This window comes from Convolutriloba macropyga, chromosome 9, assembly GCF_964194025.1.
Source record: "Convolutriloba macropyga chromosome 9, txConMacr16.3, whole genome shotgun sequence".
Taxonomy (NCBI): Eukaryota; Metazoa; Xenacoelomorpha; order Acoela; family Convolutidae; genus Convolutriloba; species Convolutriloba macropyga.
The window spans coordinates 6,319,697-6,391,785 of record NC_134476.1 but is presented as its reverse complement, the minus strand read 5'-3'; the positions used below and the strand labels follow the sequence as shown (position 1 = coordinate 6,391,785).

Below are 72,089 nucleotides of genomic sequence, written 5' to 3'. Positions count from 1 at the left end.
TCAGTTTTTATGAGATCGTAAAATGGCTTACTGTCTACATGCAGATTTTTTATGTACATGCTGCAAAATCCTAAACAACCTAGGACTCGCATTACATCTCGCTTATTCTCAGGTGTCTTTAAGGCTTTCAGATCTTCAACCCTTTTTTTACTGGTTGAATTCCGTCTTTTCCTACTACATGTCCTAAGAATTGTACTTTGCGCAAAAAGAATTTCGTTTTCTCAGGCTGAGCTTTCAGTCCTGCTTTGCGTAGCAAGAGGTGGTACTTTTTTATTATTGAGTACATCTCTTCAGCTGTCTGAGCTTGCATGATTGTGTCATCAATATAAGTTACGGCTTGTCTAGATTTTATTAAAGGTGCAAAGTGGATTGTCATTATCCTACTGAAAAAGTTTGGTAGTCCGCAAAGTCCGTAAAAACCACGTTGAAACGTGTATTGTTTTGAACCTATTACGAAACTCGTCAATTGTTGTGTTTCCTCCGTTAGAGGGACTTGATTATATGCAGAACATAAATCACTTGTAGTGAAGTAGTTTCCGTTTAGTCTAGTCAATAAAGAACCTATTGGCTCTAGAGGCCATGAATACTTACTTAGGTCTGTTATTGAGTTTAGATACCTAGCGTCTATTACTAGTTTCACTATGTTTCCCTTTGGAAGGATGATAACGGGATTAATAAATGACGATCCCATTTCGGTGTCGTCTCCCATTTCTCGAATTATTCCTGCTTTACAGTGCTGATCTAGCAAAATTTCAAGTTTTTCCTGATGGTGCAATGGCACTCGTGATGGTCTCTGCTTAGTCAAGGTTGAATTTGGTAGAAGTTTTACGTGAAATTTTTGCTTTATTTTGCCAACGTCATACTTGTGCTGAGAGTAGACGTCCTTGTCTCTGGCAAGAAGTTTCATGAGATCTAGTAATTGTGCATCATTAATGTCAGATTGACTGAAGTCAAATTTTTTGAGAAACTCACGGTCTGATTTACTAAACATTTCCAGTTTTTCTGGTGGTATTTGTTGTGGTCGAATTTCACCTTCTAATGTTGCTTTTGGTTTTAAGTCTTTTAGATCTTGACTAAAATCTGTTTCTAATTCATTGTGGTCTGCAAATTCTTTTTCTTGAACCTTTTTCTGAGCTTTTTTCAACTTATGTCTAATATCTGTTTTGTCTAATTTCGGATTTTCTAAAGTCTGAATTGGGTTTTCAACTTTTTCAGTCACATGAAAGATGTGATTGAAATCTGTTTCAGTTTCTGTTAAGACATCTAAGAACGCGACGTTATCAATCAGTGTGTACTTTTGTGTTTTTTTACAAATTTCTTCCAAAGTGTATCCTATTGAACCTTTATCTATTGTTACTTTACGATCACCAGGGTTATTTAGCATTATTGGCAACTCTTTTTCTTTTCTTACACAATAGACGTTGTATGTGTAAATACCTTTGTCCTGGAGTCGATTGTCAATTATAAATGATGTTCCTTGTTTGAAAAATTGGTTTGATGGTGTAATTGTTAGTACTCTGCTAGATTTCGGTGCTAGTTCGAAAGGTCTGTTAAGTACAACTTTTTCAAATTTACTTACAAAAGGATAACTTTTTGTTTGATATTTTGAGAGCGTGATTGAGACGTTTGGATAAATTTTTAAGTTCATCTTTGGAGTTGTGAACTCGATTGATTTTGTTGCAAAATTCAAAAAGTCCATTCCTAGGATGTTTAATTCGCAACCGTTTTTCTCTGAAACCCATGTTTTGAGATCTGTGTAATATTTGCCTTCAATGTCAAATGAAATGGGGACATGAATGTAGCCTAACAATTTTAATCGTTCACCGTTGACTGCAATTGTTTTCTGTTTTGACTCAATTAGTTTAACATCAATCAGTGACTTGAGTTCTTTTAGAAAATCAAAGTTTATTAGGGAACACGTTGCTCCTGTGTCAACTAGAAACTGCGATTCGAAACCGTTATGTTTATTACTGTCTCCGACGGCGTGAATGTACAAGTTAATAAAAATGTTTGTCTTTTTATTTTTGTACGGAGACTCGTCTAGTTTAAATTAATTTCATCTTGTTGATTGTCCACGAAGAATCCATTAACTTTATCTCTGAATTGAACTCTGTTTGAGTTACGGTCTTTACTGTTATCTCTAGAATTCTGATTAGAACTGTTACTTCTTCTATAATCCTGTCTTGGACTGCTTGACTCACGATACCTTGTTCGGGAATCGTTTCGATCATATTGTCGTTCCCTGGAATAGTTCCTATAGTCCTGGGGTCTACGATCGTTGGATCTGCTATTATAGCGTCGATCTCGATTCTCAAAGCTTTGTGAGCGATTTCTGAAGTTATTGTTCTCAGATCTAGGATGAGGAGAGTATTGTCTGCGGTTATCTTGGTTGTAGTAACTGTTACGTGGTCTAGTGTCCTGTCTGTAGCTGTTCTGATTTCTATCATAACTATCTTCTCTTGGACGACGTCCTCTATAGCTTTGATAGTTATCTCTGAACTTATCTCTTTGCTGTGGTTGCTGTCTGTTTTGTTCTTTAAAGTCTCTATTTGCATAGCAATATGCTATTGTGTGACCTGACTTTCTGCAAAATTTACAAAATCGTGTGTGATTTTGTTTATTCCTAGGCTCGTTTGGGTTGTAGGCTGCGCTAATTCTGTTGTTTTTCATTAAACTTGCTAATTCTTGGAGCTGGTCTTTTATACCATCTATCTCCATTTTGTTGTCTATGCTGCTAGATGCTGTGCCTGTGAAATCACTACTTACTGCAAAACTTAAGTCTTTAATGCTAACTTGATTTCTAAGTTGTTCCCATGTTGCGTTAGGTGTTTCTATCAAATATTGATGCGCTTTTTGTTTAAGTGCTGGAGGAGTTAGTCCTCTTACAAAAAATTCCATACACTTAGTTTGCCTTTGAGCATCTGTGAATGGGTCTGGCCATCCTTTTTCCACTGCTTTTGTTAGTCTGTGTACGTAACTTTTGATTAACTCATCTGGTTGTCTACGAATGTTTTCTACCTCAATTCGTTTTCTATACTTGTCTTTCTCGTCTGTGAATCTATTTAGGAAACCTGTCCTAACATCATCCCATGGTTCCGCTGCGGGCAAAGAATCGAACCATTGGGCTGCTGGTCCTCTTAAGACTGAGCCAAATAATGCTTTTCTACGTGCGTCATATGCATTTTGTGCATCTCCTTGTCCTGGTCTAATTCCTAAAAAAAACTCTATTTTTCTCTCTATTAGACTTAGAAAATCTGCTACGTCCTCACTTGGGTCTAAGCCTGTAAATTTGTCCAGAGATATGTCTGGGTATGCTACGATGTTAGCCATTTTTGTTTTAGGGTTTTTGTTGAATTATTACTAAGTTTTTATATGAAAGAGATACTATAAACGAAAGAAGCAATATAAAAGTCTAATCAAAAGAATTTGAAGCTATGAAAAGGTCAAACAATTTTTTATAGAATTTAGAAAATATTCGGACAATTTGCTTAAACAAATGGTCCTATCTCAAAAACACTATTTGGGGTACGAAGTGCGTCTAAAATCTGGTTAAACTTTGGGTTGTTTTCCGCATGTGTTATGTAACAAGCTAGTCCTGGAATGTTATCAAAATTAATGAAAATGTACATATATTGCTTTTTCTTATCTAATTTATAACTAGTAACTTTGCCTGTATTATGACCAAGTTTGATTATAATATTCAAGAAGTTAGCGTCAATATTCATTGAATTCAACTTTTGCTCTAAAAAAGATGTAATTTTAGACAGTATTAGTTACAAAATTAAGTTAAGTTTAGTGAACTAGAGTTCAATATAACTATTGGGCGTGTGCAAAGCTTTCAAAGTTTTGTAAAAATCAGGATTAGAACTTGCATATGTTATAAAACAGTGTAGGCGCGGATCGTTAACAAACTTATAATAAATAATCAGAGATTGTTTATCGTTATTTAATGTGTACTTTTTAACTTTTGCAACTTTATCGTCGTACAAAATGGTTACATTTAGGTGCTTTGTACTAATATCCATAAGCTAGGTTATAAGACAATAAAAAGAAAGAAAAGTTTTTGTTTTGTTTTTCAATTTATTTTATACAAAAATATTCGATATTAAATAATTATAGGCATTTGTTCATTCGTTGATAGCAACCATCTTCTGTTAGCCGATATTCTATCCAGAAATATTTTCCTTCGTGACTAAATTTTGGTTTTTGATTGCTTTCAGAGAAGGCTGTTGTTAGTATTGGTCTGTATACTCTGACTCGATAGGAAATGATTTGATTATTGCTATCAGACTTCCTTATTAGAACACAATAAACTATTTCTTTTTGGATTATTTCTTTAATAAATTTGGGCAATGTGGGTGAAAACATGCAAATGCTTTCAAACTTATAGAGCTTATTATCTGGCAAGGGAACTAGTTTCAGATTTTGGCTGCTTTCACTCATTTATTGGAAGCTTGTGGTTGAGCGTACATACATTGTAAATCGACGATTGAGCCACGTTTATTAAGTTTGTTGAACAAATAATCTAAGGAGGTATTTTCAGTTTTAAATATGGTTACTTGTCCGACAGTTTTTGTTCTTTTGATACGGTAGACTATTGTCACGTATGATTGTTCAACGTCGGTGACGTATTTGAGCACTCGACAGTCTGCTGAGTTATCCTTAATACTTATTTGTTTGTCTCCTATTAGGTATTCCATAAACTTTTTGCAAAAACTGGAAATTTAAATTTGTTGAAGTGAATTTTTATGCAGAATTATACGTAACCCAACAAGTACAATCGAATATATGGCTCAGAAAAACGAAGGAGAAACATAAATATCACAAAATACCAGTAAAGGGAACGTTTACTTAGAAAGGTTGCACGAAAAAATCGTGTTATTTCCGTTAAGTTTGCCGTTTTGGTGGTTAATTTTGGACAAAACGCTATATTTCTATTAGTATATTAACTTAAAACTGGCGTTAATAGTCTTCAAAAGCTATTTCTTGTCTCTGTGTTCGAATATTTACTCATACTTCAGGATTATCGGCAAATTTCATGAAATTATTTGGAATTTTGAGACCAATTTTGGGATTTGTTCCGCTAATTTGTATTCAAAATGAGATATTTTTCTCTTTTTGTGTTTCAATTTGGGTAATTTTTTACAAGTTCCGGGCAATTTTTGGATTACCTGTGTGAATTTTGGGTCAATTTTGGGCAAAAAGTGATAAATTTGTGTCAATTTTGATGAATTACCGGATCAATATAGGCGAAATTTTGAAAAATTTTGGCAAATTTTGACAATCTTTTACCAAAAACGGGTGTTTTCTTAATGAAACAGGGCAAAATTGGGAAAATTTTGGCTGAATTTGACAATTTTTTGACAAATTTGGGCTAATATGTCAATAATTTGGGTCAAATCTAATAGTTTCCGGTTGTAATTATTTCAATTTTGTGTTTAAAAGCAAAAATTGTGTTTAAAACTTACGAAATATAGTCAATTTCTAGTTAATTTTTGGATTAAAACCGATAAATTTGCATGAATTTTGGGTAAAAATTCAAATGTTTTGGTCAAAAATGGGTAAATTTAGGAAATTTTGGGCTCTTTGGGCCTAATTTTGGGCAATTTTTAGATAAAAATTGAAAGATTTTCGCCTAAAATTGGGAATTTTAGGACTTTGTGGGCTTAAATTTACAATTTTGGAGAATAATCTGGGCTTTTTTAGGTGAATTTTAGTTAAATTTGGCACCAAAACTCAATTATTTACTCAAAACTGTGTCGAATTTAGGCAAAAACACACAATTTCTACACCAAACAGGGCTAAATTCTTCAAAAATCTGATGAAATTTAAAAGTTTTTACTTTATTCCGGACAATTCTAGTGAAAAATCGTGTATAATTGGCTGATTTTTGGATGAATTCTCACTAATTCCTGTTAATTTTGGCAAAAAATAGGAAAAATTGGGCTAAAAACCTGATAAAACCAACTTTGTTTAACTCGAAAACATAAATTTTCAAAAATTTAGGGGTTAAATCGAGGCGTTATGGTGATTGCTGGAGCGTTTAGTTGACAATACAATGTTATTTGTGGCTATCAGAGTGAGTTAATAACTTTTAGAGACACTAATAGATACACTATGCATGTATAATGAAGTAGAACAACGTTAAACTAAGCTTATTTGCATGTGGGTCAATTTGTTTTTGCAGTATTATGGGTTTGGAGAATGATAAGTTCAACAATTAGATGATAAATCAAAAGTTAAGATGTATAAGACACGCTAAGGTTAAGTTATGGACAATAAATGAGAGCTAGGTTAATGAATATGGGTGTATGATTTCGTATATAGGACTAGGGGGGATAGTACAGTTCGTTATGCTAACAGTATTAAAGATTTGGTTAAATTGAACACAATTATTTAGTCTAAAAGTAACATTAATGTGACCGGTCTTGTCTAATTTTGTGCGGGGGGGATACAAAAGACGTCTTTTTATGATACACAATTATGTACTCACGTGTGCGCTTAAAAAACCAACCTACAGTGTCAAAATGTGGGTCTGAGAAGCAAGGAACCGGTGCTCAAAGTTACTAAATCAGTGGACTGTTCTTTTGTGGGGAGAACCCGTCTCTTTTAGTCGGTCGTAATTGAGACGTTCAGAATCTTAGAACATCTCACACAGGTACTGGGATAGCGCGGTATGTGGCCCTACCATAGAACCTGTGTGACCTCTGGGTTTTTGGTTTGGAAAACTAGCCACAAAAAGTCCACCAGGTCCCTAAATGTGTGAGCAACCGACGTTCTTTATTCCTCGTCGCACCAGTTTTTAACTCTTATGTGGTAGGTATTTTTTTCGCTTGATCTTAATTACCACACTAGAGCTAAACCTATTCTATTGTAGCGACCTTAATTACGTGCTAGAATAAGTCTCAGTATATGCTCACAATGTTCTTTGCTAATTTCCAAATCTATGAGTTATTTGCTAGAAAATAAAATTGATTAGATACAAAGATTAATTAGTGAATAGACAGAAAGGATAGAGCACAATTAGGGGGTAAATCTTACTCGAAAATATGGTGGGATATCTAATCTTAATCAATAAATTGAATCCATCTTACTGCTGGATGTGAACATTACTCTAACTCTATTTTTGCTATAAAATTGGCAGACTTACAATCGCTGCTGATATTTCCCTCTTAGTTGAGGAGTAGATATTTCGCTCTTAGAGCAGAGAGAGGAAGAGAGAGAGAAAATTTTTTGGTGAAATTCAAGCGGCTTAAGTTGCGCTGGTTGAGTTGGAGAACTGATTTCCTTCAGCAGCAAGCTCTAGGCTCGTGCGTGTTTATACATGATTCAACACGATTAAAAAATCACAAGACTTATGACTAGCTCCGAATCAATTCCTAGGTCATTCGTGGAGCCGACTATTACTCGTCTTTAGTCATATATTCGTTTCAGGCTTGCTGCTGAAGAACGGCCTGGATAGCTTCAGTATCCATCACTTAGTACGCGTATTAATAGCGGCAGTGAATCAGCCGGTATGGCCTGCTCCATAGTGTATTAAATAATACACAGCAGTATTTGGCTATGAATAATGTATTCATTCACTCAACGCAATTTACGCAGCATAGCTCTCTCTTAATATTCCGTCAGTTTAGACTAAGTCTAAAGTGTTCACAAAGTCGACGGTTAAATAATTATACTCTCTGTAGTATCGGTAATTGCGGCGGCAATTATCCAATTAGCAATACTACAATAAGCAATCTACAAAACTACATCAACTTTTTCCTGACACTCACCCGGAAGTTTTTGACACCGATCCACAATCTCATTAAGAGACATATCAACAAAATGGCAGAGAAATCGTGTTTCATCGGTAAAGAGAGTCTCGATTGTTCTAGAACATTCTGACACATCATCTGCTTGAAGAAGCGCATCATTCTGGTGAGAATAGTCAGTTTTTTGTTCCAATTTCTTTTGCTCTTTGCTGACGGATTTCAGCAGCTCATCGTTTTTGTGACCAGACAAATCGGACAAACATGACAAGTTAAACCCATTTTCAATGTTGACAGTGACTTCGACGGTATCTTCGGTCATTTCTAAAATCGACAGATATTTGTAATAATTTTTGAATAATTAGTAGCAGTAAGTGATTAGGGTGTGCATGTATGCATGCATGCTTGTATGTGTGTGACTGTGTGTTGATGGCGGGGGGGGGGGGGGTTGGGGTTGGTTGTTATCGGTAATGGAAATTTCTGAGTTTCAACAAAATATTGTCAAATTATAAATTCATGAAATAATATCAACTGTTTTCGAATTTCTTAATTTTTTAAAAGTAAGCAGAAAGTTGAAAAATTTTCAGACAGCTTGAGTTTCAATGAACTCTCAGAAATAAATCCGAACTTTTCATCTTCATTTGTCGAACCAAAAATCGTTGCAATTGAGAATAACTGTAAAATGCATTATAAGCTTCTGATATTAAACAACAGCAATAGATTTATCGTACCCTTGTTTCCAAGCCTTCTTCAAATATAAAGCCCAATGCGTTTAAACAAGAAAATAAAAGCTTCAGTTTGGAAAAATGGAATTTATGGTTTGCAAGAAAAACTTACTTAAATTGTCCCGCAATAACTATCGCCTCGAAACTTTCGCAATGATTAAACACGGCAACTTTAATGTCTACAAGTCATCAAATTTTCTTTCCCAATAATTAAGAGTTTTTATGAGATAATTGAAACGTAATTGAAATAGAGTACCGCTCACCTTAAAAAAACTTTACAAACTTGCCCCAAGACCAAAAAATTTTCCATTGTGGATTGGAAAAACATTGATTGAAAATTTGATTAATCAGGAAATTGCGCAAGCTAACAGTGTTAACTTAGAACTCCAGTCAGGTACTATTTTTCAAGCTTGTTTTTAACGATGTGCACAAATAAAAACTCCAGGCAATAATTTTATTAGTTATGTTAAAAACTGAAAAATATCATTAATTTTATAAGCATGCAATACTCTCAAATTTAAATCAAAATATTTCCCGGATATCGAAGTTTCGGTGTCTCAGGCGTTTATCCTTACCGTTGCAGCGTAACTTGAAGTTAGGTCCACACATGGTAATACAGTTTCCCTCTACGCTTAATAATGTTGAGCTGCTCGCTAAAATTGGTTCACATCGGCGAGGCCATATTTGCGTGAAAACAACCTGCTAATCCTCTCTAAATACGTTTTCCCCACTAAAATTTGAATATACTAGATATATTAAATTTTAAGAGAAATATTTTGTTTGCTATATGAGCCTGGCTCAAGTTTTTGATGTGACACAGCTAAAGGAACAGGGTATCTGGTAAGAATTACAAAATTTATTATCAGATATGTTTTTTTTCTCCTCATTTGATGCAAAATCCTGTAAAGTTGTGATCTTATTTAATAATTTTTTAAATTTATTTCAGGTCAATTGCATTTGTAGTTTTAAATGTCATGCAAAATGGAGTTTGATCTCACGTTAATTTCGAATAAAACAATTTGGAGAAAAAGGCTGCTCATGACAGAAACTATCATGATTTTCATGATATAACAACCTCAAAAAATCAACCTGAAATGAATTAATCGAAAGTTGTTGTTCGGATGTAAAAGTAGGATATCTATTAAAAAACACAATTTATATAAACGGTGTTTTCGATAGCACCTTTAAATATATGTTCTTTGCGGGGAAAAAACGTAAATTTGTTCTTTTTTAGAATATATTTATTACCGTGATCAGTTACTAAAACAACACCGATGAAATACATATCTCTTCATACATAAATTGTCAAAGCAAGAGCATTTTATGCAACACGAAAGCTTTCATATTTAGGATTATTATATTCAACAAAAGCAGATATCTGGCAAATTTCGGCTCCCTATTATATCTCGTTTTGATTCAGTTTCTCATTGAGTTGTTTAAAATTAAAGACTTACCTCACAATGACGTCATCAACATGCGGGGAATCAAAATTAACAAAAATCAAGAAATTGAGTGCGTAGAATTTGACAAAAAAACAAGGACCGGTTTAAAAACCACCCTGCGCCACAAGAAGAAGTGATCAAAAGAAACCGTTGTGTCAATTATTCCCAATCACTATTTAACTTAACAAAAGAGGAACAGTGAAACCTACGTTTATGCGATTTTTTAAAAAACTTTTAGCGGAAGAAAAATATCTGCAGACCTCCTGGGGAGACCTATTATCTGCAAAAACAATTCGTTGTTGTTGTCAGAAATTTAAAAAAGAACCAGGCGAAAGTGTATTGGGTTACATTAAAAAGGCAGAGATGAGAAAATTTCTCTTTTCCTTCGATCATGTTGTTGCAAATGAAAATTGTTTGCAGAAAAAATCACATTAAAAATGATTTGATGAAATCTATAGGAAAAAGACTTTGCTCTTCTTAAAAGAAAAAGTTTTAATAACACCGTTACACGATTCACAAGTTATAGCATTTTTTTCAGTGTGCCTATCACTTTACTTTAGATCTTCGATGGAAGTTCCAGTATGTCATTAAAGTTTTTCAATTTTTACTTCAAAAAAGAGGTTTTATATTTATTTGATATTGTATCTATCAATATTCGTCATTGAAAGCTGAAATTTCATACAACACTTCACTTCACTTCATTAATCACATCAGAAAATAAACTCACAGCTAGAAATGATTAAAAAAACCTCATAAAACACTTTAAAGGAAGCTGGTTGTGAGAGATGTAATCATTTTCTGCAACTTACTTTCTCTGACAAAACTATGTCAAAATTTTGGTTGCTATTTCTAATTCAGTTCCATTTTTTCACTCTCCAGTGGGGTAACTGAATGAACAATTTTGCATATTTTAGTCGTCTTAAATTTAAAAGAATATAATTTGGGTAAATTGATAAAGGTGGGATTAAATCTGGATAAAATTTTAGGGGTTAAAAAAAGGAGCGAAAAATCGCAATTGTTATGAGTAATTTATCTTTTGAATGATTTTGTTTCATTTTTTTTCTATTTAGGCAAAAATATGGGCAAAAAATAGATAAAAGCCCAAAAATTTGAGCTTTGACTGCTTATAAGAAAAAAAAAATCTAAGGTAAAAAATACAATAACTCGGTTTTAATTTCTTAAAAACATTTTTCTGAACCCCAGTTTCCAAAACTGTCGTCAATTTTCAAGAATTTCCTTCACTATTTTGTAGAAACTCAATTATTCCTAACAATTTTTGGAGTTGCTAGCATAAAATAATTTGAAATTGAATGCTATTCCTGCAATAAAGACTTGCAACATGAAAGTTCATCATGCGAGAATTGTGCTTGTTTATTTCAGTCTGGTTGAACTTAAATTGGTTCGTTTTGAGGTATTATTGTCTCATTTACCGAAGAATGGGAATAATTTCGCTTAAATTTAGTTTGCTTTCTTTTGCTCAAAATTCAATTGTTTATTATTTTTAAGTGTTTATTGCGTATTGTTTATTTGTTATTGTTTATTTGCAGATTTGCAAGTGAACGCGTTCTAATCAAACCACGCTTAAATTCTTATGTGGACAACTATAATTTTAGTACCAATTTTATAGAAAAACTTTTTAAACAATAAACAATTTTCAATTATATTGGTAAGAAAATTATGATTGTCAACATAAGAATCGTGGTTTGGTTAAAACTTTCATCTGCAAATGTAAAGCCATCTTGCAAAATTTTTGCAAGAACGACATAATGATTTTTTTCAACGAAAATTGTCGAAAAGGGAATCTAGAAATGATGCAGCAACTAAAACCTTTCCTCATATCTATCGAACCTTGAAAGCATAATCATAAATACGTTTAGGAAGCTTGAAAGATTGCTTGCTATTCAATATCAGTTTGTACTTTACCTTTAGCGGACACTTTACCTCTTAGCCGGGAACTTGTGAACAACTTAAACTGCACTTCCAATCTGCACTCAAATTGATTTGTCCTACAGTTTTATGCTCCTTGAAAGATCAGTCTAGTCCGTGCACCGTTTTTTTGCGGGTAATTTTTACGCCTAGGGGTCATGACGGGCAAAAAGTCAAGCATGATCTTCGTCTGCGTGAAGATCATTAGGTTAGAAATCATTACTAGCTAATTATAAAAGTCACTTTATGAGATTTTTAACTAGAGGTCGCGTGTTTATAAGTGCAAAATTCTACTCCAATAGAGTTTCAGGTATCGAGTCTATAACTACTCCAATCCGACCGGACTTACTGGGGGAGGGAGGAGGAACTATATGATCAACTGGCTTTTTTTCAGTCAATTTGTACTGGTCAATATGTTTGACGCACAGAAAAAAATGGGTGATATCTTGAGAAAGCGATAAAATTTCAATTAAAGTATTTTTTTTTAATTTTGTCTTTTTCGAAGTTATCAATCGTCAAAGTTTCCAACATTCAGAAGGTTTCCAGCTTTCCAGCACACTTTTAACTCAAGTTTCGGTATTTCAAGTTGCAGATAGTTGAAATTACTTACAATAATGCTATTGTTTCACTACCAGAGATTATCGCTGCATAGTTTCACCGACTTAACTTCCTAAAATGGAAGTTTTTTTAAAAAAATGAATAGAAAGATTACTATTAAAACAGGTAGCGCCATCTTAAATTGGAAAAAATCTATATGCCCATACACTTTTCACTAATCAAGAATTTTTTGTTTGGTAATTTAATTGGATTCTATCGAGATTTCGACGACTTTCAGCCATTTTTTCTCGTTTTTTCTCGTTTTGCTCGTTGAAAAATAGTCTTATTTTTTATTTGTCTAGCTGTTTGGTTTCCCGTGACTTATGTGCTTACCATAAAGGTGTTAATCAATAAGTTTAATCAAACTTTTTTCAAAGGGTCACAAAAGTTGAAATAATTTTGAAACATAACAGCTAATCTGCTATTTTTCAGGACATTACAACTTTATTTGCTCTCGAAGTACCAATTAAAATTGCGGTCTGCAAGATCGAATGGGGAAGACAGGTGACTTATAAATGATTCATCGTGTTTCATTAATGAAAACAAGTGTCACACAGAAAAAAATAAAGCACTGATTTCTGTTTACTTTTTCGGTCAGTACGTACACTTTTTTTGTTTTCATTTTTTGTTAGTTTTTACTTGTTTGTCTGTTGGATTTGACCCCTACTCAATGAGTTGCCCATTATATTGACGCCTAGTTTGCTAGAAAAATGTTTTTTAGAAAATTTACAAAAAAATTCTTTCTCATCGGTTCAAACAATCAAACTTCAATTGCTATTCCAACTCAGATAAAATTTCAATGCATGGCTTAGTCATATAAAAAATCCAAATATTGTATGTTATAAATTCAAATAGGAGAAGCCTGTGACGTCGAGAACATTGAAAGTCATTTTTGAAATCTTTAAAAATAAGCTCTGCGGCTTTTCTTGAAAAATTTCAAATTCTCTTTTTAAATTTTTGTCTTTGCAATTGAACAGAAGCTACAAAATAGTCTTCTCTTTTTCAGCACACCAAGTCTTCTGAACAGTAAGAAAAACATAATGTTGTCGATACCTGTGATATATTGTTTTGAAAATGAATAATTTTAATTACTTCTGATGACCGTTTTGTGAGCTATCTGTTTGGGTACTGCGTATTGCAGACGTAAACACGCAGTTCTCTTTTTAGAGGTTTTGCAACCACAGGGAAAAAGTAATCTCCTCTAGGATTTGACAATCTGCTTACTACATAGTTGCTAGGGGCAATGGAATGGTTTTAAGCATTTTAATATCAAGAATTTGTTAATTGTTTGGTGTTGATCGATATTTTTGGGCCAGTACAATCATTTTAGTATCAAAAGAAGATTTTGGACAGTTTCTGAAAACCATATTTTTCCGAATTTTTTGCAACTTTTCATCTTGCAATTATTGATCTTTGAGGCCCAATAAAACTTTTTTAACGTCTGGCAGATGTGTTACTGAGCAGATTCGAGTAACAAACACTTAGTTAGAAAACCCTTTCAACACCTGTTTGTTGATTATTTGTTATATTTAAATGATACAAATTTGGCCTTCAGTGTAAAAAGTTTCAAGCGTTTTAGCAAAGTTTGTATTTTTATTTAGTTTGTTTGATTATCTTACTTTCTCAACTTTCGAGACTGTTTGTTTTTTTGACATAGTTCGATTGATCATTTGCTCTCAGTTCAGAAGTTCTAATCTTTTCATTCAATTCTTTGGATTGTTTTTCATGCCTTGTCCGGATATGAAATTGAAATTGACAAACAATCTATGTTAAAACATTCTTGTGATCAGCGTTCATGCCTGCTTAGCTATACTCTGGTATCAAATATCCGATAGCCAAACATCCGAGAATGCAAAGACACAATTGTTTAATTTGAAGGAACAAAGACATAAATCGATTGAACATGGAATAGTTTAACGATTTTGTGCATATGAAGAATTGTTTGTTCTTAATACAGATGCCCTGAAGGGTTTCAAACAAAATCTTGTCGTAATTTGCATAAGATATGTGAAATTCTTGTTTACCAGAGTCGAGACCGAATGGTTTACTTGTAAGAACTTGCACACTTCATGCAAAAGATGGTTAAATTGTAACATCTTGAAAGTTGAACTGTTAACTTGTAACAACTTGCAAGTCGAAAGGCAAACTTGTAAGTTTCTTGCAAGTTCAATCCGGTTGAGCTCAATTTTTATTAGTCAATTCATTTTAACACTCAGTTATTTACCGTGAAAGCGCTTGGGAGTTAGTTGTTCAATTCGAATAGCACAATGCAAACCGACCTAAGTTGACCAAATGGTAACTTGTCATTTTCATCAGCTCTGGAGGTCCTTTTGCAAGTCAACTCATAATCAGCAGATGACAATTAGCTTCTTCACGATTTCTTTTCAAAAAATATTCCTTAAATTTTATACCTTTTTACCCTTTATCGCTTTGATCGAAGTTTACAAGTCATAAGACAGCATTATCTCAAAACAATTTAGTGCCCTTTCAATTTTTATATTTTTAATTTCATAATTCTAATTAACAATTTTCCCAAACCTATATTTTTAAACATCGGTTTGCATTCATATCTTGTAAAGTTTTTTTGTTTTTTGAGAGAATCGTTAATCAGAATTGTTATCTCGTTACAACTTATATTCTTAGAACTTATGAAAGATCATTTAAGTTGATTTTCCAACTTTTAGGAACCCTATGGGTCGAAATTTTAAATTTCAAGCGCCCTGCAAGTCGAATGGTTAACTTGTAAGAACTTGTAAATCGAATGGTTAACTTGTGAGAATTTTTAAGTCAAATGGTTATTTTGTAAGAACTTTCAAGTTTTTGGAAGAAAAATTTGCAAGGCAATGCATCGCCTTGTAAGTTTTGGCCATAAAGTTGCAAGTTGTTACAAGTTAACGACCCGGCCTCGACGCGGTTACGACAAAAGATTATATTGTTTTTGCATTATGAAAGTTGAATTTGCGAGAATTTTGCTTGTTCATTTCAATGTAGTTGTATTTAAATTGGTTCATTTTGAGGTATCGTCTCATTTACTGAAGAATGGGAATAATTTTGCTTAAATTCAGTTTGCTTTCTTTTAATCATAATTTGATTGTTTATTTTTGCGTATTGTTTATATTTTATTGTTTATTTTCAGATTTGCAAAGGATCGTTCTAATCAAACCACGCTTCTTATGTTGACAATAACAATTTTGGTTTGAAAATTCTATTGAAAATTCTTCATTATCTTTAAAGTTTTTCAATAAAATTGGTACCAAAATTGTTATTGTCAGCATAGGAAGCGTGGTTGGTTAAAACCTGCATTTGCATATCTGCAAAAGTTTTGCAATACATAATTATGCAATACAAAAACTATTGTAATATGGTCGCAACTAGCTCTATATATTGAGCATACATTTTGGTACAACTTTATATAACTAAATTTTTATAAGACCATAAAATAATTGTCTATCAACCCAGTTCATTAGCTCGTTGCCTTATTGTTCGGTGAATTCCGAAGAAACAAATACTATTTGAATTCCCAGTTTTGCTATTTCTGTGATTCAAGTTCTCATTGTGTTATATCTGAAAAAATCTTGAAGTAACTTATCTTCGAGATGAATAAATCCACTAAAATCTAATGAATTGATCAGATCTCAGACAACTACCCAGATTAAACCCGACCAAGGTCTGAGACGGAAGCCAGCTCGCAATGCGAGGGTTTCTGATTTGACCTTCCTGCACTCAAAAGTTTTTCTGAACAGACTCCCTTGCAATCGAAATCGCTTCCGATCAGACTTTCTCGTAGGCGAAAGGGTCTATCAACTGACTATCTGGCACCTGAATTTACCTCCGCGTTCCTATCCTGCTCCTGAAATTGTCGCTAATCAGTCGTTTGAGCGAAAGTGTCTTTTTGAGATAAGTGCTAACCTTAGGCGTCGTTCAAAATCCTGACAGTATATTTATTTACTAAGTGCTTTTTCCGAGAAAAAAAATTGGTCTGAGATTTCAAATAAAATTAGAACAATTTTGGCAATGGACACTGTAACAGCCCAACTCTGTGCTGTTTGCTCTAGGTAGTTTTCGAAACTCTTAATGAAATTTGGCTCTGCTGAGACTTAATTGTGCTCAAAATCGTTTATCACTAGATTCGCGTACTTGAGCTTTAATTTTCTCATGCCCGTTTCAACTTGAAATATTTTGTGATTAGACCCATTTTCTCTAGTCCTCTTAAGTGGGTCTGCTCCTAAATCAATTTCTTCCTGATCTCAACCAGTCAGTCTCGAATTCCTCGTGTAACAATAATCTTTTCTCGTTGGCCAGAATTTTTTTTCGGAAAAAGTGATACGTGTAACGCGCTTCAAACTAGCCTAGCTTTAAAAACTGATTTCCATAGGATAAGTTAAAACTTTGTGATAAACTTTGAAATTCCGTTAAATTTGCCTTACACATGAAAATCTTGTTTTTTTTTCGTTCAAGATCTTTCAACCAGAAGTTTTATAATATAACATTGTAATAGAAGCAAGTTATTGAGTAATATATTGTTCAATTTACGATAATACAAATTTCAAATAATTGTGTTGCCAAATGAATGTTTTTGAAAAATACCAAAAATATCTGATATCTGTATCAGAAATGATTGTGCTTCTTTTCCAAGAATAGTATTTGAAATCAAATTTCCGTAACATAGAGAAGTTGCAGCGTACAAATTCTATAAACAATTTATTTTTTAAAGCAAAAATATTTTTGAATTTGTTGGTGCGATTGAAAAGCAGTAAGTTGTTTTCTCGGAATTGACAAAACCAATTCCAAATCTCCGTGAGTTCTAGAAGGAAGAATATAACACAACCGATCGTCGTACAAGTTGAGGGTTGTAAACTTGACAGGCTTCCCCCCACCCAGGTTAGACTGTCCATACCAGTCGAATAGTTTATTCCAATTTGAAAACTTCAGTACTGTAGGATGTGACATGGCTGTTAATATTGGACTGAATGGATTATTTCAATAATTTGCATACTTATCATTGGGCTACCCAAAAAAATTCTTTCACAAAAGAGTTTAATAATTTATCGTATGAAATTTCCAGTGCACTCAAACACTTACGATGATGCTGGAAATTGTTGTTCAAATAAGTCAAGTTCTGATAATACGTAAATTTCATTATCAAAATTGCGAAAATTTCTTTTAAACAATATGAACTTTGCAGAAGTATGATCTATTTTTGCCAACTTGTTCGGCTAACCAACTTGTTTGATTGCGATGTTTAAGATTCTCCAAACCGTTTTCTTAAAGTTTTAGCATGATTTTTTACGTCAATTTTAGCTGACGAAACTCAACAACAACAACAAACCAATTAACTAGATTCCAAACATTTGTTTTATTTCTGCTACATATATTTACGTTTTGGTTTCCATTTACCAGGCAATTGTTCAGCACGCAGATAATTCAAACTTTCTTTGTAAGATGATAGTGAAACTTGCAAATATTCAAATTTACGTCAAAGCTTGGAATCCAAATGCCATTTTTGCATAATTAGCCATGATTAAATTAATCTAAAGAATCTTAACTAGTGATATGATTTCAGCGGTCACCAAGAAGCAAAACAAATCAAATCAAAGTAAACTTGATTATTGGACCAGATCACTATTATTTATGTATCTGTCTCTCAGAGTTGATAAAATTTCGTTTGAAGAGATAATCCTATTAAAAAACTTCTTTTTTCCTATTCCAGGTCATCTTTTTTTGAAAGAAAACTTTCTATCATTTTTCTCTCTTTCTTTCTTTCTTTCTTTCTTTCTTTCTCTCTCTCTCTCTCTCTTTCTCTCTCTCTTTATCTAATTTTCTATCTCAGTTTTCTATCTAATTTTCTTTCTGATTATCTCAAATGTTAACAAATTTTTAGAAAGTTAAGTTCGCTGAAACTATGTAAATTATACTCATGTATGTGAAACTGAGTTCGGGCAACAACTTGAAGAAGTGCATGAAAGCTTTCTTATTTCACATCATTTAAAATGGTGCTAGAGAACATTGTTTAGTATCAATGACAAAATTTTTTAACCAATTTATAACCTTAACTATCTTTTTATTTGAAAAAGTTTTCTTGATGCACATTATATTACATAATACTGAATACCTTAACCTTTCTTATCCTTGTTGCCAAAAAGTTGAAATTTTGTCACTGAATTCTAATTCCATTTGTTTCCTAATAGGTCTATTTACAAAGCGAGGCCAAACAATTTTTTCCTGCGTGTAATTTTTCCCATTTTTTCAATTCACAGCCACTTTTTTCGCGTAAATATATTGGTTTCTTACAAATATCTCAAGTTCCAATAATCAAATTCAGAAATTTTTTTAACAGGTGTCAACACTTTTAATAGTTAAATGTTTACAAAAAGGAGAATCCTTAAACCAGGATTTTAATTTCTTTTCACTGGGCCAAGAACACGGCACAGAAGGAAAAAGAGGGTAGCAAGAGCCTTTTTTTCTGCAGTGTTTCAATTTTCACCCAAAATGCGTTAATTGTACAGATTTTCACACGAAACTCAACGGGCAGTTACCAAAATGTTTCTCCATTGACAGTGTAGAACAATTGACGAGAAATTTCAGCTAGGAAACATTTTTTATCTGTTTATTGTTGATGTTCGTGAAGGCTCTGCTGGTTCAGGTTGTTGGTGCTCTGCAGCCACATCAGCTGCAGAGCACCAACAACCTGAACCACCATAGCCTTCACGAACATCAACAACAGCGGCCAACCCGAAAGAGGAGTCGGTAAAAACAAAGCTTATCTCAGGTTTGATGGACCCTGAAGCAAAACTTTGACAACTAAACGGTATTAAAGCACAACCAAGAATGCCGATTGCTGAAATGACCGAGATCTTACAATTCAGAAGTCAAGCAATGGTTTTTTCAAGTTCTTCATCAGGTAATAAGACATTTAACTGTGAAAGAAGTTGGGTTCAACTTCAAAAAGATCTTTCAAAAACCAAATGAAAAGTTTACGGCTAAGAAAAGCAACAACATGTATACTAGGTGTGGAGGTAAGCCACACTCTAGTAGACCCTGTCCAGCGCTAAGTAAAAAACGCAACACCTGTGAAAAGGTGGGACAATTCTCAAAAATTTGTAGAAGCAAACCCCAACCAAATTCAGGTTAAGTACAATAAACAGAATATTTTTTGCGAAAAAGAAAACTTTTCTTCACAGCAAGCATCTCCAGCATCGGAGTTGGGAAAGTTTTATACCAAAGAACAAATGTTAAACATGTCTGCGACATGGGAAAATATCTCAATAAATAATTGCAAAGTAAAATGCTGGTAGACACAGGTGCAGATAGCACAGTGATATCATCAAAAATATGGACTGAGCTTGCTAAACCTCTGTTGGATGGTAAGACAAGACATCTCGAAGCTTATGATGGTCATCAATTAACGCTTCTGGGATCACTTACTTGTGACGTTGAGTGAAACGTAGGCAAGCTCACATAAAAACAACTACCAGTTGTGCAGTCTGAGGAGACGATATCTCGCTCAGAACCACAACTTCAGAACACAGATGTGAGACCTTCACAACAGGAAGAAGCTTCTGCAGCCACATCAGCTGCAGAGCACCAACAACCTGAACCTCGAGAGACTTCACGAACATCAACAAGAAAACAGCCCGTGTTATCGACCACGACACAAGGTGCGGATAGTTCCATCTCAAAAATGCAAAAAAAAATCGTTGAAACAATTTTTCCCATCAAAATTTGCATTGTATTTGTTTTTTTCGTTTGGGTATCATTCAGCTCAATGCTAAACTAATGGTTGCCGCCGTTTCTGGGATAACATCAAAAAATTGCTCTTTTTTGAAATTTTGTGAAAATCATTTCAACTTTGAGAAAATATTTCATGGATTTATCAAATATGTAATAGAGATTCAGTGACATTGCTTTTTTCAACTCTTTTTAGAGCTAAAATGTCTCTTAATACAAAAGGTGTAACTTCAAACAAACCTTTCAGCGCCTTTTTCGGGATCGCTTAATCTTGAATAAAAAATTGAAATTAAAATATTCCATCCAAGAAAGTTGGGCAAACTCAATCTGGGCTAAATTGTCCACAAAAGATTGAACAAAATCTTCGTTCACCTTCGAAATGCTCTTTCTAACCTCGACCGCAATTTTGAATAAATCCATCTTTTTTACCTGATCTCGCGTGAATTCGCAGCCACCAAGAACCACCATATTTCCAACGTAGGTTTTCGGAGTCGGAGGATTTCGCCTAAATCGAGCGTTAATAATGAAAGAAAGTGGATATTTTTGCGTCAACAAATTTCCGTTTTCAATTAACGTTTCGATGTAGGCTTTGTAGATTAAAGCTATCAAGCAATCATTTCTCGATGGCAAAATCTGCTGTTTAACCGACAAATCGTTTTCTATCTTTGATTCTGAATTTACTGTTTCGTTTTTCAGTTGTTCTAGAGCTGTTTTTTCGATGTAAACAAAAACAGTTGAGCAGGGTTCGACCACGCCAGTCGGTTCTGGAATTACTGGCCACTGAGGAATTGCTGAAACTTCAGGATGGACAAACTTTGGCATCACTCCAGAAGGTTTGATGAATTTGCTCCTATCTTTAGATGCCTCCTAAAAATCTGATTTGAAAATGGGATCGTTTTTGTGCTTTTACACATTTTTCTTCTTCACATTGCCACAAATTTAGTTTATTCACGAGAAACAAAGTTGTGATCATACTCTCCTAAATATTTAAAACAATTTTTCTTTCTAGTTACAATTTACCAGCAATTTTTGGTGGTTCCCGCTTAATTTAGCACTAAAATTCCAGTTTGGTATCAAATATGCATACTACTTTTTATTTCACGTGCGGTCGAATCAAAATGCACCACATTAAAAATTCCGTTTCAGATGCCTTCTAGAAAAATTCTCAAATTGATTGTTCGTTTAGTTAATTTTTTATCGGTCGAGACTATAAAATTCCATCATTCCACTACAAAAAAAAAGAAGTTAATTACACAATAGTGTTAAAAGTTGAAAGGATCGAATGTGCAGCAAAGGACGTCATTTGCTAGAATGACATAAAAGACAATGATACATTTGGAATATTTTTGAGCAAATGAGTTTTAATAATTTTTTAGCATTATTTTAACCAGTTGTTTTATTTGTAGCCGTATAGATTCGTACAATATAAGTTCGTAATTTAACATACATTCTAACAATTCCATTTTGAAGCTCTGGCAGTTCTCATTGCCTAGAACTTTTATCGTCGTTCAATTGACCAAATCAGCGTATTTTTCAAACAGTTTTTTAGTTTTTTTTTCGATTTACCACCAATTTTCTTTATTATTATGTTATTAAAACCAACTCATTTAATTTTTCACACAACCTGTTTATCCGCAGTCAGTTCTGAACTGTTATACTTGTCCTGTTGGTTACTTTGAATTGAAGCTATTCCTATTTCACGACGTTTTTTGTAATTCAGCTGTGCTGTCATGCTTCCATAGCGAAAAACTCAACTGGTATAACGGAAAAAAACCTCTATCGCGTACAAAGAAATCTTTGGGATGGCATTTAAGAAAGAATTGTGAACAAAGAAAAAAAGTTTCTTTTGTACAACACTGGCTGACCAAAATATAATCTGGGTGAGCAGCTAAAGCTAAAAAAATTAATTTTCGCTTATCAACAGGAAGGAAAATTTTGAATGAGTTTGTTCCTTTCTCAACCATAATTTTTATATGTTAATTTTATGTCTTCCGCAGTTCGTAACCAAAAAACATCAATTGCCTAACTTTTATTCTGAAACTGTTTCACTGCCGAATGAGAACACTAAAATCGATCGTAGCTTCTGGCAGCGATCTGGCTCAGTTCTTATAACTTGTGAGCAATTTTCAGTTCTTAGACACGGATGAGAAATTTTTAAATAGGGCATTTGTAGAAAAATATTATTTACTGCTCACTGAATTTAAATTATATTGCATCCAATCGCTTTTATAAAATCACCAAAAAATATCAAACAATTTTTTTAATTTGTTTATTTTCTAAGAACTGTTAATGATTGCAGCCTAGAGAACTTTTATGGTGCAAAAGGTTTCAACAAGAGGAGTATCAAACTATGATCTCCAGATGACTGTCTGCATTCTCAACCAAAACGCAATTGAGACTTGAGAAATTGGTCTTCTCAATTGTGTCTTTGCTTCCCGGAATGAATTTTTTTGAAAATTTTTCAAAAAAAAATTTTTGGTTCCATCTATCAAATTTGGCTGGGCTGTTACAGATCACACAATACGGGATCTCTTTATGTATGCCAGTCAAACTTGACAAAAGATATAACAAATCGAAGGCAAAGATATATGCCTAAGACCTGTCTGTGCTATAAGTCTCAATTTAAAATAGTTGGGGGGCTGAAAGTATTTAATTTATAAAAGAGTAAATATGATATAACAGCCTACTGATTACCAGTTGTGTAGTGATGAAATGGAGGTGAGCTGCTGGGCGATCGTTCACTTGGGTGTTTCGTCAGGTATGTTATTTGTCGAAAAAGATAGTTATAAAATTAAATCTGGAATTATTTGTCTAAGTTATTAAACAATTTTGTTCGACTATTTTATTGTTAAAGTGGAGTTAAATTTTGAGAAAAATGAAAGCAGTTGTCTGCTGCTTGTTTCTGGGAGTGATTTCTGTCTCTCTAATTTTATTCCGTCCCACTTCGCTGAGAGAAACAATTAATTCCTCTCAGCTCCGTTTGGGCCGATAGGGAGCGAATCACAAACTCACGTTCATAGTGAGGTGCTTCTTAATTTTCCTATTGGCCGAGAAGGCAAGAGAATTAACTCTTTTTTATCTCACGGAGAAATTATTGAAACTCCAAAAAATAATAAAAATCTAAAAAGCTGAGAGCATCAATTATTGATTTCGTAGGCGCCTGTTTTCTGCTTTTCCCCTCTTCTAAAACCGCAACAATTATGGTTTTCTTGGGGGCTTTTTATGAGACTCTATTGTCTTTTCCCCTGAAACAATCTGCTTCATCTTTATTGAACTTGGGGGGAAAGATCTGCATTGCAACTGTCAAAAGCAGAAGTAATTTAAATCAAAAGAAACTGTGGTTTTACAGGCCGCCTACGTTCAACAATGTACATTTTCTATCCTGGATATAAGCGAGGAGATCCAGGCCTAAAGTTGTGTTATTTAAATAAGTCGAACTGAGTTGTTTAAATACTTGTGTACTGGTAGTCTTAACAAGCGTTAGTTTATTTAGCGCGCGGCGAAAGAATGGTTAATTAGCGCCTAAATACGTTCGCTCTAATGCGGGATTAATTATCCGTTCATTTGTAACGGCTCTCGTAATACTACAGCTCACCCCGATTTTTAAGATAGAAAAGAAAATGATTAAAAAAAAGAAATATATTGCATCGTATATAATTTTATTGCGTTTGGAACATATAAATGAGTTACTACAAGTTCAGATAGTTATGAATTTAATCGCAAAGGGCGATAATGGTATGCTATAAAATTAATCGCAAAGGGCGATAATGTTGTGCTGTATTATTCAAAAAATTCTGGGGGCAAAATGACTGGGCTTGGTACTGGACTGTCGCCGTCGTCCAATATATCAAACACTTCCACAACTTCTTCAGTTTGTATAGTCAGTTCCACAGGTGATGATGATGATGCCGCCATTTCCACAGGTTTTCTGTCTGTTTTCTTTTTGGCTTCTAGTTTGTGTCTTTCTTCTCGTTTATTTTTCCGAGTTTTCTTGTCCTTCATTTTTCTTAATTCGCGATTTAGCTCTTTAACCTTTTGCACTAGCTTCTTATTTTCAATTCCGAGCTTTTGATTCGCTGATGTGATTTCTAGATGTTTTTGGATGTACACCTTATTCAATTGTTTTAGATTGCTGTCTTCAGTCTTCTGAAGTTGTTTTGTAATCACATACTGACGTCTCCAGTAGTCATCGCTGGTAGTTTTTTCCTTCTCATTGCTCTCCATTTTGAGGTTCTCAAATTTTATTTGCAATTCTTGTAGTTCCGTTTCTTTGATGAAGAGCTCTTGCTTGAAGCGGTTGTTTTCTGTGATGGGACTTTCTTTTGACGTTTCGCTACAATGGTCTTCTGCTGAAGGGAACGCGGTTATAGCATCATAAGGGACGTTAATGTAGACATCTAGCTGGTGATTTCTTACGTTATACGTTTTCGTTTCTGGATCTCTGTTCTTTATCCTCCACGTGTTAGATTCACTGCTTAGGCTAAAATGTTTTACGAGTGGCAATTCGTCCGATTTCATGAAGCAATCCTCATTCGTAGCATCGTTTCTAACTTTCACCCGTTCTAATGTTGTAAATTTGTTGTAATTTGCTTTGAGCGTGTATTTCAGATGGTTGAGAAATCTCGGGTTCTCAGGATTTAGGTCTGCCTCTCTGCTTCGTTGTACGTTCAAGCAGTAGTGTTTGTTTTTCCTATCTTCCTCAGATAAGAGGTCATCAATGTTGGCTAATTTTCGGATCTTTTCCGCATGGTTATTATTCAGAAATTGTGAGGGGCATCTTTTGCGGTTTATTTTCCAGTTAACTTCAGGGTCGTACTGGTTAGAAGTTGATGGAGTGTCCAGTTGTGGTTTAATGGGTGCAAACGGGGGAGTTGATGTTTTGCTTGGATGGTCATTTTTCCTAATTTGATTTGGGTGTGCTGCAGATTGTTCGTGGGGAGTGTAGATTGTTCGTGTAGAGGACATGTTGACAGTCTGATTTTGATCAGTTGTGGTGATCACACTCTTAAGTGTTGCTTGGCTGTTCATTGTGATGTGTGGGATCTAAAATTATTTTTGATTATTTTTCCTGTGTCTTAATTATCACACATTATGGTCTCTTTCAAGTTTGCAATTGTATTGCTAATATATTCTATTGTAAAAAATGTTTTTGTAAGATTTTTTTGCTAACTGCTTTACTTAAAAATTATAATGCTAAATGCATTTGTTATTAAAGTTTGGTAGAAAAGTTTTTGTTTTGCTAAATGCAAAGTTAGTTTTAATAAAGGGAGGGGGGCAATAATAAAAAAATTTTTATACTTATGCCAGGCGGGCAGCCCTGGCACAAGTACGTCTTTCTCCGCTGCCCGGAGGTGTGAGTCTTGGGGCGTGCGTCACACTAACACGGCTGCAACGACCCGTGCAGCTGGGGAGACAACCTTGCTGAGTTGAAAGAAGGAAATTTTTCGGGTCGTTTTTGGAAATTTCAGTTATCGTGTTAGTGTTCTGAATTATTTAGGTTCAAAAGCCAGTGGGGCAGGCTGGAGAAAGCTGAGGTAACCCCTTCCCGAGGAAAAGTTAAAAGAAAAAAGAAAAAGATCGTTTGTACTTGAGTTGTTTTTGGTTTATTAGACAACGTCGTCTAAAGAATTTTTGCAAATGGGACATTTTTTCTGCTTATTTATGCACACTCGACAGAATCGGTGTTCGTCATGTTGGGAAAAATGTGGGTGTTTTGTTATTCCTAATTCTGTTTTCATTTTTTTGCATAAATTGCATCGGAAGTAGGATGTGATCAGGACGGGAAGACAAGGTCGAAGACAGATGGGACATTTAGGGTTTGGATATCTTTTAAAAAGTGCTTTTCTGCAAGGAATACATACATAGTGGGGGTTTTCTTTGGGGAATTGCTTGTGTAGTTTTTCTACAATAACGGGTTTCCGTGAACATATGGGGCAGATAATGTCCTTATGGGGATAGAACCAACGGAAACCGTCGAATAGGGATTGTGAAAGACCCATAGAGTGACTGTTCTCTTATTTCCCTTAGATAGAAACAGGAAAACCTTTGAGAAACTGCAGTAGGATTAGATTAATGAGGAACGATATGGCAAGCAAGGTAATTAGGACTAGGATAAATATTTTTGTGGATAGGTCTAGATTGGTCATTTTTAGTATCTGGAGAAAATTTAGCAAATTGCGGAAAGGAGGTAGTTATTAATAAAAAGGGATATTGCCAATGCGCATAAGAGAACAAATAGAAGCATAAACAATGTTATGGGTTGCATTTTGTCAATTCAATGAGTAGTGTAGAACTAGGGTGAAGGAGGTGATTTGCTCCTGGTAAAAACTGAATTGAATTAGGGATATCGATTGGATTAAAAGTGAAAGCAGGAAAAGAATTAAAATTTTGGAAGTTCTTGGACGCATTATGTAATTATTTTTTTGCAACGAGGGCATAATTCATAGTCTTCTACGCAAAATTTACAAAAGTTGACGGGCTTGTGATCACTGTGATGAAACGTTTTTGCAACAGAATATTGAAATCTTGTTTGTTTGCAAATATCACATTGAAACCAGTTAAAGATTGAAAAGATAACATTAAATTTAGAGCATTTAGGACAAAAATCGTAGCCCATATCTTTTATAACATATTGGTAACAGAGCAGACACATTACGTGGGGTAGTTCGTCAGGGGGGTTCTCGTGTAATTTCTTGAAAACAATTGTTTCACGTCTGCAGCATAAACAAATTAATGAGACAGGTTTGGATTCTATAGTATTGGTTTCTTTGTCAGTTGTATTCATTTTTGGAAGATTGTTATTGGAGGGGATTATGGGACTGGTATGGTTGGAGGATTTGGTTGTTGATTATTTTGGGATTTTATTGCTTGGTCTATTACTAATATAACTATTAACATCAAAAAATTGAAAGGAATACTTACAACAACTAGGAAAACGGTTAAAACGAAGGAGAAGGCTGCTGCAATAATCATGAGGGCCATTAATAAAAAATCAAGTACTTTGGGGATAAACATTTTGGATAATTTGTGAAGGTAGTTTTGAATCAAGGATTTTACCACGGGTTGTTTGGGTCAATTGTTTGTTTGCATAAGGGGCATTTAGTAGTTGTGAAGGTCATACACTGCAAACAAATTGATTTTTCAGGGTGTAGGCTTTTGAAGTGGCTGTGGCAAGTGGATAACTTTTTGATTTCTTGACAAGAATCACACTGGAAATAATGGCAATGACTGATTGTATAAATGGGGGTTACGCAAATGGGGCATTTAGGTTGGTTCCAATATTTAAATAATTCATTTCTACAGGGAATGCAAGCAAAATGGGGGGCTGACCATTTGGGTTTTTGTGCAATTTTTTGAATTGACGGCAAGTGAGATAACAAACAGGGCATTCAACTTTAGGGGTTGTATCAATTTGAGGTTGCTGAAACGATATTTTCAGAATGTTTCCCATTATAAGGACAAATCAGAAAGATCCGGGTATACGAGTTCTAATCCATGGTGTTCAAGTTCGTTGGGGATAGTTACATTTAAATCTGCAATAGCAAAAAAGAAATTCCAGTGTTTCTCGTTTGGATAAATGTAATAATGATTAATGGTACCTGTGCTTAGGAACATATAAGTTATTTTGATACATGCTTTATATTGTGTAAAACAGATAGTAAACCATCTTTCTGCTTTAACAATTTTAATTTTTTCCTTACCAATGAACAAAATCATTTTATTTTTAACAGTTTGAAAAGAAATGAGGGAAAAAGAACAAATTGATCAGAAAAAAAAGGATAGAATTAATGAGCAAGGGAAAAAAAATTATTTTTTGGGGAGAGAAAGTTATGTGAAACAATTTACTTTACTGAAGAGCGCCCAAATTGACTGGGAAGTGCTCTTCGATATCGATGAGTGCGAGAAAGAATTCCCAGTGCATCATTCCCATTGTTACTCGAGTAGAACCCTCACATCCACGCTCGTAGTCTGTATAGTGTATAATTATACAGGGTTTAATCTCTGCTGTGGAAGTTTCAATGAAAGATCTCTCGAGGGACTCTACTTTGACTAGCCGCTCACCAAAGTGGAACAGCATTATAGAAGATCTAAATTAAAAGGGATTTTAGAACCATTTAAAGCTTGGGATATATTTATAAAGAATGTCCAATAGGGGGAAGATGGTGTTAAGGTAATGGTTCCATCAGTCCAAGTGTTTAAATATTCAAAATGGAGTATTAATTGTGGGATTACTCTGTTGCTTTTTGTTGTCACAAATGATTTTTCAAAAAATTGTATTTGTATAAGGCAATTTTGGTATGAGAATATCATTGCTGCTTTTAATTGTTAATAGTTTCCAATTCTTTAGTAATGAAATCGTTTTGAGAACAATCACTTTTCGGCAATTCAAAATAAAGATTGTGAGGTACACAGTTTGGGTTTTCTAGAATAAAGAGGAAGAATTTCCAATGAACTGAAAGAGGATTAATACTTATTAAACAAATTTTTTCACTTTGGATTTCTTTGAGCGTTACTAGCATAGTAGGTACAGGAGTTGGGTATGCATCAAAAGATCGTTGAATTTTTTGTAACTCTACGAATTTATTGTTAACTGCAAATATCATAGTTTAGAATGATACCTAAGCAATGTAGATTGGATGTTGTACTTGAAATACCGAGTTCTCTTTGAATGCTAGAAAAATGGTGAATTCGGCGAACTGAGGGTGAGTAATGAAAATAGTTAAAAGTCTGTAAATATTTGTCATGGGTTTTTTTGCGAAAGTCATTATGCTTATAGCGGAAACATAGTATACGGCTAAAAGCTCAAAATTTTGGTTTCCGATTCTGATTTGTAAGTTTCTATTAGTTAAATGAATCATGTTGCTGATCTAGCTCATTTGGCAGACTATTAGGGTCGAATTGTGCTAAATACACGAAATAATTCCAATACAACGAATGAGGGGTTAAAATCACAGTATCGTTTTCCCAAGTGTCCCAAAACTCAAAATTTATAACGATTTGAGGGAAAATGTCTCCGTGATTTTCTTCAAAAGTTTTCTTTATTTGATAAATTGTAACGAGTCTATCTTGAAACAAAAAGTACATTAATGGAAGCGTTTTAGTTGTTAATTAACTTATTGTTCTTCATTTCAAAACTATGTATAAAAGTATGTAAATGTAAAAAAAAGGATAAAAAAGTGTGTCAATTATTTCTGAAAAGAGGATTATTGACAACGATTGATATTTATAGATAATATATCAATCGGATTCACTTAAGCAAAATCGGAGTAGGGGAAGAGTGCAGGAAATAGCTAGATAGACATAGTTGCGATCACATAGTTGAAAATGGATTATAAGAAATAAAAAGCAAGGAAGGAATCCACACATGTCTCTTACAGGAAAAGTCAAAGTCTAATAATATTTTTCTTCAGACGCTTTGAAACAATTTTGTATTCGACTCCAATGTTTACAAAAGTAATTGTGTCATCAATCAGGGCTCTTAACAATGAGAAGTATTGAAAATTTGAATGCGGTACGTCCAAGTCTATAATGTCACTGAAGTAGAAAGATGCAACTCTAATAGTTACAGTAGTTTTTAAATCGGAAATACTTGATGATAATATTTGTCCGGTGTATTGTCCAAATCGAATGAATAAAGCGTTAGGCTGTTTTATGAATTTGGGTTGCATAGCATAGCATCCTTGAGGTGTATCTAAACAAGATATTAATTAAATTATAGAGTTTAATACAAATAATTTTTTTTATTTTTGAGACAAATTATTTTTTTATGAAAAAGATGATTTTTTTATTAACAGCTTTAAGGAGGTGCCACCACACTTCGAATGGTTGCATCATTTTGTGGTTGTGGTTGATGTGACGCCAGATTTGGGTATTCTACTTTATTATTTTCTGTATGACAATGCTCATCAATTTTATTTTCTCTTGGTTGATCCTCAACGCATTTGTAAGTTTTTTCTATGGTGCTGTAAGGTTGATAATTACTAAGCGGTAAAAAATGATTGTTGTTCTGTGGGGCCGACGGTTTGGTTTCGTTAGAGAATACCGGTGTAAAGAACGATAAGATACAAAGATTATATGTTGCTCCTAATAGAATTTTCCAAAAACCCATTGTTTTGTTGTATATTTTGTGGATTTCGAACGCTCTTATGATTGTTACGATTACATCAGTTAAGAATTTTATGCACAAGAAACAAGCAAAATAAACTCCAATTTTTTCCAGATAAAAAGTGATGATTCCAAAAGTGCCTTTGAACTGGTTTGTAAAAAATGTAGGTGAAAGAAGAGAATCTAGATAAATTTGTCTGTTAATTCCCATTGCTGACGCATAGATATCTTTTTGAGAATAGTCTATGCTTCTTCCTTCTAGAACTTCTCTTGAAATTTTTGTCAAAACAGATTTTGAAGCTTCCGAATGCAAGATATTGTCCCAAAACGATTTAAGTTGATTTGGTGTGTAAATTCCGGCACGTTGCGATTCGTAACCGGTAAATTTTGGAATAGAACTAATAACTCTTGAAGAGAATATTTTTCGCGGTTGTAAAGGAACAGGTGCTGGCATCAAATGGTACCATGAATTTTCATTATCAATATCTAATTGGTAGGCATTTTTGTAGCCTCCAACACAATCTACTTCGTTTGCAAAAGGGTAGGTTTGTCGAGTAATTGGGTCGACGAACATTGTCCTACCATCATAATGAATAGGAATCCTATCATAACACTGTTCAAGAACCTGAAGTGGTGAGTTTCGTTTTGGACAGTGGTACAGCCAACCTATGCTACCATCTGTGTCTAAGAACATCGAGCGGTTGCCGGTTAACATATATCCAGCTAAACGATTGTTTTAGATAGCCTGCATTAGTATCATTTGTTTTTGAGTTCGATCAAGTTCGCATTGCTCTATGACCAAACCTTTCCATGCTTGTTTTATTTGCATGTAATTGTGATATATGACAAAATCCATTTTTACCGCAAGGTTAAGATCATAGTCTAACTTGTCTTTGTCTAAGTGTTCCCATGCAACAAAACCATTGTCGGATGTTCGGATCTGTTCATCTGAAGGCTTCCTATTAAACCCATTTACACTTAGGCTATTGTCAGGTTCAACACGAAGTTTATGAAAAAATTGTTGAGTTTTTGTTTTATAAGGTTTGCCAGTCTTCATATTAAATCCGCCTTTATAAGAAACATATAAAGAATCTAAATTTGTTCTGTAAATAAATTCTGGTTTTCCACACACCTTTTCTTTTTCATCAATTACTCTAATTTTTATGTCCATTTCAGCAGGAGAATACGTTCCTGGTCCTTCATAGGGCGTCTCCGATTTTTCATCACTCACTATGAAATACTGTACGTTACCAAGTTCGTTTTCATGTTTTAGCATTTTTGCGTTTTGTGAAAATCTTTTAGTAACTATACAATTTTCCGGTGCCTCCCAATTGTATGCAAACGGGTCGAGTGATGTCGAATGACAACCTCCTTCTGAGAGGGCACAAGGAAGTTTTAGTCCTTGACTGTTATAGACAGTTCTGTCATTAAGATCAATATCGAGTACAGTTTCTTGCATCAGGGTTTCAAAAGAGAAATGTTTAATTTGACCACGATTATCACAAGATGTTGATGATTCACCTTCAAGATCAACTCCCTGGTTTTTATAGGAGACAGTTTTTATTCCATGTTTTATGTCAATTTCCATGTCATCATCGTCAAATTCGGTAACAGTAATTTTTCCAGTTTTATTAGCATTTAGGCATTGTTCGGGTGAAACAATAATATCGTATGTTATTATTGGAGCGTTGTGTACAATTGATGAATGGGAAAACATACCACAATTATAACGAATGAGCATTGCAGTGACTTTGCACATAAGAGCTTTAACAAACGTCCGATAAGACCGTTGATAAAGTGTTACATGTGTATCAACCATCTGAATGTTTTCGGGTGTAATTTTGCAAGGAGAAACTTGTGTTAAAGCATACATTTTATTTTCTTTCATTTTAGAACAGTCATAATGAATGACCCTAAGTTTGTTAGACACGTCATTAATATCCTCAGTAGCGTTAATAACTATAGAAAGAGTACAAAAGTAGAAAAGACTTATAAGTAAATAAGAAAAATAGAGTTTTTCAAAACAAGGATATCTTTTCATCCTGTTCTTTTTTAGCGCTTCAAGTCGGGAATTAAGGCTATGAGTTGTAGTAATAGGCACTGCCAGTAAATGTTGACTGGATTTATTGCTACCTAAAACAAAGTTAAGTAAATCCGGCTTGATAGCGTGATGGCGGCTTGGCCGAGCGACTAGAAGTTCGCCTATTATTATTATTATTTTCTAAAGTTTGTAAATTAGAAGCTCCTTGTTCCGATGTATTAGGGCGGAGAGGACTTAAATTAGGGTCTAGAGGTATTCTAGAATTGTGCTGTGGGCAAGGAGTTGAACTTCTTGTTCGACTACCGCTAGGTAGGTGTGTTTGGACTGGAGGTGGGTTATTACGACCACCTGAACTTGCTTCGTTGAATCCAGAATCGAAATTGGTAGGTGTTCGGTCAGGGTCGAAGTTCTGCACAGGGGAGTCTCTTCGTATGAAATTATCCACGGGGAAATATTCGGTGTTAGTGGGGCTTTGGAAGGAGAATTTAGTCAAAGGACTATTGAGTTTAATCATCTGACTTGTCATTAGATTATTATAAAATGTGTCACAATTATTTTTATCTATACCATACTCTAGGGTTAACTCTGGTATAGTTTCAGTAGCTGGGTAGTACTCGACTAGGTGATTTCTATGAGCGACCTTCCTGGTGGCCGGGTTGCTATCTAAAGTTAATTCATAGTTAACATTGGTTAGTTTCTTTTCTACAGTATAAGGTCCTGATCTTAGTTCATTTAGTTTTTTTGACTTTCCTAACTCAATTTGATGGTTTTCCATTAGAACTTTTTGCCCAACCTCAAGTGGCTTACCTAATTTGTGTTTGTTTCTATGTTTATGTGCGCGGTTATTGTTTTCTAAGCTCTTTTTATAAGCGTTATTGTATATTTGTTTGAATTGGTTTTCTCGCATAAGCAACGAATTGTTAATAGTCGGTTTTAGAAGCTTGTAAATTTCGGTGTTTTTTGAAGTTTGCAAGGTATGCCTGTGAAGAGGCAGGTCTTTGCAAAACTCGGAAGAGCATGTGAGTTGTGAATTTCGTAGGAGTCCTAACTTAAGTGACAGAGGTATCTGTGGTTTTTGTCCGAACACAATTTCATAAGGTGAGATTCCAGTACTAGCATTTGGAACCGTGTTATGAGAAAAAGCAAATTTTGGTGCCAGTTCGTCCCATTTACCTCGAGCTTGTTCTAGAAAAATTCGGAAATGTGCTCCTAGATGTTTGTTTTGGATCTCGACTTTACCATTAGTCCAAGGCGCATAAGCAGTTCGAGGTGCGGGTGTTATACCTAATTCATGAATGTAGCTCGCAAAATCTTGGTTCATGAATGCCGAACCCTTATCATAAACAAGTTTTTGTGGTATTCCAAAAGACAAGATGAACTTTTCTAAAGCTTTTATGGTGTCTACTGCGTCTGTGGAACGTACAGGGTATACTTGAATGAAACGTGAAAATGAATCGACAATAACTAAACAATGGTGTTTACCGTTCGATGGTGGATTTAAAGGTCCTTTGTGATCAATATGGACCGTATGAAAGGGGAATGGGACTGTATCAGTCCACTTTTCGAGAGGTGCTTCGTGGATATCTCTCCGTTTTTGTTTATTTTTTTGGCATTCAAGACAATCAGCAATTAGGTTTTCAATCCATTTATACATTCCGGGCCAATAAAAAAATCGTTTTACATTAGCAAGTGTTTTATCTGAACCTACATGACCTGACAGTTCACAATGAGCTAGCTGAAAAACTTTAAAGAACAATGACAGTGGTACACAAATTTTTAAGTATTGAATATCTGGTTCGTCTGTTTGTTGTTGAATACATAAGATGTTACCTACAAAACTCAGTTTCTCAAAGTTATTAATGTACGACATTATGGCTTTAGATTGTCGGAATTCAATTTTCTTTTCATCTTTGTTATTGTTCGTCCTTAATTGGCGAATTTGTTGTATCACTGGGTCTTTTAATTGTTCTTGACAAATTACCGATGTATTTAAATCAACTTCTTTAGAGAAGATTGTCAGTTTATCGATGAGTTCTCTTGCATCTTTTATTTTTGGATTTTCGGGAAGTTTTTTTGCTAATTCGGTTTTATCTATACAAGTGCTATTTTTTACGAGAAAAACTTTATCGTATTCTAGAGGGAATCTGTACTCCGAGTCTGTGGTATTAGTTTGATCAATGTAGAGTTTGTCAAAATCTAATTCCGGTGACTGGTTCTCATTGAACAATTCAAATTCCGAAATTGTGTCAAAATTTTGTTCGGTTATCCCTTCATCAGGGTAGGAATCAATTTCTGTATAATGATCAGACGTTTCGTCTTCCTCCTGTTCTGATACAGGGGTTATTTCATGTTTGCGGTGACGCCTATAGTGGTTAATTGATGAACCATACGAGAAATCTTCCGAAATATTGTTTATTGAGCAAAGTCTGTTTTGATTATTGTCGTACTTTTGCTTTACCATTTTGTCATTTTTGAAAATGAATTTGTCGATACCCGTTATGCTTTGTTTTAGGATTGGAAAAAAATCATCTGCTGGTCCCTTTTCATTATCACGCAAAATGAAGTATTTTTCCTCGTTACCATGCTCGTCGTAAAAACTAATGTCTTTTGGTATCTTTTTGTGTTTAAGTTGATACTTGTCCAGATCTTTAAGTTTTACATTGCGACTTAGGATGTCGGGAAAAGCTAAGTTTTTTCCTTCAGTCCAAATAATTTTCAAGTTCTGAAATTGAGATATTACTAACTGGTATCTAAAAAACCTGTGAGAGAGTTTTCCTCTTCTACCCCATAGATACATTAAAGGCTTATGGTCTGTGTACACATATACGGGATGGGGAGAACCAATTAGGTAATGCTCATAAGTTTGTAATGCCGATATTACACCGCAAAGTTCGCGTGCTGTGGTACTCATTTTTTGTTCCTCTTTAGTGTAAATTCTAGAATTAAAAGACACTATTCGTTTCCCTTCTGGAAATTCTTGAACGAGAATTGAGCCTACTCCTATAGAAGAAGCGTCTACATGCACGTGGAAAGGGTATTTAGTATCAGGTATTGCTAAGATAGTAGCTTCGCTAATCCTGTTTTTAATGTCGTTAAACAGTTTTTCGTGTTCTGTTGTCCAGACAAATTTAGTTTCTGTGCGGGTTAGGTCATAAAATGGTTTGCAGTCAACATGCAAATTTTTGATGTACATGCTGTAGAATCCTAAGCAACCTGGAACTCTCATGACATCACGTTTGTTTTCAGGCGACTTAAGTGCTTTTAAATCTGCTACTCGCTTCTTGACTGGTTGTATCCCATCTTTACCTACTACATGTCCCAAGAACTGTACTTTCCTAAGGAAAAATTTAGTCTTTTCAGGTTGAGCTTTTAATCCTGATTTCCTTAAAAGTTCATGGTACTTGTCAATTATTTCAAACATTTCGGTTTCATCTTGCGCTTGCATGATGGTGTCATCAATATAGGTTATAGCTTGTTTTTTTCTAATTAATGGTGCAAAATGGATAGTCATTATACGACTGAAGAAGTTAGGTAGACCGCATAGGCCGTAAAATCCGCGTTCAAATGTGTATTGCTTTGGACCAATTACAAAACTTACCAGCTGTTTGGTTTCCTCAGTTAGAGGGACTTGGTTATAGGCTGAACAAAGATCACTGGTTGTGAAGAAATTACCTTTTAATCTAGTTAATAGACTTCCGATTGGTTCGAGTGGCCATGAATATCGACTAAGGTCTGTTATTGAATTCAGGTATCGGGCATCTATAACCAGTTTTACTGTGTTCCCCTTGGGTAGGATTATGATTGGATTAATAAATTCTGATCCCATTTCTTTATCATTACCCATTTCCCGGATTATACCTGTTTTACACAGTTGTTCCAAAAGGTTTTCTAGTTTTTCCTGATAATGTAATGGTACATTGGATGGTCTTTGTTTTGTCAAAGTTGAATTAGGTAAAAGTTTAACATGAAACTTTTGTTTTATCTTTCCAACATCGTATTTGTGTTGAGAGTAAACGTCTTTATTTTTAGTTAAAGTCCTCAGTAACTTGTCTAAGTTTTCGTCATTGATATCAGCTTGACTGAAATCAAATTTTTTGAGAAACGCTTGATCGGTTTTGTCAAATCTGTTAAGTTTTTCTTTGGGAAGTTCAACGGGTCTGATGTTCTCATCAGTTGTTTCTAATTGTGGCTTAAGATCTTTGAGGTCGTCGCTAAAGTCTGTTTCTAATTCGTAGTTGTTGGTAAAATCTTGTTGCCTTTTTCGCTTTTCTGTTTTCTTTTGTTTTTCAGGAGTTTTGCTTGCAAAGAAATTTTGAATTTTTGAAATTTTTGGACCTTGTTTTTCACTAACATGGAATATTTGATCCCAATTAGTGTCACTATTCATTAGGTGGTTTATGAATGCAACGTTGTCAACTACAGAAAATTCTGGGTCTTGTCTAATTTCAATGTCTTCTAAAGTGTGCCCAATAGGACCCTTTTGGATGACAACCTTGTTGTTTTGAGGATTGTTTAGCATTATTGGTAATTCCTTTTCTTTTCTAAAACACTGAACGTTGTAGGTATAAATTCCTTGAGCTTGCAGTTCACTTCCAATTACGAAGGAGGTTCCCTTTCTGAAGAATTCATTCGGTGGTCTAATTGATATTACTCGAGTTGATTTTGGTGCTAATGGTAGTTGCTGATCAAGAGTTACAATTTTGTAAGAGCTAATGTATGGATAGCTTTTCGTTTGGTATCTAGATAATGTGACGGCTACTTCTGGGTACGTTTTTAAATCAATTTTTGGAGTGGTTAGGTCAATAGATTTTACTGTAGATTCAAGGAAATCCATTCCCAACAAATTCGGCTTGCAACCATCTTTGGCTGAAACCCATGTGGTAACTTCCACTTGATACTTTCCTTCAATGTCGAAAGAAGTTTTGAAGGTAATTTGACCTAGAAGTTTTAGTTTCTCACCATTAACCGCTAAAGTATGATTTTTTGAAGCTTTCATCTCAATGTGTTGTAATTTACATAGTTCAAGATAAGTGTGGTAATTAATTATAGAGCTTGATGCTCCTGTGTCCAATAAAAACTGTGTTTCTAAGCCGTTATTTTTATTTTTGTCTCCGACGGATTGGTATAAATTAATGTAAATATGTGAGTAACTTGTTTTGTTATCAGTAGTGTTTATGAACGGAGACCTGTCTAGTTTAAATATTCGTCGTTGTGGTTCTCATTATTGTAATAGTCTCTAGAAGTTTCACTGGTAAAGTGAACTCGAGGGCTTCGGCCTTCACTGTTATCTCTTGAATGAGTATTATGGTTTTGTCTAGTAGGTGTCCTATCTCGGTCATGGTCTCTACTCCTATCACGATATCGATTATCTGATCTTGGAGGACCGTTGCTTTGCCTATCCCTACTATTTTGCCTATTGTTATCTCTGTAAGAGTTGTTTCGATGGTTATTTTGTCGTTCCTGTGATCGGTTATCGTAGGAAGATGATCGATAATTATTTGAAGAGTTTGATGGGTACGGTGATCGGTGTCGGTAGTCTGATCTAGAGTTGCTTTGATAATTGGATTGATTTTGGTTATAACTATTTCTCTGTCTGTCCCTAGAATTTCGATTGTCATAATTGTTTGATTTGTAATTTTGTTGACCTGGTGAATGGCTCCTACTACGTTTATAATTATCTGTGAACTTTTCTCGTTGTTGAGGTGGGTTTCGGTTTTCGTTTTTAAAGTCCTTGTACTTAAAGCAGAAAGCTATTGTGTGACCTGAACGTTTGCAAAACTTGCAGAATCTAGTCTGGTTTTGTTTGAATCTGGGATTGTCGTTGTTGTATGTGGCGTTTATTTTATGATCTTTCATTAGATTTGCAATTTCTGTGAGTTGGTTTTTTAACCCTTCTATTTCTATTTTATTGTCGATACTACTTGAAGCAGTACCCGTGAATTCACTGCTAACAGAAAAACTTAAGTCTTTAGTTGCTACATGATCCTGTAATTGTTGCCAAGTTGTAGCTGGGTTTTCTATTAACCGCTGATGTGCCTTTTGCTTGAGTGTAGGTGGCGTTAATCCTCTTACAAAGTACTCCATACACTTAGCGTTACGCTGGTCGTTGTTAAAATCTGGATCTGGCCATCCTTTTTCAACTGCTTTTGTTACTCGGTGTGTATAGCTTTTTATCAACTCATCTGGTTGCCTTTTAATACTCTCGACTTCAATTCTTTTCCTATACTTGTCTTTTGCATCAGTAAAACGGGTAATGAACTGATTTCTAACTTCGTTCCATGCTAAACCTGGTGCTAAGGTTTCAAACCATTGGGCTGCGGGCCCACGCAAAACCGAACCAAACAACGCTTTTTGTCTAGCGTCGTATGCTGCTTGCAAATCAGCATCCGCAGGATCTCTTGTTCCTAGTGAGAATTGGATTTTTCTTTGTATTAAACTAAAGAATTCCTGGGCATCTTCAGATGGATCTAAACCCGTAAATTTCTCTAACGCTATGTCGGGGTACGCAACAACGTTCGCTGCCATGTTTTATTTTGGTGTACGAAAAGAATATTTTATACGAAAGTATTATTAGTTTGGGTAATTAGTGTAGAAAATATTTTTGTTATAAGAATTATGTAATAAAACACTAATACTAAAGTAGAAAGTTGAACTGTTTGTTTTGTGTTATGAATTTTATTTGTTTAGGACCGTTTAATGATTGTATTTTAAATTCAAAGTTCTTGCCGTTATCGGTGCTAAAAACTTCAACCCAAGAGTAAATATTGGTTTGCTCAACGGTAAAATTTAATAACCAAGGATAAGTGCTTTCAGAGTGTTTAAATTCAACAGAGTATTGGTGAAATCTGTTTATTTTTGAAAATCTAATTTGTGTGACAAATTCTGTTTTTATAAGTAATTTAACTCTATCTGGTAAACTCGGATCGTCAGGAGAAACGTTGATGTATTTGGGTTTAATGATTTTTAAGATTTGTAAACCAAACGGGGGAATTTTATTTTGGTGGCTCATCCACACACAAGATGATAACGTTTATGCTAATTCTATCACACTGTTCTGATTTCTTAGAGCACACAAAAGTTCCTTAAAGTTTGGGTTGGTCCACTTGTAAGTTATGTAGATTTCAGCTTCTGTTTCGCTAGAAGAGTGATGGTAAATGCATAAAAAGTTTCTGTTCTGGTCAGTTAAATAATATGAAACTTTGCCTATTTTGTTATGTACTTTAATACTTATATTTAGATCTTGAACGTTTACTTTAATATATGACATATAAATAACATAGAACAATTGTTTTTGTTGTTTTTATTAATGTATTTTTGTATGAAATTACACAGAAGACAGTATAAAAACGTTTAGTACGGGATGTTTAGTACATCAGTAGTAGTATTTTTGTAGCTATTATAGTGTTTAAATATTGTTTCTAAAGTGCTTGAGTCTGTTAATGACCGTATTTTAACATGAGACAACAACTTTTCTACGATAAATTTGTGTACAAATTGGGTTAAAAAGGCTATTTTACGCTGTTTTAATTAATTATCGGCTAAATTTTCTGCGGGAATCTCGATCACACTGTTTTTAGTTTTTAACAAAGTTAGTAAATTCTGAAAATTTGGGTTCTCAGATGCATAGGTTATACAAAGGTCAGCGGGAGAATTATGTTCAAACACGTAGAAAATAGCTAAGAAAGTAATTCCGTCAGTAATAAACCGTGTTATTTTACCCCTTCTAGTGTTTTCTATTGCTGTTAAATTAAGATGTTCTACAATAACTATTCCAGTTTGGTCCATGCACTGTTTAAAACCTCTATTGGTGAAATTGTACTTGTGAAACCAGTTAAAATGGGGGAATTCTCATCAATTTATGTTATTTTCAGGCTAAAAATCTATGTTGGGGGGATAAAATTTAGTTTAAAACCCGTTATTCTTTGTTAAATGTGAGCCTTATTGAGATTTATGTGGTCAAAAATTGGTTAATATTTACTAATTTTGTGTAAAAATGACGTTAATATGGCTATTTTCTTGAGTAATATTGGTTGAAATTGGATAAGAATGATATTTTTAAGGCTTAAATGTGATTAGTATCCGTTAAATTATGATAAAAGTAACGTTAATTTTGTTAAAATTTGGTTAATATTTGAGAATTTAGGTGAAAATGATGTTTATTTGGTTAAAATTTGATTAATATTACCCCACCCGGGTCAAGGAATTGATAAAACAGAGTGAATATTCAACTAAGGAAGGCTTAAATTTAACCAAAATTGGGTTAGTTAATGTGAAAATGCAACAACGTGTGCTTAAATGTGTAGAAAATTAGATATAAATTACACTAAACACGTATTGGGGGGAAGAATTCTGGTTAAATTTACGTTAAATTGTTTGAAAATGCTATATTTTGGTCAAAAATTCAGTAAAAATTAGACATATGTTACTCTAAATATGATTTGGGGGGATGATTTCTGGTTAAAAATCGGCTATTTAGTGTGAAAATGCTAAAATTCTGCTGTGAATTTGGTGAAAATCGGCTAAAGTTTAGTTTAATTAGGTGTTGGGGCGGTGAAATTTGGATAGTTTTTGGTAATTTGGAGTGTATATGCTAAAATTTAACCATAAATTTGGTCCAAATCGGGTCAGAAATAGTCTAAACAAGTTTTGGGGGGGTGAATTCTGTATAAATTTCGATTATTTAGTGTGAAAATACTAAAATTTAAGCATAAATTTGGTCAAAATCGGGTTAGAAACAGACTAAACAGGTTATGGGGGAATGAATTTTGTATAATTTTCATTTATTTAGAGTGAAAATACTAAAATTCAACCATAAATTTGGTGAAAATTGGGTTAAAATCAAATTAAATATGTTTTGGGGGGATAGAATCTGGTTGAATTTCGGTTATTTAAGGTGTAAATACTAAAATTTAACCATAAATTTGATGAAAATTGGGTGAAAATTAGGCTAAATAGGTTTTGGGGGATGATTTTTGGTTAAATTTTGACTATAAAATGTAAAAGTACTTCAATTGTTATATAAATAAACTAAAAATTGGACATAGATTACCCCCACCCGGGTCAGAACAATTTTACAAGAGCAAAGAATCAGTTGCCTGTTACTATTTTAATGTAAATTTACTGTATTTCGGCCGTAAATTTGATATAAATTACTCTATTTGTTTGGCTACTAGTGTGCTTTCACTTCTGTGCTAGTGGTTATTTTACTATTTTAATCCGATCGGATAGAAAAACAAAAATTCAGGCGTGATTCTTTCCTCTGGGCGCACCAGTTATCAAATTTGGCTGGGCTGTTACAGATCACACAATACGGGATCTCTTTATGTATGCCAGTCAAACTTGACAAAAGATATAACAAATCGAAGGCAAAGATATATGCCTAAGACCTGTCTGTGCTATAAGTCTCAATTTAAAATAGTTGGGGGGCTGAAAGTATTTAATTTATAAAAGAGTAAATATGATATAACAGCTTACTGATTACCAGTTGTGTAGTGATGAAATGGAGGTGAGCTGCTGGGCGATCGTTCACTTGGGTGTTTCGTCAGGTATGTTATTTGTCGAAAAAGAAAGTTATAAAATTAAATCTGGAATTATTTGTCTAAGTTATTAAACAATTTTGTTCGACTATTTTATTGTTAAAGTGGAGTTAAATTTTGAGAAAAATGAAAGCAGTTGTCTGCTGCTTGTTTCTGGGAGTGATTTCTGTCTCTCTAATTTTATTCCGTCCCACTTCGCTGAGAGAAACAATTAATTCCTCTCAGCTCCGTTTGGGCCGATAGGGAGCGAATCACAAACTCACGTTCATAGTGAGGTGCTTCTTAATTTTCCTATTGGCCGAGAAGGCAAGAGAATTAACTCTTTTTTATCTCACGGAGAAATTATTGAAACTCCAAAAAATAATAAAAATCTAAAAAGCTGAGAGCATCAATTATTGATTTCGTAGGCGCCTGTTTTCTGCTTTTCCCCTCTTCTAAAACCGCAACAATCATGGTTTTCTTGGGGGCTTTTTATGAGACTCTATTGTCTTTTCCCCTGAAGCAATCTGCTTCATCTTTATTGAACTTGGGGGGAAAGATCTGCATTGCAACTGTCAAAAGCAGAAGTAATTTAAATCAAAAGAAACTGTGGTTTTACAGGCCGCCTACGTTCAACAATGTACATTTTCTATCCTGGATATAAGCGAGGAGATCCAGGCCTAAAGTTGTGTTATTTAAATAAGTCGAACTGAGTTGTTTAAATACTTGTGTACTGGTAGTCTTAACAAGCGTTAGTTTATTTAGCGCGCGGCGAAAGAATGGTTAATTAGCGCCTAAATACGTTCGCTCTAATGCGGGATTAATTATCCGTTCATTTGTAACGGCTCTCGTAATACTACACATCGAAGAAAAATTTTCTTTTTATGGTTGTTGAATGGTTGGAAAGAATAATTTTGGATATTAATAACCAAAAATGGTGTTCTAACCGATATTAAGAACCATTTATGGTCACTCTATAAGAACTGGATTCTATAAGAACTGATGATAAGAGTCTATTCTCTCCTAATGGACCTTTTCAGAACCCTGTATGGTTTATAAATGATAGCTAAGAACCAGCAATCATCGTTGTGTGGTAAAAAAAGAACCATACCAGAAGTGTTTGTATGGCAAGAAATAATCATCCATTATTTATGCACCGAAAGCAAGAAGTTATTCAGGCTAGTTAAGTGTTCAAGAAATACACTACATAAATTGAATCAATGTCCTGCTACTGAGGAAATCAAGCGGATGAGAGACCCAAAGTAACCCAAAAGCGTTCATCTCTTATAAAAGTTTTTTCGCTGAAGATAAATTTTGCCATTTGTGATCTATGGCCTAACTATTAGAGCGTTTTTAAGTTGTTAATATTTATTAAGGTCTTAGTGTGTTCACAACGAAACCATAAAACCTAGTGTAATTACTAAGAATCATATATGACAGCCTGCTCACCAGGATTCTGTTATGGAGGTCAATAGGGTTACTCCTAGGGTTATTACTGATATTCAAACCCGGGTCAAGATGTGAGCGGGTGTAAGTGGATAATTTTGTATGAAATGTACTGAATGTGCTACAATTCCATAAGGAATATGCTGAATGTGTTAAAAATATAGTTTTAGTCCCTGAATATGCCGAATATAATTATTTTCAGCACTTGTAAACACAGTTCTTACAAAATTTCAGCTTATTTTTCAGCACATCGCTTACATAATTTCAGCAATTCAGAAAATTCCAAATTCCTCTTAACACATTCCCTACAAAAATTCAACACTTCAAAATTTCAGCACAATTCTTTCATAGTTTCAGCACTTCGGAAAAGAGAACTTCAGCGCTTTCAGAAAATTCTTACAAATTCAGCATTGCTTTTTTTACGCATTCTGTACATAAAATTGACACTTAAACTTCAGTACTAATCTTGCATAATCTTAGCGCTTCAGAAAGAGGGCTTTTCAACGCGTTCAACACATTTCTTACAACGAGTTATTGCTCACGGTTGCTTATAACGTAGTCAATATGTACGCTCCTTCATTTTTTTTAATTCTGAAGAACGCTAATCATTCAAAATCTGCGTTGTTTTTTAAATTGATAAATCTTTTTGTTGAAAAAGAGAACTGAAATATGTCACTTTTTCATCGGGGCTAACGAAGAAATGCAATTTTACTTAAGCTACTTGGTTTCATTCAATCAAGTATTGTGGCAAAGTACTCTAGCTGCAATAACTGCTCTCAACAGTTGAAAAATTTCTTGAGTCTTTTTGCAGTTTCCAGCTGTTTTGTAAGTTGGACTTCTCTGGTGCAATGATATTTAGTCTTGTTCCGGTGCTGCTTCTGTATGTACAGAAGAAGAAAAATTCAAAAAGATCAGAATTTGCTATTTTCCAATTTGTGTAAGTGAAGCGTTGAAAGTGCGTAAGATAAATGTTGGAATTGTGTAAGATAAGAGATGAAAATACTGAAATGCGCTGACAACCGCTGAGAAAAAAAGATTTTTCAGCGGATAACAATTATCCGTTTAATGTGTTGACAAGTACTGAAATTATGTAAATGAGTTTAAAATTCAGTAAATTAAGGAGATAATTGTAAGAATTATCCGCTGAAAAAAGTTATACCCCAGCGGCTTTCAGCACTTTTCTTAAATAGTTTTTAGCGAAAACCTCGTCCCGGCTACTATTCAAGATAAAATCATGGAACAATGATTAAACATCAAAACGATGAAACAATAGACTATACTGTCTCCGGTTAATTAATTTGCTGTCATAAGCTGAGATTTAGATATCACCTACATACATCTTCAAAATGAAAAACACCGTTTCTCACTTGTGAACAGAAATCCGCGATCACAACAAAGCAAGAGTTCACGTCTCCCCACGAATGATCAAAGTCAAACTGCAGCACCATTCCGGAATTATCCGCCCAAGTTTTCACCGACACTATCAAGGGTACATGTGAAATACCTGAGTTGTCAGAGAGGAAATTTTCGCAGCAGAAGTTGTAGTTGGAACTGTTTGCTATAAAATCATCGAAAGAACATTTAGAAGGGTCGCAAAGTTGTAATAGTGCACCTTCGTTTGACAGAACTATCTTCTTTTTGTTGTTGTCAAATCTAAAATAAATTTGCAGGGTAGAAAAATTTTGGGCAATATTAAGACAAGCGGTATCCAGCGTTGACGATTGAGAAAATTCACCGCAATATCATTACATAAGTTTGCAGTGAATAAGTGGAATTTGGAGAAACAAATTCATCGCATTCACTGCAAAATTATTCATAAAAATTTTGGTGAAGTTCCTAATTAGTTACTGCAAATCTTTTTTTATTTTGCGTTTCTAAGCCTAGTTTTATATATATATATATATATATATATATATATATATATATATATATATATATATATATGCGTTTAATTTAGGGGTCTGGTTTTGAATACTTTGGCGTTTCTAAGCGTAGCTCTAAGTAACTTCGCTTTTCTACTCCTTGCTCTCGCACTGTTTCCGTCTTTAGGCCTCTGTCTATGATATTTGAACAGCTGGCTTCCTGTATGCCCGTCGCCTCTTCTATCAATGTACCACGAAACATTCATTTTCTGAAACACTTTTCTTTATAAATAGGACACTAAATTTAGGCATCTTAGCTTTTCTAATTGTATATCTTACATAATTTTGCGTTTCTATGCGTAGATCTTAAATAATTTTGCGTTTCTAAGCCTAGATTTCACATCATTTTGGCGTTTATGAGAGTAGATCTTTTATAAAAGATCTATTTTTGAATTTTTTTTGCTCGTTTTTTTGGCAAACAAAAACATCAATATGGCTGACTTTTTTCGGCAAGCTACGACAACAATTTTAGCTGGTTGACACTCCTTATACACTGGGGATCACCGAAACCAAGTTTGGTTGGAATTGATTAACCCCTTGGCGCAATGAAATTTCTTATTTAAAACATCAAAATTTTCCAAGAAAAAAACCCAAATATTTCTCTAAGCAAGCAGCACCAAACTTTTTTATTGAGACTATGTACCACCCATCAGCCCTTACTTCCTATCCAAATTAGGCAGCCCAATATGATATCCCCACACTTTCTCCTCCTCCACCCACCTACTCTCTCCTTTACCCTCCTCCCTCTCTTCACGCGTACTAACCCTCCCTCAGATACCTTTCTCCTAAATCTACATATAAAGCTGCCCCCCCCACACCACCGAAGCTACCTACCTACCGACCCCGGCCCAACTCCTAAGCCATAAAAACTTTTCATAGATTTGTTGGGCAGGTACTTTTTTTCCTTAGCTGAAAGTTTAAACGTCAATTTTGTTTAAGATCTACGCCTACAAACGCCAGAAATATGTAAGTTGTACGCTTAGGAACGCACAATTATGTAAGTTCAACGCTATAGGTATCATAAAATCATAAACTCAGTGTGATTTAGGCTTAGGAACAAAAAGTTGTGTAAGATCTACGCTCAGCGATAGCAATTTTTTCTGTTCAACACATCAAGCGCAGATCTTACGCAAATTCAACGACTTCACCACCAATCTTACACAATTATGCCTCTTTTTGCGTTGACACTTCGGACTGGGTTATCTTCAGTCTTAGTACTATTGCCATTTTCTTTCAAAGTTTTCAAGCGTTGAGCGCTTGTCTTCAATTTAAGATTTCAAAAGCTGAATAGAGTGCTAATCTATTTGAGCGATATCAAATTCTATAAACCGTAATTAAAAATAAACATTCATAACTTAATTATGAGCCTCATAATCTTACCATTACTCAAGCCAATAGCATCGCGTTTTGAATTTGCTTTCAATTCAAGTGGAGAATTGTTTGTGAGGTAGTTTTGCCAGTTGTACTTTCAGTTATTAAAACAGGAAATTTTCAATTGCTGTCCCAATTATGCTTTTTTTACGCTCAATAGATTTTGGGGGGATTTGTGAACAATCTTGATAATGCATTGTAACTTATACCCATTTTACGTCACGTTAAAACGTGTAGTAAAAACCAATTTACTAATCGTAGGCACAACCCGAAGCCTAGCTAGCGCCAGTCCATTTCAGGGCCGAATCCTCAACTCTCCATTGTAAATCGGAGATCGAGTACTGAATCAGACTAACTGAAGACTTTTTTACTTAATGTCTGAACAGTACAATACTTGACATAGAAATTCCTTTGTTCTTTCTTAGCAGAGTAAAATCATGGAAAAGAAGTGAAATTTTTGAAAATATTTCGAAATTTGCAAAATTTGGTCAACGTGTTGCACGCTCAGTGGTACAAATGTCTAAAACCGTGTAAGGCCACGACACTTATAAAACTAAATAAAACCAGATCAAAAACAGTACAGTTGTTTCAATCAGTAAACCAGTATCCAGTATTGGTCTGGAAGGGGAGGTTAAATTGTTTTACCCTTCCGAGCACAATTGATCATGTTTGATGTAAGATCCAAAACTGTCATTTGGACAATTTTCTGTCTCAGCCAGGGTTTCATCGATCAAGGCAGAAAACGAAGGACAAAAAAAACAACAACCAAAATAAGTGAAATATTTCCATTGCTCGCTATATCTTAATCTATTTTAATCTAACTAAAAACACTGTACGAAATTCTAGTGAAGGCTCCCTGCAACTTTGGCAAATATCAGCCTTTCGAGTCAGCGATGAGGCAACTGAACAGCGATCAGAGACATCCTTACCTGCCGAATATCCGCGACTTTTCTATATCGCCAGGGTGACAGTTAAAAAAGCAAGCTGCCCATTTTGGCAGCACTAACGGTTTTAGAAATGGTACTTATGTGGTTTATGTCTTGCAGATCAATTTCTTTATTGGGGACTCAGACTGAAGAGATGCTCTCGAGTACATCCGTCAAGATGAGTTCTTTCAGGTCTATCGGTACTTTTTTTTTTAAAAAAAAAACTGTTTTTGTAGGGCTCAATATGAAGCAGAGGGTGGCCGCTGCTATGCAGACTTTTTAAATTTCATAGACTTCGCGCGAGAGTTTGCCCAGGTTTTGTGATTGATGGCGACAATTATGTACAACAAAGAAGCGCTAAATTCATTTTGTCGAGATTTCTAACCTTCAAGGACGCAAATGGGCCAACACGTGTCAAATTTGCAGGACACATGGGTCTTCGTGATTTCAACCCAATTACAGTCTCGAATAAAAATGCTTTTTGTCAGAAAAACTTGGACCGCACTTAAAAAGTACAAAATTTGTCAAAAAGTAAGACTTTCATTACTTTAACACGTTTAATTTCAGCCGATTTGGGAACGGATACCGACCTATGGCAGCGACGTTTCTCTCAGTGTTTGGGGCGCTTGTCGAATGCTGGTTGATGGATGGTAAAATATCGGAGAATTGTCCGTGGGAAAATATGTTGAACTCTGTTTTACTCTGTTGCACCATGCTTCGCTCTGTTGTGTTTGTCATATTCTGTTTTACTTTTAACTTTTTAACATTGAGCAATAGTTTTTCAATACAGACCTTCTTAACTTCTTCCGTGCAAACTTGTAAGTCGCTGTGATTCATTCGCCGATTTTCCGTTGGCTGCCTAGGTGTGTTTCAGATGAATCACCAAATTGGATTGTGTCTGGTCAGCACGGGACGTTGTCACCTTGTTGTGGATCATCTGATGTCATGAAGTGGCTGCCAAATCTACAGAAGTGTCTGGTAGTAGCGTTTTGGAAGCTTGAACACCCAATGGCAGGCAATTTGGTGGATTTGCCTCTGCAATATTTAGAAAAGGAACTCACAACATATGTACCATTTCCCAGCGGTGCAGTTTCCCATAGTTGCAGTATCCCCAGTGGTGAATTTTCCTGGAGTTGAGGTTTCCCAGAGGGGCAGTTGCACAAAAGTTCAGTTTAACTGACGTACAGCTTCCTAGAAGTGCAGTTTTCCAGAGGTGCAGTTTCCCAGAGTTAGCAGTTCCCCCAGAGGTGCCAGTTTGAAAAAAAACTAAAAAGTTTGATCATTATAGAGGATTACCTCACTAATTCTTCAGAAAAGAGTGATAACTAATTTTCATCAGTAGTAAGACCATTTTTCAACAATTAGAGGGTTTTCTAACCAGCAACTCTAAGCCATTAAATAGAAGTTCCTATAGAACAGGATGATCATACATATTTCGGAATTCTTCGTCCTTCAGCGCAAAATAAGGATTAAAAAAACAGTCTTATTACACTCTGAACTGCACAGAAGCAGCGATAAGTCATCCTATGTTCCATGATGATCAACACGAAACCAGTGATTAGTCACCGTATTATACAGACTGAGCAGATAATTAAGTGAGCAAAAGTCAGTCTATACAGCAAGCAAAAAGAGAATTTTCCAAATTTTCCATTAGGTACTGTCTGAAAACTTCCATGTTCAGAACACGGACAGGAAAAAACAATGGTTTTCAACGATTCATCACTGGACTCCAAACCGACCTAACTCTGGCCAGTGACTGAATTTTTCACCCAAATTTATAGCTATGATGACCAATTTCTGCAAATATTAAAACGAGATGAAATTCATTTCTCAACTTTTTGTAAACACTTCGTTCGGTAACTTTTATTTAAAAAACGTTCCATGCAGCCGCGGTCTATATAGTTCTTCTAGATCATTTGATGTCATGGAGAAGCTGCCGAATCTCCGAAGGTTGCCTGTAGTAGCGTTTTGGATGCTGACACACACAATGGCAGGCGATTCGTTGAATTTGCGTCTGCCTCCTTTAGAGATGGAGGTCACACTATATGTGTCCCAGATATTGGAGATCCCAGAAATGCCACTTCGAAGTGGCATTTTAAAAAAAAATAAGAACTTTGATCATTATAGAGGACTTCCGCCTTCGTTTTTATAAATAATTTATTGAAAAATTAAGTTTCATCAGTCATAAGACAATTTTTCAATGGTTAGAGGGTTTTGTAATCTACTCTAAGCCATTATGTAGATCTTCCTATAGAACAAAGTGATCATAGATAATTCAATATTATTCATCCTTCAGCGCAAGGTGAGCAGTAAAATACCAGTCTTAATAATTTCGGAACTGTAAAAATACAGCAATGAGTCATCCTTTGTTGCATGATGATCAGCAGGAAACTAGTGGTTAGTCATCCCAAAACAGGACTGCGCAGAGAATTATAAGTGCAAAGGTCAGTCTGTACTAAAAAAAAACACAATTCGCTAAATTTGCCAGCTTGTACGGTCCGAAAAGTGCCATGAAAAGAGCAAGGACAGAAAAACAATGGATATTTCATGATTCATCACTGGACTCCGACTCGAGCTAACTCCGGGCTGTGACTGAAATTCTCAATCATTTTTATAGCTATGGTAACCAATTACCTCAAATAATAAAATGATCAGAAATTCATTTCTCAACATTTTTTATAAACACTTCGTTCGGGAGCTTTTATTTAATAAACTTTCAAAGCAGCCGTGGTCTATGGAGCCATGGTCTGATGTCATGGAGTAGCTGCTGAATCTCCAAAAGAGGCCGGTAGTAGCATTTTGGTTGCTGTCAGACCCGTTGACAGACGATTCGTGAGAGTTTGCCTCTGCCACATTTAAAGATAGAGGTCACACCATATTTACAGTTTCCCAGTCGTGCAGTTTTCCATAATTGCAGTATCTCCAGATCCAGGAGTGTATTTGCGCAGAGGTGAAGTTAACGTTAGGTGCAGTTTCCCAGAAGTGCTTTTTCCCAGAAATGGCAGTCCCTCAAGAACAGCCAGTTCGAAATGTAATTTAAAACAAACTAAAAATTTTGATAATTATAGAGGTCTACCTCACTAGTTTTCAGAGAAATGGTTGATAAACTAATTTTCATCAGTAAAAAGACAAATTTTTAACAGTTAGAGGGTTTTCGAACCTAGTCTGTGTCATTAAGTAGATCTTCCAGCAGAACAAGATGACCAAGGATAATTCAGAACTGGTCATCCCTGACCGCAAGGTGAGTAGTAAAAAACCAGTCTTATTACATCCTGAACTGTAAAAAAACAGTTAGGAGCAAGAAACCACTGATTAGTCATCCTAAATTACACTCTGAGCAGAGAATTACAAGAGCATAATTCAGTGTGTACAGAAAAAAAAAGAAATTTTCAAATATTCCAGCATGTACTGTCTGAAAAGTGCCATGGTTAGAACTCAGGGACAAGAAAAAAAAAACAATGGATTTTCAATGATTCATCACTGGACGCCAACCAGACCTAGCTCAGGGCAGTGACTGAAATTCTCACTCAACTTTATAGCTATGATAACCAACTTCCGCAATTATTAAAACAAGAAGAAATTCATTTCTCGAGTTTTTTTCTTTTTACAGACATTTTGTTCAGGATTTTTTTATTTAATAAATATTCTTACGAGCCGTGGTCTATGCAGTTGAAAAAAATTGAAGATTATCTCTTCATCTGCAATTATTTCTGCGAGAGATTTTCTGCAATAAATCATTAATTTGACTTCTTCATCTCGGCCTTACTGGCATGTTTTCACCTATCGTGGAAAAAAGATACCTTAACCGTGATCAACCTTGAAGGCCTGAGCAAATCGAACGGTAGACGAAGATTATAAAACAAGAATGGTACAGAGAGATGGTAGGTAACCACTTCTGAAGCAAAGATGAAATAGTTTTTCTTTCTTTTACCCTTGTCTACACTTCCTACCAGCACTTTTCTAGAAACATCCGTCGTGAAAAAGGAGATCTTCAATTAAATGTACTCAAAAATTTATACCCAGCATAGTGCGAGCTCCAGCCCTACTAAGTTGAGAGTATAACGAAGAGATCTTGTTTCAAAACAAACCACGTTTCATCTGTTTTCTTATCCACCAGAAGGAAATGACCATATATCATTATGGTTTGTGGTTAAACTTTTTCTGGTGATTGTTTCGCTTGTGAATGGCTATTAGTTTTTTTGCTAGGCTTCAAAAACGACAATCAATGCAAATACACAAACTGCTAAATTGCCTCTTCCCTAAAAATATTTGTTTTTGTGAGAGAGAAAAAATTTTCGTTTATGATTGTTTTGTAACACATGGTCACGTGGTTAGGAAGGTGATGTTCTTCCACGCTATATGAAATGAAGTTTGATCAAAATTAGGAAAAATTGCAGAGTATTGCGAGACATCTATTTTAGGTTTTGGTATAATACGGGAAATCTATGCCCGTAGAGAATTGAGTCTTGTATCAAAAGAAAGCCCGTCCAGCGTAGAATATAGCATTGAAAAATTTTTTTGATTTTCGTTTTCTACACGGAGTTAACGAGGTTTATATTTTTGTGATCAGTAGACGGGATTCCGTAAATTTTACTCACAATTTCAGTATTTCTTAAGCAAATTCTGACAATTTTACTAAAATATGTAAAATTGATAACAACAATGTTATTGGTTTTAGCGCAAGGAAAGGAGGAGGCTTGCCGAAAACCAAAGTTTTTGCATTGTCTTCAATTTTCCATCCTTTATAACTAAAAACGTCTCCAAATAGGCTTTTTATCCCACTTTTTTGGGTATGCCCGAAGAAGAGACCAAACATTTGCAGTGCAATGCTTTTGAAAATTTCTCAAAAAAATACATATTTGTACTTTCACTTCCTAAAGGAGTCTTCTGGAATTAAAAGTCTAGAGGTTTTTCGAAAAACTAACACAATAATTTTACAAAATATATCAATAAATTATGTGTTAATAAATTATTTCATTTACCAATTGATATAACTTGCAAGCATATGAAATAATATATTGTTTTTGTTGGAAAATTAGGGTTAGGTTTGAACTCATTTTGTATTCTTCCACTCAATAAATAATCGGTTTTCGTTGGGGCGGTGTTTTTCAAAAATATTTCTGTTTTTTCATTTTGATTACTGACAAGAATGCATTCAAATTCAATGCCGATTAAAAACAGATCATCCTATTTATACTTTGAAGCCAAAAAAATTGTCTTCAGAGAAACGCTCGTAATTTTTTTAGCTTTGACTATGCATTATCGTAAACTTTATATAATTCCTTTTCTTTTGCGTTCAGTTGACATTTTTTCCAGCCTCATGACTGTGTCTTTTTAATCAGAGATCTTATTCGGTTTTCTAAGAGCTAAAAGTGAACCTATGCAATGCTTTCCAGATGTTATCTAAAGACTTTTTTTACTCTGAATATTTTAGCTTTTAAAAATTTCAGCAAAGTTTTGAAGGTTGCTAACTTCATCTTATTTCTGATCACGTGTAGTTTAATCTCAAAACAAATAGGGACAAATTTATTCGATGTGAACTAAAAAAATCGCTTTATAGTGGTTTTATAACCGTTTCTGGACTTTCTGACCACAAAATTCCATAAAAATTTTTTGAGTTTAGCTTGTTTGCCTATTTTTGAAGTTGTTATATGTTCCTTCTTTAAATCATTGCATTGGGGACAGCTTCAATTAGCATTGCAAAACGGTGCAATTGATATTTTTCAAAGACTCCCCTGAATAGCTTAAAGTTTTAAGTGCTGCGATACCGTTCTCTCGCAACATTTATTGGATTTTCTTCCCTGTAATTGTCGTTCTCTTTGTTGTCATACAGCAGATTCTTTAAAATCAAAGCATTCAATTGCTTCTTTAAAAATTTATTTGCAGCTAGTTTATGTTTTCAGTCGATAAATAACGGTTTTTTTGGGTTTTGATTAACTGTTTGTTTTTAGAACGTTTTTTCAATTTCCCAATTTTCGTCCTCATTATTGAAAAAGCTCATCAACTTCCGGTTAATCCAAGCAATATCGTTGGTGTTGATTATGTTTTTGGTTGATGTCCTCAGGGCTCAAAAACGTATTTTCATAAGACATTCGTGAGTGTCTGCTTCGTTCAAAAATTTGTGATTCTTTTTGTCGTCTTCTTCACAGACAAACTTTACAAAGAAGACTCGTTAAAAATCTGCAAGCTAAATTGTTTGTTCTAAGTTGAAAGGCTAGGTTTGTTTCAGTTTTTGAAAATATGTAAAACTTTCAGTGGAATTTTCAGACTTGTCACTTTTATCTTATTTCTCACCTTTTTTTATTTGGTCTTCGGATTGACAGGTCGCATCCTCTTTCCAGTGAATCAAGGCCGCATTCTCTTTTTTTGTCTTCCAATCTTTTGAATCAATTTGATTTCAACCAACGATTTCTTGGCTTTGGTACTACGCATTTTCTTAAATTTGATTTTTGGCTAATTGCCCATATCTGTGTTTTTTCTGTTTCTTTGCCAAATTATTAAACTAATTTAGTGGCCAATTGGCGTTGAAGAACGCTTAGTTAAAGATAATTAATGTTAACAGTTGCGATAACGTTCTCTTTCTAATTTTATTTAATTTTTATCTTTTTTGTCATTTATGTAGTCATCTGACGTATCATGAATATTGTCAGGGCTTAGTTGTTTTCTTTAAAGTATAGATCAGTTTTTCTAATCAGCCGATATGTTGCGTATTGTTATAAGCAACTTCAAAATGGATGATTTCAAAAAAGACGTATATTCGAACTTTGCCCATTTTATTCATATTGATCGAGCTATTATTGAGTCTCATTACGGACAGGTCTGATATCCTATCTAATGATGGATCAGTTGGTTTATCTGAATCCGTAATTTATTGTTTTTATGTTTTTGTAGACATCGTGTCGTAATTAATGTTAGCTATTATTTGATTTTTATGTTTGTCTTGTCTAGTACTCTCATTAATGACAAATCTCATCGGCCCTCTAATCCAGCATTTTTTCATTTTTTTTGTCTGTTGGGTCATACGTGAATTTTTGGAAGTTTTCCATCTGTTCCTCATTTGGTAGACGAATTAAATTAAACCGTTGATGAGCGGGGGTCTGAACATTATGTGCAAATGCACATTACCGAGCATCCTTGTTGTATGTTTGCCTTGTTTTCAGCTCGTCAGTCTATCTCATAATAGCCATCAAACCTGCCATAAATTTTCTCCCAAAATGATGTTTGTTCAATCTTTAGTTTAGTTTGGTTACATTAATGTCAAAAAATTTAAGAAAAATTTGTAACACAAAGTACAATTCTGCTTCTAGTATTCTTTTTTTTCTTTGAATTTTCAGCTTGGAAACTGAATTGAAAATATGATGGTCCAACTTTTCTCAAAAAAATTATCTCAATCGCCTTTATCTCAATGACAATATTAACAAGATATTATTCGCATCTTTAAAGGGTTGCAGTTCACTGGGAATAACCAACTAACCTGCCAGCTAACTCTGGATATCTTTCCAAGGATTTCTCTAGAGCCACTTCAATTTTCTGATCTGGGACGACGTAATCATAGACGAAAGTAAGATTGGTTCTAATTCGAGGCATCACTAAGTCCATAACTGAAAGTTCAATTTCTTGCCCAATTTGATTGTGATTTGTATCATGTTTCACCAACTTCAACCTCATAATTTTGAGATAAACTAGAGTAAAATTTAAATTATAACTACTCAAACTGTGACAAATTAATGTTGATTTGGGTTAAATGAATTCTGAAATCATAAACCTGAACTAGGGTATGGTCTGAACTTCTCTATAATCTAAACAGATCTAATTGTTAGTTTTAAACCTCTTCGACCATTTAGATCACAAAATCTCGCTTTCGTGAGCTGTAGAATTTGCAAGTAAGTTGTTTTAAGTTAAACAAATTACTACTCTAATTAGTTATTACTTTAATCACATCGCTAAATGGTGTCATGTTGTTTGTTGTTCTTATTTAAACATCTTCAGATCAAATTGATTTCAATCTCTGGCGAACATCAAATGGTAGCTTTGAATTAGAGTCCGTAGCATAAAGTTGCAACTCTATCGAACGTTGCAAAGGTCAGAGTTCAAATTCAAAACTTAGCATTCAAAATATAGCCTGTCCCACAAAGTTGAAATAAACGAACGTTTCAAAAGCCACTGGACTGATTTCAAAGGTCAAAGTTCAAATTAAAAGATGTTGAAAAAAATTGATGAATATAAGCTTATAATGGAAAACACGTTGACATTCAAATGACCAATTTGATGCTCAATTGCCTGTTTTTGACATTTTCGAACGTTCGCTTATTTCAACTTTATGGGACAGACTATAGCTTGTCCCATAAAGTTGAATTAGGTGAACGTTTCAAAAGCCATAGGTTAGAGTTCAAAGTTCAAAGTTAAATTTGTATACAAGTAGAAAAAATTAACAAATTGAAGCTTAATGGAAAAAACGTTGCCATTCAAATGACCACATTGATGCTCAATTGAACGTTTTTGGCGTTTTTGAACGTTCGCTTATTTCAACTTTATGGGACTGACTATATAGCAACGTATCGATGTTCATATGCATGTCTAGAGTTTTCGAACGATTGCTTGCGTCTGAATTTTATGAGACGGGCAATAATTGATGTCGTCAATTGAATTTTGTTGAATCAAGTCTCAAAAATGCAATGCTAGCGAACATAGTTATGAAATTAACTTAATTCAGACAAAAATCAGAGTCTGATTTACAGTCTAAATCAGAAAAAAATGAGTGTCTGATTCAGAGCCGGAATCAGAGTCTGAATCACAGAATATCAGGGCGAAATTTGACCTGAACAGACTCTGAATCAGTACTGAATTGTTCGTGAAAAACTTCCTGATTCAGTACTGAACTCCTCTGAAAGTTAGATACAGGAATGTTCGGAGTTTTTTGAGAATTTCTGTTGCATTAAGTTGAAACGAATATTAACGTTGGAAAAACTCCATAAGTCAAATTGTTTTTTTTTGCAAACATGTAAATTAATAATACTAGCAGGCCCACAAAAGCATCGCAAGAAAATCATTTAAAAGAAAAGGTTTAAAACTGAGATTTTTTCGTACCAGCTCGAGCTGTAAATCATGCCCCTCGTTCAGCAGCCACAGGTATTACGTTACGTTACCGATGTGTTTGGTTTCGTATATTCACCAAGTAACACCAATTTTTTGATTAAAGACTTAATTGGCTGAGCTATCTTGCATATTTAAGTACCGCTAAGACCGCTAACGAACTTCTACGTGATGGCAGAGCGCAACTCATATAAAACATTTATCTACATGTTTAAGGTGCGGTAAAACAGGCGAAGAGCGGATCCAAATAAAATTCTAATTTTTCGAAAAAAATCGCATCTTTCGAGATCACATTTTATTTTATACTGCCAAATTCCCTATAAAATCCAAGTCCAACACCCAAACACGAATGAACGATTCATCTCCCCCATACTCAAAAGAGCTGCGGCACTTACAGCTGAAAGCACCGAGGGGATTACATGTGCTGCAAGTGCCGACCAACTGGGAGCGCGAAAGCTGGAGATGAAAAGTCCAAACGTGTCCAAGTGAAAGACTTGGCCAATCTACCTCCATCATAATTGGAGGTGAACATAAACAATCTATTACAATAGATGACGTCGTCACATTCGACGTAATCTTAAATTCGTGCTTAAAGAAAGTGAGAAAAGAAAGTGACAAAAGAAAGTGAGAAAAGAAAGTGAGAAAAAGTGAGAAAAGAAAGTGAGAAAAGATAGTGAGGAAAGAAAAAGAGAAAAGAAAGTGGAAGAAGAAAGTGAGGGAAAAAGTGAGGAAACACAGTGAGAAAAGACAGTGAGAAAAGAAAGTGAGAACAGAAAGTGAGAAAAGAAAGTGAGAAAAGAAAGTGAGAAAAGAAAGTGAGAAAAGAAAGTGAGAAAAGAAAGTGAGAAAAAAAGTGAGAAAAGAAAGTGAGAAAAGAAATTGAGAAAAGAAAGTGAGAAAAGAAAGTGAGAAAAAAGGGAGGAAAAAAATGAGAAAAGAAAGTGAGAAAAGAAACTGGGAAAAGAAAGTGAGAAAAGAAAGTGAGAAAAGAAAGTGAGAAAAGAAAATGAGTAAAGTGAGGAAAAAAAGTGAGAGAAGAAAGTGAGAGAAGAAAGTGAGAAAAGAAAGTGAGAATAGTGAGAAAAAAAGGGAGAAAAGAAAGCGAGAAAAGAAAGTGAGAAAAGAAAATGAGAAAAGAAAGTGAAAAAAAACGAGACAAGAAAAAGAGAAAAGAAAGTGAGAAAAGAAAGGAGAAAAGAAAAAGAGAAAAGAAAAAGAGAAAAGAAAAAGAGAAAAGAAAATGAGAAAAGAAAGTTAGAAAAGAAAGTGAGAAAAGAAAATGAGAAAAGAAAATGAGAAAAGAAAGTGAGAAAAGAAAGTGAGAAAAGAAAGTGAGAAAAGAAAGTGAGAAAAGAAAGTGAGAAAAGAAAGTGAGAAAAGAAAGTGAGAAAAGAAAGTGAGAAAAGAAAGTGAGAAAAAAAGTGAGAAAAGAAAGTGAGAAAAGAAATTGAGAAAAGAAAGTGAGAAAAGAAAGTGAGAAAAAAGGGAGGAAAAAAATGAGAAAAGAAAGTGAGAAAAGAAACTGGGAAAAGAAAGTGAGAAAAGAAAGTGAGAAAAGAAAGTGAGAAAAGAAAGTGAGAAAAGAAAATGAGAAAAGAAAATGAGTAAAGTGAGGAAAAAAAGTGAGAGAAGAAAGTGAGAGAAGAAAGTGAGAAAAGAAAGTGAGAATAGTGAGAAAAAAAGGGAGAAAAGAAAGCGAGAAAAGAAAGTGAGAAAAGAAAATGAGAAAAGAAAGTGAAAAAAAACGAGACAAGAAAAAGAGAAAAGAAAGTGAGAAAAGAAAGGAGAAAAGAAAAAGAGAAAAGAAAAAGAGAAAAGAAAAAGAGAAAAGAAAATGAGAAAAGAAAGTTAGAAAAGAAAGTGAGAAAAGAAAATGAGAAAAGAAAATGAGAAAAGAAAGTGAGAAAAGAAAGTGAGAAAAGAAAGTGAGAAAAGAAAGTGAGGAAAAAAAGAGAAAAGAAAGTGAGAAAAGAAAGTGAGAAAAGAAATAGAGAAAAGAAAGTGAGAAATGAAAGTGAGAAAAGAAAGTGAGAAAAGAAAATGAGAAACGAAAGTGAGGAAAGAAAGTGAGAAAAAAGTGAGAAAAAATGAGGAAAAAATGAGAAAAGAAAGTGAGAAAAGAAAGTGAGAAAAAAAGTGAGGAAAGAAAGTGAGAAAAGAAAAAGAGAAAAGAAAGTGAGAAAAGAAAGTGAGAAAAGAAAGTGAGAAAAGAAAGTGAGAAAAGAAAGTGAGAAAAAAGGGAGGAAAAAATGAGAAAAGGAAGTGAGAAAAGGAATTGAGAAAGAAAGTGAGAAAAGAAAGTGAGAAAAAAAATGACAAAAAGAAAGTGAGAAAAACAAAGTGAGAAATGAAAGTGAGAAAAGAAAGTGAGAAAAAAAAGTGAGAAAAAAGGGAAAAGAAATTGAGAAGAAAAAGTGTGAGAAGAGAAAGTGAGAAAAAAAGTGAGAAGAGAAAGTGAGAAAAAAAGTGAGAAAAGAAAGTGAGAAAAGAAAGTGAGAAAAAAAGTTAGAAAAGATAATGAGATAAGAAAAAGAGAAAAGAAACTAAGCAGAGAAAGTGAGAAGAGAAAGTGAGAAAAGAAAGTGAGAAATGAAAGTGAGAAGAGAAAGTGAGAAAAGAAAGTGAGAAATGAAAGTGAGAAAGAAAGTGAGAAAAAGAAAGTGACAAAAAGAAAGTGAGAAAAACAAAGTGAGAAGAAAGTGAGTAAAGAAAGTGAGAGAAGAAAGTGAGAAAAGAAAGTGAGAAAAGAAAGTGGGAAAAGAAAGTGAGGAAAAAAAGTGAGAAAAGAAAGTGAGAAAAGAAAGTGAGAAAAGAAAGTGAGAAAAGAAAGTGAGAAAAGAAAGTGAGAAAAGAAAGTGAGAAAAAAAAGAGAAAAAACAAAGTGAGAAAAAAACGAAAAAAGAGTAAAAAAAGAAAAAGAGAAAAGAAAGTGAGAAAACAAAGTGAGAAAAGAAAGTGAGAAAAGAAAAAGAGAAAAGAAAGTGAGAAAAGAAAAAGAGAAAAGAAATTGAGAAAAAAAGTGAGAATAGAAAGAGAGAAAAAAAAGTTAGAAGAGAAAGTGAGAAAAAAAATTAGAAAAGAAAGTGAGAGGAGAAAGTGAGAAAAGAAAGTGAGAAAAGAAAGTGGGAAAAGAAAGTGAGAAAAAAAAGTGAGAAAAGAAAGTGAGAAAAGAATGTGAGAAAAGAAAGTGAGAAAAGAAAGTGAGAAAAGAAAGTGAGAAAAAAAGTGAAAAAAAGTCAGAAAAAAACGAAAAAAGAGTAAAAAAAGAAAAAGAGAAAAGAAAGTGAGAAAACAAAGTGAGAAAAGAAAGTGAGAAAAGAAAAAGAGAAAAGAAAGTGAGAAAAGAAAAAGAAAAAAGAAATTGAGAAAAAAAGTGAGAAAAGAAAGTGAGAAAAAAAAGTGAGAAGAGAAAGTGAGAAAAAAAGTGAGAAAGAAAGTGAGAAAAGAAAATGAGAAAAAGAAAGTGACAAAAAGAAAGTGAGAAAAACAAACTGAGAAGAAAGTGAGAAAAGAAATTGAGAAAAAAAAAGTGAGAAAAGAAAGTGAGAAAAAAAGTGAGAAGAGAAAGTGAGAAGAGAAACTGAGAAAAGAAAGTGAGAAAAGAAAGTGAGAAAAGAAAGTGAGAAAAGAAAGTGAGAAAAAAAACTGAGAAAAGAAAGTGAGAAAAGAAAGTGAGAAAAGAAAGTGAGAAAAGAAAGTGAGAAAAAAAGTGAGAAAAGAAAGTGAGAAAAAACGAAAAAAGAATGTGAAAAAAGAAAAAGAGACAAAAAATGAGAAAAGAAAGTAAGAAAAGAAAGTGAGAAAAGAAAAAGAGAAAAGAAAGTGAGAAAAGAAAGTGAGAAAAGAAAGCGAGAAAAGAAAGTGAGAAAAGAAAGTGAGCAAAAAAGTGAGAAAATAAAGTGAGAAAAGAAAGTGATAAAAGAAAGTGAGAATAGAATGTAGGAAAAGAAAGTGAGAAAAGAAAGTGAGAAAAGAAAGTGAGAAAAGAAAGTGAGAAAAAAAACTGAGAAAAGAAAGTGAGAAAAGAAAGTGAGAAAAGAAAGTGAGAAAAGAAAGTGAGAAAAAAAGTGAGAAAAGAAAGTGAGAAAAAACGAAAAAAGAATGTGAAAAAAGAAAAAGAGACAAAAAATGAGAAAAGAAAGTAAGAAAAGAAAGTGAGAAAAGAAAAAGAGAAAAGAAAGTGAGAAAAGAAAGTGAGAAAAGAAAGCGAGAAAAGAAAGTGAGAAAAGAAAGTGAGAAAAAAAGTGAGAAGAGAAAGTGAGAAGAGAAACTGAGAAAAGAAAGTGAGAAAAGAAAGTGAGAAAAGAAAGTGAGAAAAGAAAGTGAGAAAAAAAACTGAGAAAAGAAAGTGAGAAAAGAAAGTGAGAAAAGAAAGTGAGAAAAGAAAGTGAGAAAAAAAGTGAGAAAAGAAAGTGAGAAAAAACGAAAAAAGAATGTGAAAAAAGAAAAAGAGACAAAAAATGAGAAAAGAAAGTAAGAAAAGAAAGTGAGAAAAGAAAAAGAGAAAAGAAAGTGAGAAAAGAAAGTGAGAAAAGAAAGCGAGAAAAGAAAGTGAGAAAAGAAAGTGAGCAAAAAAGTGAGAAAATAAAGTGAGAAAAGAAAGTGATAAAAGAAAGTGAGAATAGAATGTAGGAAAAGAAAGTGAGAAAAGAAAGTGAGAAAAGAAAGTGAGAAAAGAAAAGGAGAAAAGAAAAGGAGAAAAGAAAGTGAGAAAAGAAGGTGAGGAAAAAAAGAGAAAAAGAGAGAAAAAAATTGAGGAAAGAAAGTGAGAAAAGAAAGTGAGAAAAGAAAGTGAGAAAAGAAAGTGAGAAAAATAAAGTGACAAAAAGAAAGTGAGAAAAGAAAGTGAGAAAAGAAAGTGAGAAAAAAAGTGAGAAAAGAAAGTGAAAAAAAACGAAAAAAGAGATTGAAAAAAGAAAAAGAGACAAAAAGTGAGAAGAAAGTGAGAAAAGAAAGTGAGAAAAGAAAGTGAGAAAAGAAAGTGAGAAAAAAAGTAGAAAAGAAAGTGAGAAAAGAAAGTGAGAAAAGAAAGTGAGAAAAGAAAGTGAGAAAAGAAAGTGAGAAAAAAAGTGAGAAAAGAAAGTGAGAAAAAACGAAAAAAGAGATTGAAAAAAGAAAAAGAGACAAAAAGTGAGAAAAGAAAGTAAGAAAAGAAAGTGAGAAAAGAAAAAGAGAAAAGAAAGTGAGAAAAGAAAGTGAGAAAAGAAAGCGAGAAAAGAAAGTGAGAAAAGAAAGTGACAAAAAGAAAGTGAGAAAAACAAAGTGAGAAGAAAGTGAGAAAAGAAAGTGAGAAAAGAAAGTGAGAAAAAAGGGAGGAAAAAATGAGAAAAGAAAGTGAGAAAAGGAAGTGAGAAAGAAAGTGAGAATAGAAAGTGAGAAAAATAAAGTGACAAAAAGAAAGTGAGAAAAACAAAGTGAGAAGAAAGTGAGAAAAGAAAGTGAGAAAAGAAAGTGAGAAAAGAAAGTGAGAAAAAAAAGTGAGAAAAGAAAGTGAGAAAAGAAAGTGAGAAAAGAAAGTGAGAAAAGAAAGTGAGAAAAGAAAGTGAGAAAAAAAGTGAGAAAAGAAAGTGAGAAAAAACGAAAAAAGAGATTGAAAAAAGAAAAAGAGACAAAAAGTGAGAAAAGAAAGTAAGAAAAGAAAGTGAGAAAAGAAAAAGAGAAAAGAAAGTGAGAAAAGAAAGTGAGAAAAGAAAGCGAGAAAAGAAAGTGAGAAAAGAAAGTGAGCAAAAAAGTGAGAAAATAAAGTGAGAAAAGAAAGTGAGAAAAGAAAGTGAGAATAGAATGTAGGAAAAGAAAATGAGAAAAGAAAGTGAGAAAAGAAAGTGAGAAAAGAAAAGGAGAAAAGAAAAGGAGAAAAGAAAGTGAGAAAAGAAGGTGAGGAAAAAAAGAGAAAAAGAGAGAAAAAAATTGAGGAAAGAAAGTGAGAAAAGAAAGTGAGAAAAGAAAGTGAGAAAAGAAAGTGAGAAAAGAAAGTGAGAAAAGAAAGTGGGAAAAGAAAGTGAGGAAAAAAAGTGAGAAAAGAAAGTGAGAAAAGAAAGTGAGAAAAGAAAGTGAGCAAAGAAAGTGAGAAAAGAAAGTGAGAAAAGAAATTGAGAAAAGAAAGTGAGAAAAGGAAGTGAGAAAAGAAATAGAGAAAAGAAAGTGAGAAAAGAAAGTGAGAAAACAAGGTGAGGAAAAAAAGAGAAAAGAAAGTGAGAAAAGAAAAAGAGAAAAGAAATTGAGAAAAGAAAGTGAGAAAAGAAAGTGAGAAAAGAAAGTGAGAAAAGAAAGTGAGAAAAAAGGGAGGAAAAATGAGAAAAGAAAGTGAGAAAAGGAAGTGAGAAAGAAAGTTAGAAAAGAAAGTGAGAAAAAAAGTGACAAAAAGAAAGTGAGAAAAACAAAGTGAGAAGAAAGTGAGAAATGAAAGTGAGAAAAGAAAATGAGAAAAGAAAGTGAGAAAAAAGAGAAAAGAAATTGAGAAAAAAAGTGAGAAGAGAAAGTGAGAAAAAAAGTGAGAAGAGAAAGTGAGAAAAAAAGTGAGAAAAGAAAGTGAGAAAAGAAAGTGAGAAAAAAAGTTAGAAAAGATAATGAGATAAGAAAAAGAGAAAAGAAACTAAGCAGAGAAAGTGAGAAGAGAAAGTGAGAAAAGAAAGTGAGAAATGAAAGTGAGAAGAGAAAGTGAGAAAAGAAAGTGAGAAAAGAAAGTGAGAAAAAAGGATGGAAAAAATGAGAAAAGAAAGTGAGAAAAGGAAGTGAGAAAGAAAGTGAGAAAAAGAAAGTGACAAAAAGAAAGTGAGAAAAACAAAGTGAGAAGAAAGTGAGTAAAGAAAGTGAGAGAAGAAAGTGAGAAAAGAAAGTGAGAAAAGAAAGTGGGAAAAGAAAGTGAGAAAAAAAAGTGAGAAAAGAAAGTGAGAAAAGAAAGTGAGAAAAGAAAGTGAGAAAAGAAAGTGAGAAAAGAAAGTGAGAAAAGAAAGTGAGAAAAGAAAGTGAGAAAAAAAAGTGAATAAACAAAGTGAGAAAAAAACGAAAAAAGAGTAAAAAAAGAAAAAGAGAAAAGAAAGTGAGAAAACAAAGAGAGAAAAGAAAGTGAGAAAAGAAAAAGAGAAAAGAAAGTGAGAAAAGAAAAAGAGAAAAGAAATTGAGAAAAAAAGTGAGAAAAGAAAGTGAGAAAAAAAAGTGAGAAGAGAAAGTGAGAAAAAAAGTGAGAAAAGAAAGTGAGAGAAGAAAGTGAGAAAAGAAAGTGAGAAAAGAAAGTGAGAAAAGAAAGTGAGAAAAAAAAGTGAAAAAACAAAGTGAGAAAAAAACGAAAAAAGAGTAAAAAAAGAAAAAGAGAAAAGAAAGTGAGAAAACAAAGTGAGAAAAGAAAGTGAGAAAAGAAAAAGAGAAAAGAAAGTGAGAAAAGAAAAAGAGAAAAGAAATTGAGAAAAAAGTGAGAAAAGAAAGTGAGAAAAAAAAGTGAGAAGAGAAAGTGAGGAAAAAAGTGAGAAAGAAAGTGAGAAGAGAAAAAGAGAAAAGAAATTGAGAAAAGAAAGTGAGAAAAGAAAGTGAGAAAAGAAAGTGAGAAAAGAAAGTGAGAAAAAAGGGAGGAAAAATGAGAAAAGAAAGTGAGAAAAGGAAGTGAGAAAGAAAGTTAGAAAAGAAAGTGAGAAAAAAAGTGACAAAAAGAAAGTGAGAAAAACAAAGTGAGAAGAAAGTGAGAAATGAAAGTGAGAAAAGAAAATGAGAAAAGAAAGTGAGAAAAAAGAGAAAAGAAATTGAGAAAAAAAGTGAGAAGAGAAAGTGAGAAAAAAAGTGAGAAGAGAAAGTGAGAAAAAAAGTGAGAAAAGAAAGTGAGAAAAGAAAGTGAGAAAAAAAGTTAGAAAAGATAATGAGATAAGAAAAAGAGAAAAGAAACTAAGCAGAGAAAGTGAGAAGAGAAAGTGAGAAAAGAAAGTGAGAAATGAAAGTGAGAAGAGAAAGTGAGAAAAGAAAGTGAGAAAAGAAAGTGAGAAAAAAGGATGGAAAAAATGAGAAAAGAAAGTGAGAAAAGGAAGTGAGAAAGAAAGTGAGAAAAAGAAAGTGACAAAAAGAAAGTGAGAAAAACAAAGTGAGAAGAAAGTGAGTAAAGAAAGTGAGAGAAGAAAGTGAGAAAAGGAAGTGAGAAAAGAAAGTGGGAAAAGAAAGTGAGAAAAAAAAGTGAGAAAAGAAAGTGAGAAAAGAAAGTGAGAAAAGAAAGTGAGAAAAGAAAGTGAGAAAAGAAAGTGAGAAAAGAAAGTGAGAAAAGAAAGTGAGAAAAAAAAGTGAATAAACAAAGTGAGAAAAAAACGAAAAAAGAGTAAAAAAAGAAAAAGAGAAAAGAAAGTGAGAAAACAAAGAGAGAAAAGAAAGTGAGAAAAGAAAAAGAGAAAAGAAAGTGAGAAAAGAAAAAGAGAAAAGAAATTGAGAAAAAAAGTGAGAAAAGAAAGTGAGAAAAAAAAGTGAGAAGAGAAAGTGAGAAAAAAAGTGAGAAAAGAAAGTGAGAGAAGAAAGTGAGAAAAGAAAGTGAGAAAAGAAAGTGAGAAAAGAAAGTGAGAAAAAAAAGTGAAAAAACAAAGTGAGAAAAAAACGAAAAAAGAGTAAAAAAAGAAAAAGAGAAAAGAAAGTGAGAAAACAAAGTGAGAAAAGAAAGTGAGAAAAGAAAAAGAGAAAAGAAAGTGAGAAAAGAAAAAGAGAAAAGAAATTGAGAAAAAAGTGAGAAAAGAAAGTGAGAAAAAAAAGTGAGAAGAGAAAGTGAGGAAAAAAGTGAGAAAGAAAGTGAGAAGAGAAAGTGAGAAAAGAAAGTGAGAAAAGAAAGTGAGAAAAAAGGGAGGAAAAAATGAGAAAAGAAAGAGAGAAAAGGAAGTGAGAAAGAAAGTGAGAATAGAAAGTGAGAAAAAGAAAGTGACAAAAAGAAAGTGAGAAAAACAAAAAGAGAAGAAAGTGAGAAAAGAAAGTGAGAAAAGAAAGTGAGAAAAGAAAGTGAGAAAAAAGTTAGAAAAAAGGGAGGAAAAAATGAGAAAAGAAAGAGAGAAAAGGAAGTGAGAAAGAAAGTGAGAATAGAAAGTGAGAAAAAGAAAGTGACAAAAAGAAAGTGAGAAAAACAAAAAGAGAAGAAAGTGAGAAAAGAAAGTGAGAAAAGAAAGTGAGAAAAGAGAGTGAGAAAAAAGTTAGAAAAAAGGGAGGAAAAAATGAGAAAAGAAAGAGAGAAAAGGAAGTGAGAAAGAAAGTGAGAAAAAGAAAGTGACAAAAAGAAAGTGAGAAAAACAAATTGAGAAGAAAGTGAGAAAAGAAATTGAGAAAAAAAAAGTGAGAAAAGAAAGTGAGAAAAAAAGTGAGAAGAGAAAGTGAGAAGAGAAAGTGAGAAAAGAAAGTGAGAAAAGAAAGTGAGAAAAAAGGGAGGAAAAAATGAGAAAAGAAAGAGAGAAAAGGAAGTGAGAAAGAAAGTGAGAATAGAAAGTGAGAAAAAGAAAGTGACAAAAAGAAAGTGAGAAAAACAAAAAGAGAAGAAAGTGAGAAAAGAAAGTGAGAATAGAAAGTGAGAAAAAGAAAGTGACAAAAAGAAAGTGAGAAAAACAAAAAGAGAAGAAAGTGAGAAAAGAAAGTGAGAAAAGAAAGTGAGAAAAGAAAGTGAGAAAAAAGTTAGAAAAAAGGGAGGAAAAAATGAGAAAAGAAAGAGAGAAAAGGAAGTGAGAAAGAAAGTGAGAATAGAAAGTGAGAAAAAGAAAGTGACAAAAAGAAAGTGAGAAAAACAAAAAGAGAAGAAAGTGAGAAAAGAAAGTGAGAAAATAAAGTGAGAAAAGAAAGTGAGAAAAAAAGTGAGAAAAGAAAGTGAGAAAAAAGGGAGGAAAAAATGAGAAAAGAAAGAGAGAAAAGGAAGTGAGAAAGAAAGTGAGAATAGAATGTGAGAAAAAGAAAGTGACAAAAAGAAAGTGAGAAAAACAAAAAGAGAAGAAAGTGAGAAAAGAAAGTGAGAAAAGAAAGTGAGAAAAGAAAGTGAGAAAAAAAGTGAGAAAAGAAAGTGAGAAAAGGAAGTGAGAAAGAAAGTGAGAATAGAAAGTGAGAAAAAGAAAGTGACAAAAAGAAAGTGAGAAAAACAAAAAGAGAAGAAAGTGAGAAAAGAAAGTGAGAATAGAAAGTGAGAAAAAGAAAGTGACAAAAAGAAAGTGAGAAAAACAAAAAGAGAAGAAAGTGAGAAAAGAAAGTGAGAAAAGAAAGTGAGAAAAGAAAGTGAGAAAAAAAGTTAGAAAAAAGGGAGTAAAAAATGAGAAAAGAAAGAGAGAAAAGGAAGTGAGAAAGAAAGTGAGAATAGAAAGTGAGAAAAAGAAAGTTACAAAAAGAAAGTGAGAAAAACAAAAAGAGTAGAAAGTGAGAAAAGAAAGTGAGAAAATAAAGTGAGAAAAGAAAGTGAGAAAAAAAGTGAGAAAAGAAAGTGAGAAAAAAGGGAGGAAAAAATGAGAAAAGAAAGAGAGAAAAGGAAGTGAGAAAGAAAGTGAGAATAGAATGTGAGAAAAAGAAAGTGACAAAAAGAAAGTGAGAAAAACAAAAAGAGAAGAAAGTGAGAAAAGAAAGTGAGAAAAGAAAGTGAGAAAAGAAAGTGAGAAAAAAAGTGAGAAAAGAAAGTGAGAAAAGAAAGTGAGAAAAGAAAGTGAGAAAAGAAAGTGAGAAAAGAAAGTGAGAAAAGAAAGTGAGAAAAAAAGTGAGAAAACAAAGTGAGAAAAAAGGGAGGAAAAAATGAGAAAAGAAAGAGAGAAAAGGAAGTGAGAAAGAAAGTGAGAATAGAAAGTGAGAAAAAGAAAGTGACAAAAAGAAAGTGAGAAAAACAAAAAGAGAAGAAAGTGAGAAAAGAAAGTGAGAAAAGAAAGTAAGCAGAGAAAGTGAGAAGAGAAAGTGAGAAAAGAAAGTGAGAACAGAAAGTGAGAAGAGAAAGTGAGAAAAGAAAGTGAGAAAAGAAAGTGAGAAAAAAGGGAGGAAAAAATGAGAAAAGAAAGAGAGAAAAGGAAGTGAGAAAGAAAGTGAGAATAGAAAGTGAGAAAAAGAAAGTGACAAAAAGAAAGTGAGAAAAGAAAGTGAGAAAAGAAAGTGAGAAAAGAAAGTGAGAAAAGAAAGTGAGAAAAGAAAGTGAGAAAAGAAAGTGAGAAAATAAAGTGAGAAAAGAAAGTGAGAAAAAAAGTGAGAAAACAAAGTGAGAAAAAAACGAAAAAAGAGTAAAAAAAGAAAAAGAGAAAAGAAAGTGAAAAAACAAAGTGAGAAAAGAAAGTGAGAAAAGAAAAAGAGAAAAGAAAGTGAGAAAAAAAGAGAAAAGAAATTGAGAAAAAAAGTGAGAAAAGAAAGTGAAAAAAAAGTGAGAAGAGAAAGTGAAAAAAAAGTGAGAAAAGAAAGTGAGAAAAGAAAGTGAGAAAAAAGGGAGGAAAAAATGAGAAAAGCAAGTGAGAAAAGAAAGTGAGAAAAAGAAAGTGACAAAAAGAAAGTGAGAAAAACAAATTGAGAAGAAAGTGAGAAAAGAAATTGAGAAAAAAAGTGAGAAGAGAAAGTGAGAAAAGAAAGTGAGAGAAGAAAGTGAGAAAAGAAAGTGAGAAAAAAGTTAGAGAAGATAGTGAGATAAGAAGGTGAGAAAAGAAAGTAAGCAGAGAAAGTGAGAAGAGAAAGTGAGAAAAAAAGTGAGAAGAGAAAGTGAGAAAAAAAGTGAGAAAAGAAAGTGAGAGAAGAAAGTGAGAAAAGAAAGTGAGAAAAGAAAGTGAGAAAAGAAAGTGAAAAGAGAAAGTGAGAAAAGAAAGTGAGAAAAGAAAGTGAGAAAAAAGGGAGGAAAAAATGAGAAAAGAAAGTGAGAAAAGGAAGTGAGAAAGAAAGTGAGAATAGAAAGTGAGAAAAATAAAGTGACAAAAAGAAAGTGAGAACAACAAAGTGAGAAGAAAGTGAGAAAAGAAAGTGAGAAAAGAAAGTGAGAAAAGAAAGTGAGAAAAAAAGTGAGAAAAGAAAGTGAGAAAAGAAAGTGAGAAAAGAAAGTGAGAAAAGAAAGTGAGAAAAGAAAGTGAGAAAAAAAGTGAGAAAACAAAGTGAGAAAAAAACGAAAAAAGAGTAAAAAAAGAAAAAGAGAAAAGAAAGTGAAAAAACAAAGTGAGAAAAGAAAGTGAGAAAAGAAAAAGAGAAAAGAAAGTGATAAAAGAAAAAGAGAAAAGAAATTGAGAACAAAAAGTGAGAAAAGAAAGTGAGAAAAAAAAGTGAGAAGAGAAATTGAGAAAAAAAGTGAGAAAAGCAAGTGAGAAAAAAAAGTGAGAAGAGAAAGTGAGAAAAAAAGTGAGAAAAAAATTAGAAGAGATAGTGAGATAAGAAAGTGAGAAAAAAAAGTAAGCAGAGAAAGTGAGAAGAGAAAGTGAGAAGAGAAAGTGAGAAAAGAAAGGGAGAAAAGAAAGTGAGGAAAGGGACCAAAAAAGGTCTTTTTGATAGTTGCTCTCAATCTATCTATTTCGGGGCACTTTCTTAAGGCCCTGCTCAACTTTTTGAGTTTCTTTCTGTCAGACTTTTGGCTTTTCGTTTTATAGACAGAATAATTCAATGCCGTCTGCAACCGCTCAACAGCAACCATAATTTGCTGCTCAAATGTTGTGATATCAACTTAAAAGATTTGCTGCAGTCCTTTTATTGGTAGAGCAGTCATTTCTGAAAGTTATCTTTAACGAAGAAAAGCGAAGAACGTTTTAGCCAAGAAAAGCGAAGAAAAGTTTTAGCGAAGGAAAGTCAGGAGGATAACTGAATTTCAGGATAAGAGTCTGAGACAATGAAAAAATCTGAGCAAAACCTCACAAACCTTTGGACCAGTTAAGAACTGCCCGTCCTAATTAATTTTAATCACCAATGGATGCTTACCAAATCGTTGGCCATCTGGGATATGCAAAAAGGAATAACAATATGTAAAAAGAACAATCAGTATTGCATTAAAGCAACTCAATGTAACGGTTAACCTGAGTTAAACGCCAAAATCTCAAGGTCTCACACGCGTGCACGCAAACACACTTATATACACACACACGCGCGCGCGCAAACAGGTTCACATAGACGTAAGAGGTCAAGTAAAAAGAACGTTCGAAAACAAATTGAACGTTTGAAAAGCAAGCAAACCTTCGAAAACTAATCAAACGTTCGAAAACGAATTGAACGTCCCAAAACCGAAAAGAGCACACACACATACACGCACACACATACGCATGCATGCTCACGGACACACGCACGCACACACATAAAACCAAGCCACAGAACACGCTGCATGTTCAAGGACCGTCAAAACATGTGAAGATTGGCGCTTAAACTTGGTGGTATAGGATGCATGCATTACGCTAGGCTGCATGTTTAAGGGACGCTAAAACATGTGAAGATAGGCGCTTAAACATGGTGGTATAGCATTCGAGTTAGAATTAATATATAGATAACCAAAAGGTTAATGTTTACATGCCTTCAAAATAATCAGAAATATTTACTGAAAAAAATCAAAATTATACATTAATCTTCTGGTTTTTAATTGATGTAACCCATTCAGCTGATCTATTGGAAAAATTTCATGCTGACGTTGTAAAAACTCTGTTAAAGTTCTGTTGAAAAAAGTTTTTTTCTCCGTCACTCTTACGTTAAAGGGTAACTTATTCCATTTTTGTATGCTCTTCAAAATCAAAGATCTTTTACTCTGCTTAGTATACTTTTGCGTTCTTATTATGAGCTGTTCTGTCTGTTTGTTCCGTTTTAACTGTAGGTGTTTTGCAGATTTTTTAAATGTTTCTGTTACTATCCTCTTATTCATGCGTCGAGTTTCAATATACTAAACTTTGAAATAATTATTTCAGCTGGTAGGACATGCGCTTTGAGAAGGATATCACGACAATGATTGAATTTGCGACGCATTTAACACACTTTTATGCCCCAATTAGTTTGTCGATTTATACGCTGTATGTTTTTTGCTGACAATGTTTGTAAATAAACTCCATTGAATGACAAATGAGATAGGACTAAACATTTGAAAACTTGTAGTCTTACTTCCAAAGGTATGTGGTTTCTTACCAGATATAGTGAGCAAATGGCGGCCGCCATTTTCTTATAACTACATTTAGATGTGCTTCAGAAGTCGATTTTGAGTCAAGGTGTATTCCTAGATAACGACAACTCTCAGCAGATTTTATTCCGTTAAAAGTAATTTTCGGTTCTAATTCGTCCCTGGTAGAAAAATGAAGTAGTTCTGTTTTATCAGCATTCAAAGTGAGTTGATTTTCTTTCAAGTAATTGTCCGTTTTCAATAAATTTTTTCAATTTTTGTTGCAATTGTTTCTCCTGGTTCATATCGACATAAAATAATTGTATCGTCTGCTAATTGAAAAACCTCAAAGTCATCGTTGATTTTTTCTGAAAGATCGATAACGTATTTCGGAAAAATCGTTAACGTATAGTTCATTAGTTTGTCCATGTTATTCGCAATTAATTAAAACGTCCTCCATTTTCAGAATGTTGAAGATTTGAACTTTGACACTGGAACTCAATTTAGAATAATTTCAAACGCTCACTTGCGTCACAACTTAATGCAGTGTATTTTTATTGTCCATAAACTTAAATATACGATAGCTTAAACCTTCACTCGACTAGTTGAAAATGACAAAGTTTGACTTCAAAGCATGTAGATAAAAACAGATGACTTTACAGGCAGAATTTTTCAAGCAGCCTAGTCCAAATTCAGAGAACCTAAAGTTATTCTAAGTTTTGTCTGTGATCATAGTTAAATTTGACACGATCAGAGTACTGGGCAGTCCAAAATTCAGAATAAAAGTTATCATTCAACGCTGAAAAATTTTTTTATGTAGTTGAGGTTAGTTTTCAGGTGAAAAGCGTCGACATTCAAATAACATTATATCGTCCATAGGACTAAGCGGATGTTCATATACAGTCTACGGAACTTCATTTTCGTTTTTAACTTTACGAAACTCACTATAAAGCATGTCCCATGCCATCGGAATCAACAAACGTCTCAAAAACAAACAGCTCCAGTTTTAAATTCAAATAAAATAATTTTTGGCAAAAAGCTGTTTTTGGCGAGTATATAAACTTGTCGTATATATGCAATTATCTTTTTAAGCCCTGCTTCTGAACGGCGTACCATTTTGACACATATGAAACAAAACCGAAACCAACTTGAAGATCAACAGCTACGTATGTAATTGCTGCTTAGAAGTTTTGTATAATAAATATGTCTCAAGTACTTCTAGGAGTTGCCAAAAGTTGATTAAGTTTAAACTCGCCAAAATATTTTTTCTGGTAATTGAAGCCTTTTTCGAGGCGGATAGTTACAAAAAAAAATGTATGCTAATTCGGCTATTTGCCAAGTATTTATGTAGACAAATAAACATGCGTGTCCCATAAACATGTAGTCCAATTGAAGAGAACTGTTAAAAAATAGTATAAAGAGAACTGATAAAAAAGCCCGGACCCTATTGTCATAGTAAATCAGTGCTGAAACATGGGATTCAAATCGTATATCGTCGGCCCATTACTG

General features: G+C 33.8%; 1 protein-coding gene across 1 annotated transcript; it reads right to left on the bottom strand.

Moving 5' to 3' along the window:
- Positions 1 to 17,079: 17,079 nt before the first annotated feature.
- LOC142345995 (uncharacterized) lies at positions 17,080 to 55,386 on the bottom strand. The gene is made up of 4 exons (XM_075398464.1): positions 54,969 to 55,386; positions 44,643 to 44,928; positions 20,492 to 21,036; positions 17,080 to 17,393 (listed from the first exon to the last, which is right to left on the bottom strand). The coding sequence occupies exons 1-4, from the start codon at positions 55,160 to 55,162 to the stop codon at positions 17,351 to 17,353; spliced, it is 1,068 nt and encodes a 355-aa protein (XP_075254579.1). The 5' UTR covers positions 55,163 to 55,386; the 3' UTR covers positions 17,080 to 17,350.
- Between the last annotated feature and the right edge of the window lie 16,703 nt (positions 55,387 to 72,089).

Coding starts and splice junctions, on each gene's coding strand:
- LOC142345995 (XM_075398464.1), bottom strand. CDS start 55,162: ATGAGGTTGAAGTTGGTGAAACATGATACAAATCACAATCAAATTGGG. Junction 44,929..54,968: donor TATCCAGAGTTAGCTGGCAG/GTTAGTTGGTTA, acceptor AATTTATTTTAG/ATTTGACAACAACAAAAAGA. Junction 17,394..20,491: donor GACAATTTAGCCCAGATTGA/GTTTGCCCAACT, acceptor CAATATTAACAG/CCATGTCACATCCTACAGTA.